Raw genomic sequence first — 68,245 nt, 5'->3', positions numbered from 1 at the left:
CATTCCTCTCCCGCCTCCTCCTCTTCCTCCTCCCCGTCAGAACGTGCCCTCCTCTTCAGAGTTGCTGCTCCTCACAACTCCCCCTCCACCTCAGAGTGAATCCTCCTGAGTTGCCCTTTTTCCTCGAGCTCCTACTCCTCCTGTTCCTGCGAGGCTCCAGACACCTCTTGCCTCTCCTCGGCTGAGTTTCAGAACGCACCGGTAAAGGCAAGGGTTGCAGGGTTGCGGGTCTGCCCATTCGCTGTACAAGGGGTGCGAGGCGGGCCCCCACCCCAACCCCTGCGCTGGGGCTACCTTGGCACTGGAGCGTAGCAGTCCCTCCCCCTGGGCGGGGCTGGAGTGGGCAGAGGGGAACCTCCAAGGGCCTCCGAGTAAACTGTTTTCCATTGTCCCAAGCTGAGGCTAAGATGCTAGAACCTCCTAGAGTCTGATAGAGGGCAGGTTTTGAAGGGCTCATCCCCTAAGACACAGAGCCTGGGAACCCGCCTGTAGCCAGGCCGCAGGGCTGAGAATCTCTGTCCTATAGTAAGCAGAGTGGAGCCTGACCCTGGACCTTTGCATAACCTGCCCTTTGGCGTGCATTCTAGCCTTATCAGGGACAGGCGGTACCTAAGCAAACCAGACCTCTCTCCGAAGACCTCTCTTTTTGCCCTTTGGGGCTCAGCGAAGGTGGGGAAAAGAGGGTGGGGACGGTGAGTGGACCCTGGACCTCACAAACTCTGCTGCACCCCCTGGAACTGGGATGTTGTTGTCAGTGATTGGCTTAGAGGATCCACCCCCATTTAATTAGGAAAAAAAATCTACACTGAGCTGGGCACAAAATCCCAGCACATGGGAAGCAGGAGCAGGAGGATCTCTGTGAGTTTCTATGACAGTCTGGTCTACATGTCTACATAGTGAGTTCCAAAACAGCCAAAGCTACATAGTGAGACTCTGTCTCAAAACAGGAAGGAAGGAAGGAAGGAAGGAAGGAAGGAAGGAAGGAAGGAAGGATAGAAAAAAAGGGAGTGAAATTCCTTGTATGTTCAGTGTAGAAATTCCCTTTTTTTTTCTATCACCAACTAGAATGTACAGTTAATACCTTGTACTCTATCATGGCTGTCCCTACCCAGCAGCCCACCCAGTTCTTGTGGGTGTCAGGGCAGCAGCAGACACTGGAGTATTCTCTCTGTAAACAGCCAAGCATTCCTCGCACCAAGTGTCCTACAGTTCTTGCCTATGTTAACTAACAGACTATTCTAGAGATTTGCTTTCCTTCCCAGCTGTTGGTTTCGTGGGTTTAAACCAGATTCCATACCGTAGCTCAGGCTGGCCTTGAACTTGATGCAATCCTGCTGCTTACAAGTAAACTACCGTGTGTATTTAGCCCTGAAGTTTTGAAAGTGTTACTGCCCACCCACCCCCCAGCTCTGAGGGTGTGAAGGGTCGGAGGTTTTTCCTGCAGGGACTGTCTGAAGGAGCTAGAAAGAGTTGCCTTGGGGCTCCCAAGGAGAACAGCAGAGCAGCTGAACTAAAGGTTTTGGAGTAATTCTTAATGGAACACAATGTTTCAAGAGAAAGTGAATGGAATGTTTTCCAAGTGTTGACAGTGACTAAAGTGGGTCACCAGCTTCTGTGCTCTGTGTTAGGCTTTTATACTGCTATAGCTTGCCCGGTTTCAGACTGCCAGTTCCGTGTGTGATTTCTAAGCTCTAGGGCACAGTTCGCAAGTTCACGCTGATGATGAATCAGAGGTTACGACTTTGAGACAGTTGGGTCCAAGTACATTTTTACTCAGCTACAAACCACCGACCCCTCATCCTATCCAGCTGTCTGGCAGGGAGAGAAGAGGCATGTCCTAAGAGATTTCTCTCCACTGTCAGAAATGCTGTTCAACGGGCAGGGTCGTCTTTTTATTCACAGAAAATACTGGTGGGGGGAATGTGGCAGTTAGCGTCTTGAGCCCTTTGTGCTGTTGCCTGTGTCCTGACAGGCTGTGAGAAGACAACTCTTGGCAGGGGGTGGGGAGGCACTCAACGGAAGACTGTGGTCCTACTAAGTGGGCAGAAGAGGGCCTGTTCAGTGATTATGCTGGGAAGTTTCTTGTGCTCTCAGAAACAGATTGTCAAAAAGGAAGTGTTCCTATTTCTAAGACACCGCACAGGCTTCTGCCCCTTCACTGCCCCATCAGAGTTCTCCTAGATGTAGTCTCTTCTTGCAGGAAAGGGGTGGGGGAGCATTGGAAATATAGTGCGGCCCAGTAGAAGGAGCCCCTGGCTCCCCTCTACTCCTGCAGGGTTGCATACTCCGGGAAGCCACTCACTCAGTTCTCAATGAGCCTGTGACCCTGGTGGGTCTCTTCACTGCCTGTCCTATAACTTAGCAGGCTACACTCTAGTGTCAAAAAGTAGGATTGGGGACCGTGCCACAGAGATTTAGGGTGGACAGATCCTATAAACAGCCCCACTGTCACTCTGGAGCTCTCTGACAAGGCAGGCACCTTCCCACTCTGGGAAGGTGAAGGAAGAGGACCTGTCAGGTCAGGGGAAGAGCCGTGCTTGCTGTGGGCACTGCACTCGTGTCTCTGCCTTTAGACACAGCCACAGCAATGGGAGGTCATGCAACACATTCAGAGGGCCAACGACATTCCTATCTTTCTCGTGAAAGCCTTTTGGCAATATCGGATCGTCTTCCCAAACACATTTCTTGTCACCTTCTTGGAGTTTCAGACTTATAAGCGCTATGAGCCCCCTGTCTGTTTGACTGTCTGTCTGTCTGTCGAGTGGTATAGCAGCAGGCATTACGACAGCAAGGAGGCTTCATGAGTGTGAGTGCTTGGTCAAAACTCTGTGTGTGTGTGTGTGTGTGTGTGTGTGTGTGTGTGTGTGTGTGTGTGTGTGTGTGATATATTCATTAATCCCCTTGAGGCCAGATCTACTTCCTGTGTTTGAATGGTCCCTTCAACGAGAAAGAGGCCAAGGCAGGTGACGTACGTAGACCAGAGTACAGGGGTCACCTTGATTTGAATTTCAGAAGAATTCTGATCTGTTATAATTTGGGGGGGGCGGTGAGAAGTGAAGTAAGAAAGACAGCTTCATCATTTGGAGGTATAGAGAATGAGATTTGTGTGCAGTGTATATATACTCTGTACCTACTTATCATCCACAGAGACAGCCATACAGACGTGGTTCTCCCAGCTAAGAAAGCAGCCAACTTCTTCAAAGTTGCCAAATATTGCAGCTGTCTGGAAAACAAGAGAGAAGGGGTGGGGACAGGATGGGGAGGGAGACGAGCTCTCCCCCCATGGCACTGTGATTTCCACTCAGCGATGTTGATTGTAACTCAACAAAGGATGCTTTTTTTCCTGTTTGGGTCCTCGCCCACAAACAAAGGCGTTTTCATAACGCGCCAATGGAATGTTTCTTGGCTGCAGACAGCCATAGTCTGGCTCAGAGGCTGGGAAGTTTTTAGGTTAGAGTAGTATGAGAAGCTCCTGTTAGTCTTGCTGACTCACAGGCTTGTGCAGATGGTTTGGAGAGCTAGGATCTGCATTCTAGTGGGTCTGGAGTAGAGAGTGACCGGTCTGGGTCACTAGGAAAAGCCTAGAGTCTTCTCTTTAAACGTTGATGATCAAATGAGCTAGTGGGCCTGGGAGCCTTCTGCGGCAGCGTGCAATTGCTAGCATTTGCCAGCCGCTCGCAGTTTAAGGGTATGGGACACGTCTGAGCTGGCTTTTAGCCATCCTGTTTGACGAGAAGCGTGTGGCAAAGTGAAATTGGGCCTGTGGGAGTAGGAGACACCGCACCAGAGGCCAGCCAAGCTATGCTGCTTATCTGATGCTTCAGTTCATACTACCTGTGTTCCTTGATTCTGTGGAGAACCTGGCTCTAGATAAGGTCACAGGCATCCAAGTACTGAATCTCCTGCTGTGAGGCAAACCCTTAATCATGACTTTCTAATTCCCTACACCATCAGTAGCTATTGCCCGGGCCTACAATTTTCTATCATTCCTCCTGAAGACATGTTGAGATGCAAAACACACACACACACACACACACACACAGGACTTAGAGGGAGGGACTTCTAAGGCCATTGTCCCTGGCCTGCCTTGACCCTTCCTTGCCCTCTACGTGGTCAATGCAGCAGCTTGGCTTAAGGCAGAGGATAAAGGGCAGCAGCATCTCCTTTACAAGAGTCCAGGCCAGGCCAGGTGAGTTCCCAGGGTCTGATAATACTGTTTGTTATTCCTTCGTCCTAGGTAGCTGGAGTTAGGATTGAGAAGTGTTTCCAAAGAAACCCAAAGAGCAGCCGGGCAGCCATGAGACTGCCGACCGGGGCTGAACTGTGGCCCATAGCCATATTCACGGTCATCTTCCTGATTCTGGTGAACCTGATGCACTGGCGCCAGCGCTGGACTGCCCACTACCCTCCAGGCCCTATGCCGTGGCCTGTGCTTGGGAACCTGCTGCACATGGACTTCCAGAATATGCCAGCAGGCTTCCAAAAGGTAAGGGAATTTTTGGAGGGCAGGAGAAGCCATGGTGACCACAAGTGGGTGGTGGTAAAACTGCATGCGGGACAGGGAGCTGCCCCCCCCCCCCCAGAACGCAGGTTAAGAGGCTCCCCCGTGAGGAGAGTGGTGCAGGACCCAAGGTCATGCTGGATTTTCCAAAGGCAACAGCTAGGAGGCGGGATGGATCCTAGCAGCCAGTTTGAGATGCAGTTAACAGGATGGTAGCGGTAGTGCTGGGGTTGCTTTCCGATTCCAGCATGCCTGTAATTGGGAGGCTAAAGCAGCTGGGTTATAAATTCCATCTTAAACCATCTCTAAACCAAAGACTTCAAGGCCAGCTGTGAAGGTGTGTGCCTCTAACCCCAGCACTTAAGAGGCAGAGGCGGGCATATTTCTTTGAGCTCTAGACCAGTCTCATCTAACATACTGAGTTCCAGGACAGCCCACGCTACACAGTGAAACTGTTTCAAAAAAGAAAAGAAAAAGAAAAAGAAAAAGAAAAAGAAAAAGAAAGAAAGAAATCTAACATTTTAAAAGGAAAAAGCCCAATGCAGTCGTGGAGACCTTTAATCCCAGCATTCAGAGGAGGCAAAAGCCAGCAGATCTCTGTGAATTCAGCACCAGCTTGATCTACGTAGAAAATTCCAAGCCAGCCCTGGCTACATGCTAAGACAAAAATTATACACACACACACACACACAAAGGGAAATCAAGTCATATAGGCTTCCTGTTCCTTTTCATTCCACCAGAAGGAAATGTTTTAAGAATGTGGAAGGGGGCACTGGAAAGATGGCCCAGAGGTTAAGCACTTCCAGAGGTCCTGAGTTCAATTCCCAGCAACCACATGGTGACTCATAACCATCTGCAATGGAATTCAATTCCCTCTTCTGATGTGTCTGGAGATAGCACCAATGTATTCATATACATTAAGTCTTTTTATAAAAAAAAAAAAAAAGGGGGGGTGGAGAGGCCATGATCCTAAACAGGTGTTTCTGTCAGGAAATCAAAGCTGAGAGATGGGAAATGCCGGCCTCCATCCTTTTGCTGTTTCAGATTCTCAGACTCCCTTACATCTGTGAGCCTTAGTTTCTTCATCTAGACATGGGGATGCTAGTGGGACCAGCTGGCAGATGTGTGACAGACACTAGCAAGGTCATGATGAGGTGATTGACAGAGTCCAAGGTGGTTCCCCAGACAAATAGTAGCAGATGCCAACCTTCTGTGGTGCTCACCCTGGGTCTCCCCTGCCAAGTCCTATCCGGTACAGCTAAGTGCAGGAATCCAGGCTTGCCCGTAATGCATTCTCCTTGCCTACAGCTGCGGGGTCGCTATGGGGACCTGTTCAGCCTACAGCTGGCCTCTGAGTCAGTGGTTGTACTAAATGGGCTGACGGCCCTGCGAGAGGCACTGGTGAAACACAGCGAGGACACTGCTGACCGGCCACCGCTGCATTTCAATGACCTGCTGGGCTTTGGACCACGCTCTCAAGGCAAATGCAGACAGTGGCGGGAGTGGTGGGCAAATGGGCACTAGAGAGAGTTTGGGGATTGGAGGCACTCTGGGACCTAATTGAGGTGGGGGGGGGGGGACAGGAACAGAGAAAAGACAGCAAAGGCAGGTGGCTAAAGGGTAGACAGAGGATCTTACAGTAGTGATGGGCTGTAGTCATGGTAAAGTAGCAAAGGAGCAGAAAAGAGGGCGAGGTCTCAGGCCTAAGTGTGGCCCTCCAGGTATAGTCCTAGCACGGTATGGGCCTGCCTGGCGTCAGCAGCGGCGCTTCTCTGTGTCTACCATGCACCACTTTGGCCTGGGCAAGAAGTCACTGGAGCAGTGGGTGACTGAGGAGGCCAGATGCCTCTGTGCCGCCTTCGCTGACCATACTGGTAGGTGGTGGATTGGTGTGGGTAGGTGGGGATAAACAGACAACACCCTGACTGACATTTCTACTCCCAGGACACCCTTTCAGCCCTAACACCCTATTGGACAAAGCAGTGTGTAACGTGATCGCGTCCCTCCTCTATGCCTGCCGCTTTGAGTACGATGACCCACGCTTCATCAGGCTACTGGGCTTGTTGAAGGAAACTCTTAAGGAGGAAGCTGGATTCCTACCCATGGTGTGGGGCTCGGGGTGTCTGTGCCCAGATAACTTCATACAGTGGAGACTCTCGGGGGCGGGGGGAATGATGGACATGCAGGAGTGACAGGAGGAGGGCATTCTGGGAGGAGATGGACAAACATCGGTGGGAGGGGAGGGGCAGGCTGGGGTCAAGTGCTCGAAAATGGTGCCTGTGCTCCCCATCCGCGTGGCAGCCACACACATCTGTTTCCACAATATGACAGCCCTTCTGGAAGCTCAGGGCAAATGGGAAGGCTAAAGGCTGGCAGGGAGAGACTGTGTCACTAATCTAACCTGGAGGAGGCTGGGACCTGGGCTGTTCCAAGAGAGCACAGCCAGGAGGCAGCCAGGGCTCTATTGGTCCTTCTCTACTGCTCACACAGTTCCTGAATGTGTTCCCGATGCTCCTGCGCATCCCGGGGCTGGTTGGCAAGGTCTTCCCTGGGAAAAGGGCCTTTGTTACCATGTTGGATGAGCTGCTGGCTGAACACAAGACGACCTGGGACCCTACCCAGCCACCCCGAGATTTGACTGATGCCTTCCTGGCTGAGGTGGAGAAGGTGATTGGCAGCTCCAAGAGATGTGGCCAGGGGCTGTGGGCTGAGGTCCTGTGAGCTGTGAGGCCAGATGGATAGAGACCTGTGTATCACCAAGTGACTCAACACCTTGGGCTGCCCTGGGGACAATGGGAAGCCATGTGGGACTTCCTCTTCCTACTGAGCCCATTCTTTCTGCCTGGCCCAGGCCAAGGGGAATCCTGAGAGCAGCTTCAATGATGAGAACCTGCGCACGGTAGTGGGTGACCTGTTCTCTGCAGGGATGGTGACCACCTCAACCACACTGTCCTGGGCCCTGATGCTCATGATCCTGCATCCAGATGTGCAGCGTGAGCCTGGCCGGGACTGGGATGAGAGGAGGAGGAGGGTAGAGGCACAGTCCTTAAACTTACTTAGGACATTTGTGGCTCCCAGCACTCCAGCAAGGACAATGGCTATCATTCTCCCATGAACCCAGCCCTTACCATAGAGGTAGTGGAGGGACAAGGGGCACCACCCCCTGAGGCTCCTTAACTGAGGTGATGCTGTCCTTCCAGGCCGAGTACAACAGGAAATCGATGAAGTCATAGGGCAGGTGCAGTGTCCAGAGATGGCAGACCAGGCTCGCATGCCCTACACCAATGCTGTCATTCATGAGGTGCAGCGCTTTGCAGACATTCTCCCTCTTGGTGTACCTCACAAGACTTCTCGTGACATTGAACTACAGGGCTTCCTTATCCCTAAGGTAGGCCTGGGACCCTCCAATGTCTAGTCGGTGTTGCCAGCTAGCTAGTGGCCTGAGCTGTCCACTTAAGACAGGACTGGAACTTAGGCAACTCAATTCTCAATTCCACAGAACCAACTTCTACTTGGTAAGTATGGGAAGAGAAACAGTAGCAGGAACTGTACGCTAGAATCTTCAAGGCAAGCAAGGTAAAATATGGCAGGAGTGGTTGTAACAGCCACTACCTACAGACACAGGTGACAGTGTGGACATCTGTCACTTGTCACTTCTCCCTGTCATAGTATTAAAGACAGCTAAGAAGCCACTAGGGCTAGGGTTATATGAAAGGATCCAGTCTGTGAGGTAGAGACCACGCATGTGAGCTTGGTGATCAGAGTCTAGACGGCCCCACCCCAGTCCAACCTCACACCATGTGCCTTCTGCCAGGGGACGACCCTCATCACCAACCTGTCCTCCGCGCTAAAAGATGAGACTGTCTGGGAGAAGCCCCTCTGCTTCCATCCTGAACACTTCCTGGATGCCCAGGGCCACTTTGTGAAGCCTGAGGCCTTCATGCCATTCTCAGCAGGTGCCTGGGGGGATGCCTGGCTTCCCTTCCTCTTCCCAGAATGCTTTGAATTGTGAAGCCAGGCCCCTGGCTCACTGAACCCTCTCCTACCCACAGGCCGCAGATCATGCCTGGGGGAGCCCCTGGCCCGCATGGAGCTCTTCCTCTTCTTCACCTGCCTCCTGCAGCGCTTTAGCATCTCAGTGCCCGATGGACAGCCCCAGCCCAGCGACCATGGCGTCTTTAGGGCTCTGACAACCCCATGCCCCTACCAGCTCTGTGCTTTGCCCCGCTAAGAGGATGTATGACATCTCACTCACTGTGCTTGCTGGGGTCCTAATGTGCAATAAAGCATTTTACTCTAAACTAAATCATCCCTATGAGATCTCCTGGCTGTAAGGGACCTAGGCAGCCTTCCCATGAGCATCCACTTTCCCTGCTTATTCTGACTTGACTATTTGACCCCAGTAGAAGGACTGCCCTGTCAGAAATGATACCATTCTTGCCTTTACCCTTCCCCCACTTTTTCCCTCAAATTGATAATGTTTATACATAGATGCCAACGTCTGGAAGGATGGCCAGAAGGGACTGCTAAGATGTGACAGTGTAAGTTACATAGATGAAGGAAGGGCAGGACCTCTCTCTCCTAGATGCCCCCATTTCAGACCTACCACACAACCAAGACTAGCTGCTTAGCCAGCATCATCACAACGTCTTATATGGCATCCCCAAAGATGTAGAGAAGTCCGGGAAGCTGGAAATGATATGCAGGTTAAGTGCCTAAGGTTTCCTGTTGGGTACCACATGCTTCTCTAAAAGGCTTTAAGGGAGTCCAGAAGCAGGGGTTTACCTCCTAAGCTTCTTTGTCAACACTAACTCCATGACCCAACAGGGATACTGTTGTCCAGGCCCATGCCCAGTAAGAAAGTGCCTCTGTAACCAGGGTTGGTAGGACCTGCAAGCTTGATGTTGAAACAGGCTCCCAGACCTTAGAAAGTCCTCAGACCTTAGCACAGCTGAGTCCATGATGGAAGTACCATAAAACTCTGCACATAGACAGCAGTTCCTGTCATAATGAAAACAAAGACCTAATCCATCAAATTCCATAGTTCTGGGAAAGTCCCTAAAAGTAGTAATCTTGCTTTTTGACTTCGATAGTTCTTCTAGCTAACTGTTCTTGCTAACTGAAGTGTGTCAATACATGATATAGTTGTTGGTAAAAGCTCACCCTGAGTACAGCTCAGGACTATACTGGGATTCTGAGCACCCAGTGTTGTCACCAGCCAGCTAATAAAGCTTCTATTGGCTTAAATCTATATCTGAGTAGTCTTCTCTGGTGAATGCCTCACATCTCTAATGGTTCCACCAAGCTCCCCAGCGACCAGACCTTGAGATGCCATGGGTCTCAGATCCCCTTGGAGCAGAGAAGAGGATGGGAGTCAAGGGGCTTCTAGGAGATGTGCAACCTGGAGACTTTTCAGGGCCCTAGGACCCCCTTTGATCAACCTCTGCCTTAGGACACAAAGGAGCGTGGCTAACCCAATGTCTGGGATCCAGATGAGACGTCACCAGCCTCCCCTGGTTTGTTCAGCTGTGTGAGTGTGTGGTGGCCGCCCCTGGTTGTCTTTATTGTGTGTCTTTGTGTCTCTGTTAGTTCTGTTGACTGGAGAACATCTAAAGTGGAAAGGGACCAATCCTGCCCATCATTACCCCCATTCCGTCTTCCCTCATGGCCTATCATTTCCCTCAGACTCATAGACAGTGGCCGCTGCTGTTGCTATGGCAATGCTGGCAGCAATGGTGGCCATGGGGCTCACCTAAATCTAGACTCTAGGCTTCCCTATGCACAACAAGCGGTCCCCATTCCCCTGTTGGTAGGGGCCAGTATCATGGGCTCTGCAGCAGTTGACACTTCAACCCTAGTTGTAGGGGGAAAAACTTTTTAAACACTCAGTGCTCAAGTAGCATAGACCTAGGCCATCAAAAAATTCTGCTTCCAGCCGGGAAGCCCAGTTAGATTCTTTAGCTGAGGTTGCTCTTCAAAATGAAGAGGATTGGACCTCCTCTTTATGAGACAAGGAAGTCTGTATATAATTTTTTTTAAATCTAGTTGTTTCTATGGCAGTCAGTCAGAGATAATTAAAAAGATTTAGCCATGGTTAAAAATAACCTTCGAGAGGCTGGGGGGAGGAGGAGAGGGGGGAGAAACTGTGGCCAGGGTGTAATATACGAGAGAAGAATAAAAACAATTCAGATTTGGGGGATAGGAATAGAAAAGAATGGATGGATGTGCAACACAGGATACAGCTACATTTCTGGCCAGCACTGTCGACAACTGATTCTTCGTCCCTGGGTACCTTTCTGGACATCTACCAAGTACAAATGATAACTAGGAAAATAAAGAGAGGACCTTTAATTAAAACAAACAAATAAATACCCTTAAAAATAAGGAGACAGGAGAGAGACATGGAAATCTAAGAACCAGTACCAGTCTTTGTTCTCAGCCCCATTCCCCCACCCCACCCCCACCCCTGGTAACTGTTCTACTTTAGGCCTTGGCTGGGTCATGAATCCTTCTACTTATAGCTCTCACCATAGGACCCTGATAGCCCACCTGCCTACTTAGCTGTATAAAACCAAAAATAAAATCTGTCAAACTATTAGTGCTAAAGAGACAATATAACCCCAGAAGAGTTCATGATCTGACTCATGCCCATAGAACCAATGGGGAACGTAGCAGGCACCCAGGCCATAGCACAGCTGACATCACACAGCTGACATCATGATGGAAGCACCACTCAGCTGGGAACCCAGCACACAGGCAGCCACACCTGTGACAAAGACCCTCCTCAGCAGAAAACAGCTTCAACACCTTGCCCTGCATTTTTTATATCCTCTCAGTGTCTAGAATGATAATTTCCTGCTGAAGGACTACACTTCCCAACCTTCCCAGCAGATTACAGGAGTCATTCTCACCCTATGAGAGACCAAATTCCACCTTCTCTAGATATCTTAGCTATCCACACATGTGGATGACAAGTTGCCCCTCACTGTGAATAAACATGGTCCTGCCTATGGTAAGACCAAACCTTTCTTTCTCCTTCCCACACCTTCTCTCCCCCTCCCCCCTCCCCCCCTCCCCCTCTCCCTCTCTCTCCAGCTGTTTTTAAATAATCTGACTCTTGGGAAGACAGGGATTGAGCCCTGACGGCTATAGGCCTGCCACAGGAAAGGAATCAACCTTGGGACCCATCATCAATGAGACGGGCAGAGAACAAGGTGGTGGTATGGGCATGTAAGGAAAAGAAAGCATTTGAGCCCTGCTGTGGTGACACACTGCAGCCAGTCTTTGCTTTTGTGGGTTCTTCTTTTTCCCCACACTTTAGCACCCTACTTTCTCCCCCATCTCTAAACAAGGAGAGGAAAAAAGGATAGAGGGGAGAAAGAGAGATCTCTGAATCTAATTTCTTTCTTCTAGTGTCTTCTTTGAACACGACTACTAACAAACCACCTACCCACCATGCTTGTCAAGGCCCTAGCCATTTATATACCCTCTGAAAAGTTCCCAGAATTCCAAATGTCACACAATCACAGACACTATCTGCAGCTGGCAAAACGACACCTCTGCTAAGCACGAGGCAAATCATAGTCACCTGCTGCGAAGCAGCCCACATCCCCATACCTAGGATTAAAACAAAAAAATGTATTCTTATAATATTTCTGTGGTTTTTCTTTTAAGAAACAAAATTCCAAAATTGTCACACACAAAAAAATCACTACACCACACGGTATGACTGACTTTGTCTTGGTTTTTTCCCTGTCCTACTCTGAGAAAGCTATTGAAAGATTCTCGAATTCCCGGCCAACGCACCAAATGAAAGACCCTCGAGGGAAGACCCTCACTCAGACACTCAAGTCCCGGGACAGCCGCGTACCCAAGAAGACACTGAGACCATACATAAAATGTAGAAGGCAAGATTTAATAAGGCAGCAACATGAAAGCACACAGACCAGAGCTCTGGGGTCGAAATAAAGCAGCAACATGGAAGCACACAGAGCTCTGGGGTCGAAACTCATACACCTTAGCACAGGGTAGAGGAGTCTCGACGGTCAGCAAAAATTTTTCACAGGCTTATATAGTAAAACTCAAAGGGGGAGAACTGGGCAGGAAAAGTACAAGTTTACATCACTAGGGAGTTCTGCCAAAGGAATCTACGTAACTAAGGAGTCATGTCCTATCAAGGAACCTACGTAACTAAGGAGTCATGTCCTATCATTTGGCAATGTACCCGGTTCATTTTGAGGTTGTTTCAGGAGGCCTTTATCTCAAAAATGTTCTTGGAACAGTTTTTTCGAACTTTAGGGTGAGGAGTTTTGGGGTGAAAAGTTTAGGAGTGTTCCGAGAACAACCTCTAGATGGGAGGGGGTGGGCTCCGAGGTAAAAAGTTCATGTTCTCACAAGAGGCCAGTAATTTTCTATTCTTCATTCCCCACTTCTTCTTGTAAGTAATTCTAATCTTAGAATTTCAGAAGTCTATATCTCTATGTGGAGAATACTGCATTTACTCTATCTTTAACATGGGACAAAAACAGAATAAGGCAGATTAGTAAACAGAACTAGGCAGGGACCCTTCTAGTGAGGCTTGAGGGTCTCAGCATGACGCAGGTGTATGTAGATCAGATCTCTGGCTGGAACTGGTAAGATGTCCTTGGGGTACCCAGCTCGTTCACTGTAGCCAGTTGTGACCAGACTTTTTTCTGCACCACCTGTAAGCCTTATAACTTAACATACAGATCATTATTATAACAACATAGGTTTAAACACATCATTTAAGACAGTGATGGGCACAGGAGCCCCATAAAGGATCTCAAAAAGAGTAAAACCGAATCAAGAGGGAGTATTCTCAGTTCTAAATAGGGCAAGGGGAAGGAGTACCAAGTAAGTCTGTGCCAGTCTCTAGGATTAATTTTGTCAAGGTCTGTTTAGAGTTTTATTTATTATTTCTATCTGTCCTGAGTTCTGAGGTCTGTACACATAATACAATTTTTATTTGACCTCTAAATACTTGGCCACACCCTGACTTACCTGGGCAACAAAGGCAGGACCATTATCTGACACTATTGCTTTTGGCACTCCGAACCTTGGAAAATTTTTAATAATCTTCTTGATGACTATCTGATCAGTCTCGTTTTTTTACAAGGAAAAGCTTTTATCCATCTTGAGAACGTTCACAAAAACCAGAAGGTATTTATACACATATTTTTTCAGTAAAGTCTATTTTTCAGTAGATGTCAGGTCTGTCTTCTCATGAGAGGACTAGTTTTCTTTTTTCAGTTTTTACTATTTTATACAGGGTTTCTTTTACCAGTCTTAATTTGTCTATAACTTGATAGTCTTCAGACTGTCAGGATCATTGCTCTTTAGGATGCCTGGGCGGTTAGATTTGCCATCTGATTTCTTTTAGCCACAGCATCTTAGGTCTTTCTCTGCAGATGTCAACAGCTCTCTTTGTCTGTATATATAGAGCTTGTATTAAAGCCACAAGTTTAGCTTTTTGGGCTGAAGTTCCTTTAGGGAGGCTGCTGGCCTAGATCACTTGCTTTCTGTCCACCACTGCACTGCTGTCCCCGCCTTCCGCTTACCCTTAACCTCGAGGCTACTGCCATCCGTGTACCAGCTCGAACTCTCAGGCCAAGGCTGATCTGATCCTTCAGATCATTTCGAGTATGAGTTCCTTCTGCCAGAATGTCAGCACAATGATGAGTAGGTGAAGTCTCAGGCAGTAGTGAGATCGAGGATAGCAGGGGGAGCGAAGGTCACTCGTTCAGTCAAAAAAAGCTCTGACAATGTGTCCATCGGTCAGGGGAACAGTTGGATAATGCTTTTAAGAGCGTTAGTCAGCCATCGGTCATGGGGGCTGAACCACACTTTCTAGGACATGTGCCAAGTTTTGTCTCAGAGTCAATTTATCTGCGTCCTTGACCAGAAGCCACTATGTGCAGACAAGCAGGCCATCTTACAGCCACCAGGTCTAATTTCTTACAAGTATGCCACAGGTCTTTTTCAGGGTCCCAATCTCTGAGTAAGAACTTCTTTGGCAATACCTTTGTTCTCAGTCACATCTAGGAGTCCCATAGCTGGGGATAACATTAGGGCAGTCTCAAGAGCATCTAAGGCCATCTAAGATTGTTCCTTTTTTTTTTTTCTTTATACGAAGGGCTGTTTATCTCTTTAACTCAGCAAAACTGGAATCCACAATCTGCAAAAGCCCGCAGTGCCCAGGAACTTTTTAGCTTGTTTTGCACTGGTCAGTGGAGGAGTATGAAACACAGTCTCTTTTTTTAGCTGCTTCAACAGGTAGGCCACCGGACTCTTTTAAGGACTCAGCTTCTGTGTTAGCACCCCTTTTGTTATCTCTTTACTTTTAGCCACGAACAGGTGAAGGGTTTGGTCATGAGGGGGGCTCCTCTTCTTTTTGTTGGGGCAGTCTCTCACCCAGTGCTCATTTTCTTTACAGTATACACGTTGATCTTTAGCCAAAAGCTTTCTTTTGTTGCCAGGTACTATCTAAGTTTTCTAGTTTTCCTGACTTTTGTGGCCAGCATTTCATTTTTCTTATCTTTTTGTCTCACAGCACAGCTCTGATTCTGACTCTGATCTCTGTCTTTGTCTTAACTTCCTGTTACCTTGGTCAGATTGTTGGGACACTTTCTAGTCCCACAGAGACGAGACCCCCATCAGAGCCTGGCAGTTAGACTCACAGGTGCTCCTTACCTTGGACAGAAGCCCCAAGTGGGCGGATGCCTCCCTCACTGGAACCTGGAACAGACTCACTGCCAGCAACTCAGGGTGGTGCCACCTTCTGAGAAGAGGGAACTTTAGAGCAGAGACGGGAGTGCAGCTCTCACAGCTGGCTGCAACCGGCACTTATCTTAAAGTGAAAGCAGTTTTTCTGTTAACAAGAGACGGGATGGGAGGGACAGGGGAATGAGAAGCTGCCTGGGAACCTGCAGCGTTCTTGGCCGGCTACTCGCACAGCCTCCTCTTCTTTTTGTTTCAGCAGCCACAACATTCAGGCCACTGACTTCTCAGGGACCACTCCTCATTTGCTCCGGATTTTTGAACTCATTTTCCCCCTAGGCTCCAGGTCCATGGACGGGACCACTGTGACCCGCAGGCTGCTCTCTGGAGTTGGAGTGGGAGGCAGGGCAGCTGTTGATCTGAAAGGAAGTGGTCAGCATAGGGATCTGACAGGATTTTTAGGCTTATTTCAGAAGGCATAACTTAAAAACAGTCGTCAGTCATCAGTCCAAGTCCGAACACAAAGAGACAAAAAAGACACACACAGAAACCGTTTTTCAGGCAACCACTATAGAATCACAGTACCACAGAAATGACAAACACAAACAAGACTAATACAGGGCATCTTACATGCGATTTCCAGAGAAGCTTACTGTCACTATGACCAACCCAAATGGACCTGTCTCCATGGGAAGGCCCCAGAACCTGAGACCGGCCTAAAACCAAACCAAGATAATCAGTCAACTCCTTGGGACCAAGACCAGACCTGAAACCAGACAAACCAAAAACAAAACAGAATCAGAAGGTGGTCCAATGGAGGACACACAAGTGAACAAGACACACAGACACACAGACATACAGACAGGGAGGGATCTCACTTTACCTCTGACGTACAGTGTCTGTGTCTCATGACAAAAACCACAAACAAAAACAAGATAGCAACAGAGAAAAAGAAGACACCAGTATCTCTAAGCACACTCGTCCACGCCTGGACTTGTACAACCAGCCAAGCCAAACGCTATTTCCTGACATCGACTCCCTTCCTCCTGAAAAACAATTTGCCTGACGGCGGCGATTAGTGACAAGTCAAAAGCACCCTTAGGTGGCCAGCCTACTCCAAACGTTGGCCACTCGGAGGCACAAAAGGTCTGCCACTGACCCTTTCTGACCTCCACCGACTGGTTGTGGGCTCTGACCCGCACCTCCTTCCAATGCTCCAGAGTCAGAGAAAGGGGAGTGGACACAGATTGTCCCATTTCTAGAAAAACAGTAGTCACAACAAGAGCGGACACGAGACTAAGACAAAAAAGAAACCAGAAGAATCAGATGGCCTCTCCAAGGCCGGCCGATTGAGACCCTCTGCACGAGGTGGGACTCGAACCCACGATCCCGTGACCAGACGCGAGGTGGGACTCGAACCCACGGTCTCGCAACAAGGTGCGAGGTGGGACTCAAACCCACGATCTCGCAACAAAACACGAGGTGGGACTCGAACCCACGATCTCGCAACTGGGCACGAGGTGGGACTCTAACCCACGATCTCGCAACCCCAAATGGTCTCTTGGCCTTCAAAGGGGTCCACCAGGCGTCCCTGATCCTCCCCTGTTCCTCCTGGGACGTCTCCCAGGGTGAACGGACGGTGGACACCTGGACACGTCTATCCTTATCCACCCCGCACTCCCTCTCGGAGCGCGGTCTCACTGAGCGTCCGCAAAACTGAAACTGCGATCGCACCAGACTTAGAAACAGAACACAGACATCAGAACACAGACATCAGACCAAAACAGAACAAAGAATCTTACCTCTAAGTGGGTCTAGGACCTCTGGGTGGTCGCGCTGTTTCCCGGCCAATGCACCAAATGAAAGATTCTCGAATTCCCGGCCAACGCACCAAATGAAAGACCCTCGAGGGAAGACCCTCACTCAGACACTCAAGTCCCGGGACAGCCGCGTACCCAAGAAGACACTGAGACCATACATAAAATGTAGAAGGCAAGATTTAATAAGGCAGCAACATGAAAGCACACAGACCAGAGCTCTGGGGTCGAAATAAAGCAGCAACATGGAAGCACACAGAGCTCTGGGGTCGAAACTCATACACCTTAGCACAGGGTAGAGGAGTCTCGAAGGTCAGCAAAAATTTTTCACAGGCTTATATAGTAAAACTCAAAGGGGGAGAACTGGGCAGGAAAAGTACAAGTTTACATCACTAGGGAGTTCTGCCAAAGGAATCTACGTAACTAAGGAGTCATGTCCTATCAAGGAACCTACGTAACTAAGGAGTCATGTCCTATCATTTGGCAATGTACCCGGTTCATTTTGAGGTTGTTTCAGGAGGCCTTTATCTCAAAAATGTTCTTGGAACAGTTTTTTCGAACTTTAGGGTGAGGAGTTTTGGGGTGAAAAGTTTAGGAGTGTTCCGAGAACAACCTCTAGATGGGAGGGGGTGGGCTCCGAGGTAAAAAGTTCATGTTCTCACAAGAGGCCAGTAATTTTCTATTCTTCACTATACCAGATTGCCTTCCTGCTCTGACTCCTGGGCCTGTGACCTTGGCTGGCCTACGGTTTCCCGCTATGGGGGATAGATAGTTTCAACTTGATAGAATGTAGAGTCACCAAAGAGACAAATGTCTGGCCATGTCTGAGGAGTTCCTAGATTGAGTTAATTAAGATGGACAGCACCTTGGGCTTGTGTCCAGGACTGAAGCAAAAGGAGAGAGTGAGCAGAGCACCAACAATCAATCCCTCTCCACCTCCTGATTATAGCCAACAATCCCTCTCCACCTCCTGGTTATAGCCAACAATCCCTCTCCGCTTCCTGGTTATAGCCAACAATCCCTCTCCACCTCCTGGTTATAGCCAACAATCCCTCTCCACTTCCTGGTTATAGCCAACAATCCCTCTCCGCTTCCTGGTTATAGCCAACAATCCCTCTCCGCTTCCTGGTTATAGCCAACAATCCCTCTCCACCTCCTGGTTATAGCCAACAATCCCTCTCCACTTCCTGGTTATAGCCAACAATCCCTCTCCGCTTCCTGGTTATAGGAGCAGTGTGAGCAGCCACTTCAGGCCTCTGCTGCCACCCCTTTCCCACCATGCTGAACTGCACCCTCAGACTGAAAGACTAAATGAACCCTTCCTTCCTGCAGTTGCTGGGCGCTTTGTCCCCTCCTACAGAGTAACTAAAGCACCTGCCCAGAGCTGGCACTGCTATTTGTCACTTCTCTTTATGGAATGGTAACTAAGCTGAGCTGAGCTGAGCACGGGAGGAGGTGGGGAGGAGACACCTGACACTTCAGTGCATTTAATAACACCCTGGGACAGAAAATTCCACTCTTGACAGAGAGCCTGGGACACTTTTTCCCCCAGAGGATCCTGCAGTATCCAGCTAGTTCTGCCACTGATCCCCTGATCGGTGGCACTGTGCCTGCCTGCGTGCGTGCGTGCGTGCGCGAGCATGTGTGTAGCTCATGTTCCAGGACATCTGGACTCTAGCACTGTGTCAAAGGGCTGGCCTAGGCCCTCGAGTGTCACTGAAGAGTACACATGAGATTAGAGAGCAGGAAGATTAGGGAGCAGGAAGTATGCCCCTGCAGCTGGTGGGAGAGCATGAATATCCCAAAGCAGCCTTGGGACCCTGAAAAGAAGGCAGCTGCCCTTTCAGAAGCAGCAGATAACAGGCCCTAATGGAGCCTTTCTTGTTTGTGGTACCTCACCTTGCAGGGGATCAGAGGCTAGAAGAAACCCCAGCCAGAGCTTTCTCAGGAAACGCAGGACCATAGAAGCCTCTAAAACACAAACAGGTGGACCCTGTGATCATTCGCTAAGAGAACAATTTACTCAGCACCAAGTACCCTCTAAGGCCTGAGGACTCCCATACTCCTAATGCTTGTTGTTTCCCAGTACCACATTAAAGTTTATGTACTGCCCCAAGTTCTTGGATCTAGGACATCAAGGAGACTCTAATCCCAGACAGGTGTCCTTGTTACACTAGCTACCTTGCTGAGCTATGAACATTGAGCCACATTCTAAAGCCACACATGTGCACTGGGACAAAGGCATTGTCTGGACTACTACCATGGAAAGTTAGCCAATGGCTGGGAGGGAGGTGGGGCTCTGGGGGATGATAAGGCTCTCTGCTTTGAGCTTGGCCAAAGGAGACACGAGAAATTCTCAAGAGGTAGATTGGGGTTGGTTGGTTTTGTGTTGTGTTCTGTTGTTGTTATAGGGTTTTAGATAGCCCTGCCTGGCCTGACATCTACTCCACAGACAAGGCTGGTCTCAAACACACAGAGATCAGCCTGCTTCTGCTCCCAAGTGCTGGAATTAAAGATGTGTATCGCTGTGCCCAGTTTCTCCAGAGCTCTTTTGCTTACACATCATCTTGATGTCATAGGTGCTGACTATGAGGATCTGAGTCTTCTCTAGGCTCACATGAGAGCATTGGCCTCCATACCTGAGCTGTGATATAGTGCCTCTGCAGTCTCATAGTCGAGAACTGTTTTCCCCATAGACTTGAAATAGTTACACTGCTCCTGCAGGCTGGTGGGAAAGATGAAGAAACAGTTTTTCTGTGTATCCCTGGCTGGCCTTGAACTCACGGAGACCCACCTGCCTCTGCCTCCTAAGTGCTGGGATTAGGGGCATGCACAACCACTGCCTAGCTTGTTATATTTTTTAAGGGATTTTTTTGTTTTCTTTTTTTTGTTTTTGAGATGGAATCTGTATTGTCAGGGTTCTCAAGAGTCACAGAATTTATGGGTAGTCTCTATATATAGTAAGGGAATTTGTTGATGACTTTCTATCTGTAGTCCAACTCCCCAACAATGGTCAGCAGCAGCTGTGAATAGAAGTCCAAGGATCTAGCAGTTGCTCAGCCCCACAAGGCAAGCAGGCAAAGAGAGCGAGCAAATCTTCCTTCTTCCATTAGGTCTCCAGCAGAAGGTGTGGCCCAGATTAAAGGTGTGTGCCACCATGCCGGGATCTGGGACTTGCTTTGTCCCAGATGACCTTGAACTCAGAGCTCTCCCTGTCTTAATCTTCTGGGATTCATAGCCACCATGCCGCAAGATCTCCATGCCAAAATCCAGGTCAGAAACTTGTATCTCCCAGCCTCCAGATTAGGATCACTGGTGAACCTTCCAGTTCTGGATTGTAGATCATTCCAGATATAGTCAAGTTGACAACCAGGAATGGCCACTACAGGGTCTCATTGTTCAGCTTGGGCTGGCCTAGAATTCATTATGTAGTCTAGATTGGCCCTGAAGTCATGCACATGCCTGCCTCTCCATTTCAGTGTAAAGAATTACTGGGTTTTGAAACAGGTTTCCACCTTATAGCCTGAGCTGATCTGAAATTCACTGCATAGGTTAGGTTAGCCTCAAAATCCTACCAAATCTTCTACCTCAGGCTCCTGAGTATTGGGGTTACAGGTGCATACCGTGACACTCAGCGAAAATATTCCTGAAAGTCATTCAAACTTATGGGGGAAATATCAAGTATTAAATGCATGAGCAGACACATAGCTTTTCCAACCAAAGCAAGCAAAACTCCTAACGCTCACTATTGTGGGCACTATCAGGTTGTATGGGGTTTACTTGCTCCGTGTTCATGGTTACAGGGCAGCATGAACTTTCGAGAAAAATAGGTTCTCTTTCAGTATGAGTCCAGAGGGAAGAAATCAATAACGGACAGCCTTGGCCTTGAGAAAGGTGTCAGTCCCCCTGGTAATTAAGTACACAGCAGCCTTAGAAGAAAGCTGGAGAAACCCTGGGTTTGCAGATCAGTGGGTGGGAACTGATTACCCAGGCCCAGCAACCCGAGAGAATAAAGACATGTGCTAGTGTGCTGCCTACAGGAGACCTGGGCAATCTAGAAGAGCAACACTGCCAAATGAGGCTGTGACCTCTCTCTGGCCTCACGTGGCTGCTTAGCCTCACCCTTCCCAGGCCCCAAAGCTTCCTCCACCACGATGCACGCATTCAAAATCCACAGGAGACCAACACATCTCAGCTGCGACAGGGCTCAGGCCAGACGCTCTGCTCTGGCTCTGCTCTGCTGGCTGCCAGACGTGACTGCATGCCTCTACCGATTCCTTCCGAACTTACCAGACTTGCGGTGTGGGGCACACACGGAGCTCCTGTGTGCTTCCTTTCCTTGTTTACTGGGTCCATCAGGCCGAGGGGGCGATCCGGAAGCAAGGAGCAGATTCTGACCCTTGCTGGGCAGCCATACTTGCTCACTTCCTGTTGATCGGCTCGGTCTTCCTACACTCCTCCAAAGCCTGCTTGCTCTGGACCCAAAGACCACACAACCAAGACTGGAAATAGCGTCTCACCGCCAGCCTGCTGTTCTGGAACACACAGAACGTGACCACAACCCCACACATGCCAACTCCATGCTGCTCTCTCTCGCATGCCTGTTTTCTTTCCAGCTCCACGCTGCTCTGTCTCTCACATGTCTGCTTCCTTTCTGACTTGGCTCCTGACTCTGAAGTTTACCCTGTTTACCCTTTACCCTCCTGGTCTCTTGGTCTAGCTCTCCTCTCTCCCCTCCCCTCTCTCCTTCCACAGCTCTGGGTCATGTCCATTCCGGACTCTCCCAGATGTCCCCACCTCTGGCTACTCTCTCCCGAATATCTACAGTAAACCTCCTCTACCATACCTAGAAGCAGCCATGTCTTTTCCTTGTTGATTTCCTTTTTTCCCTCAGTAGTAGAATTTTAAGAAAGCATCGATCTAACATATGGTAAAAAAAAAAAAAAAGAAAAAAAAATGCCCTTGGGTATAACAGAAATAAAATGGTTAAGAACTACCAACCAACTTTAAGGTGTTTTCAGTTTTATGTACCCTTTAAAAATAATTTGGGGGTATGGTAGCACACACCTTTAATCTCAGCACTCAGGACACGGAGGCAGACATGTCTTTATCAGCCTGGTCTACATCAAGAGTTCCAGGCCAGCCAAAGCTATAAGGCTGCATAGTGAGACCCTTCCACTTCCTCATCAGCTGCCCACACTGAAGAGATGATTTCAGATTCCCTCTGTAAACCTTCCACCCCAACTCTGTTCCAGGTTTTCTGTGTCACCAAGAACAGGCGTGCCATCGGGAAGGATCTTCCTTGACTTTCCCACGGGCCCTCTCTTCTGGTGGCAGAAGTGACCTAGTCTTCTCCAAGGCTCCGGTACCCCATTCTCCCTGGCCTTCTCACCAGCTGAGCATCCGGTGAGCCCTCCTCACCTGCACATTCTGCTTCTCCCTCTTCCGCCTCACTTCCATCACCGCTGAAACACACCACACATCCCTCCCATGAAAAGCCAGACTTCTCTGGAACCTGAGATCCTTTCCAGTTCCTGCCCTTACTGTCCCACAGCGCAGTCTCCTCCAGGAATGGTCTACAGTGGATGTCGGCACTGCTCCCTCTTCCCCTCAATACAACAACCCACTTCAGTGTGCTTTGAATCCATGAAGCACTTGAAGTTGACTGAAACCTGAAGTTGCCAGCCTTAGCCCCATCCCCGATACACTCTGGCCACCACCCCAGTGGCCTCCCTTGTCCATGCTATGCACTCTGGTGTCACCCTCTTCCTAGAATCACCTCTTCTGGCTGTAGATGTCTCATCTTCTGGGTTTCTTCCCACCCCTCATGTTCTTCTTCCCTGATTGGCCTAAAAGTGAGTGTTGTATGAGGTCATTCTGGCCCCTCCTGTCATCTATCTTACGATCTGTCTGTCTGTCTGATTGACATATATACAGAGAGAGAGACAGAGACAGAGACATAGACAGAGACAGACAGAGAGAGAGAGACTCTCAATATGTAGCCTAGGCTAGCCTAAACTCAATATATATACAAACTCCCAAACTCTAGGTCCTTCTCTGTTCCCTTACCCGCCTAAAATTCACATTCATAGTGACATAGTGGTTGTGAAATGCTTCCTTCTCTGACTGAGGTGGGGCAGCACACCTCCCTTGGTTTCCCAATGAGGGCTTCTCCTATTAGAGAAGCCATTAACAGTGTCTAGAAAATTGGTCTTATGGCTGAGACAGATCAATAACAACATGACTGATTGCATGATTCTGCTGTTCCTATCTGCTGCTTCAAGTCCTGGTGAGCATTTTAAAGCAGAGCCACCACATCTTACTGAGAGTGCTGCTAGCAGTGTATTCAACTCTAAGTTCTGTGAGTCACTCAGGACTCCGTGTCAATGAGTACGGTATCAAGCTCATCCTGCAAGGAAGCTAGGAGAGGGGAAAGGAAGTAAGATCAGTTCTGGAGAGGAGGAAGGGGATAACCAAGAAGGATACACAGAAGGGGAGAGCCAAGAAGGAAGGGATACACAGAGGGCAGGACTGGGCCTTAAGGATCCTTCTCACTGGGTTGGGTATGGGTTAACAAGAACACCTCTAAACCTACTTACCAAGCACGCCCATCTGGATGACAGTCAGGGATCCAGAGACTTCTTTGTGTCAGTGTCCACGTAGCCTACAGACAGCCTGGGAAGAGTGTCAATACCAGCCTTGCCTGGGAGTTGGGTGCGCAGGCCCTCCTTTTGCAGGGAGGGTGTGGCATCGTGATGTAGAGAGCTTTCAGATAGACAACCCCTCCATATCTGAGAAGGGTGTCATGCCAATTGCCTCAAGGTGGTTCTAAGTGTGCCCGGCGAGGGGTAACACCCTCACTGGTACTCCTTTGGTTCAGTTCAACGCCATTCAAGGATAAGGGGGCAGTAACGAGGTGATGAGGGAGCGCCATGTGAAGTCCTGAAGACATGGAAGTCACAGTGACATGGGAGGGCTTAACACCGAGCAGCCTATCCTCTGAATCATAAGTAAGAAGGGAGCCTAGCAGCGTCCAAGTGCCATCCACTCACCCAGCCAGTGTTTGTTGAGCTTCCATGTGGGGTACAGCAGCATGCTGGGACACAGAAAGGACACAGAGCCTGCCTCTGAGGGTACTCAGTGATATCAAGTGAGTGGGCATAGCGCATGACAGCAATTCCTACCTCCTCCAAACCTCATAAAGGTCGCTGAATCACGACTATGTACCTGTAGATGGCCAAAACTAGAGAATGTCTTGGTTTATATGCACATGAAATACTAGTCACGACAGAAAAGACTACATTTTAGACCTTAAAACAAGTCTGAAAAACTAAATTTTTTAAATAATTTATCTGTATGTGCGTGTGTGTGTGTGTGTGTGTGTGTGTGTGTTCATGTGTGTATGTGTATAGGGACCACATTATGCAGGTGCTTAATAGAGGCTAGAAAAAAGGTTACTGGGCCCCTTAGAGCTAGTTATGGTAGTTGTGAATCATCCAACATGGGTCTATAAAGAAAGTCCCAGGTTAGCCAGGTTTCAAAAAGGAGGGGAGAGAATAAAAGAAAAAAACAAAAATCAATAATGTGGTGGTTTGGGCCCCATAAGTTCATGTGTTTGAATGCTAGGTCCCTAGTTAGTGGAACTGTTTTGGGAAGGACTAGGAGGTGTGGCCTTGTTGGAGTATGTGGCCCTTGTTGAAGATGTGTCACTAGAAGTGACTAGAGGCCGGCCCAGTCTTTCTCTATTGTAAGACCTCAGCTGCTGCTTCAAGGCCACTCATGCCTGCCTGCTGCCATGCTCTCCTCCATGAGAGTTTAAATGCTGTGTGCTGAGCATATCTGTGTGCATTGTACTTTGACTGGAAGTACTGTTTGTTCAAATCACCACAAAAATATCCATAAAAGCATGGTGCACTTACTATATTAGAATGTCGTTAGGCAGCAATTCTTCAGCTTTTATTTATATAGCAGCGAATATATATAGATATATACCATAGAGTATAGATATAGATTAGATACAGAGGTAGATATAGCTTCCATGGTTTGGGATGTAAAATCCCTAGTCTAAAATGGAAATGATTAGGCTAGGTGAAGTAGCACTAAGGAGACTGAAGCAGGGGAAATGTGGAGTGCAAGGTCAAATGTAACTGCGGGGCTGGAGAGATGCCTCAGTGAGTGCTTAAGCACTCTAACTGCTCTGCCAAAGGACCTGGGCTCAATTCCCAGCTCCACAAAGCAAATCATAACCGTCGGTCCCAGAGGAATCCATAGCCTTCTTTTGGCCTCCATGGACTCCAAAAAGCACACGTGGCGCACACCTATACAAACATCCAAAACACCCACACACATTTATTTACAAAAAGGCAACCGCAAGTGCTGTGGGCACAAACCTGCAGAGGCAGAGAAATCACTGCAAGCTCTGAGGCCAGCCTGGCTGGTCTACGTAAGTGAGTTCCAGGCCAGGCGCAGTGAGACGACAACTCAAAACAATGGCATGAAGTAAGTAAACAAACGGGGCTGAGAAACGCCAAAAAGCTCAAGCCAGAGGCGCTTTTGCGATCGACACCATGTCTACAAGAAAACGGTTTTCCGGAAGCACATACACAATATGCTCAGCAGTACGCACTGTTGCTGCGGAAAGACTGCCATTGCCGCCTGGCACCGTTATCTATGCCCGAGGTCTTCTCCTCCGAGCCTGCCAACCACGGCGCCTGGCTGAAGGAACAAACTTTTGGTAAGAGCAGACAGAGCGCCTCACCGCTGCCTGAAGCCTCGACGCTGCGCCTCCTGGTGGTTCCTCAGCGCCGCCGTTGAACGAGCCAACCCCGGATCGGTGTTTCCGCGGTAGAGCATGCGCATTGCAGAGCCCGAGGCTTCCAGCCAATCAGAGAGCCCTAGTCCAGTCAGTCCTTCCCTCTGCACTGCAGGAGGCACGGCAGCGAGTCCCGTGGCACCGCGCGTGCGCACGCTGAAGGGGCGGGGCTTCCTCGGCAAGATGGCGGCCGCGGCCACCGGCCTGCGCCAAGCTGCTGCTGCGGCAGCCAGTACCTCGGTGAAGCCCATTTTCAGTCGCGACCTGAACGAGGCCAAGCGGAGGGTGCGCGAGCTCTACCGCGCTTGGTATCGGGAGGTGCCGAACACCGGTGAGAGGCAGGGGTGCATTCGGGGCGCCGGAGGCACCTGCCCAAGGTCTCTCGGCCGAGCTGAGGTCACGTAGTGGGACAGAAACGAGCCCTGGGCTTCGGGGGAAGGGGGTCACCCGAGCCAGAGTGCCCCACACCGGGACAGGGCTTCCGAGCGCCCCAGTTGCTTTGGTGGCCTTTGTTCCTTATTTCTTATGGAGCCCCTGGGAGGGGCGTCCGCGGTCCTGAGCTAGCCCCGGGTGCTTCTTGAACCCAGCTTTACAGTTCCAGAGAAGGTTCTAGATGCCCATTCGATTTTGTAACTAAAGTGGCGAAGGGCTTTAGCAGTTATCTGTTACTTAGTCTGGAGAACAAACTGCATCACGAGAGGGAAACGACTTGACGAAGGTCACCCAGTAGCTGCCTGCTGCCCTTTGAAGCCTCCAGACGAAATGGCCCCTCAGAGCTCCCCAGCTTTGCTCACTAGATCAGCTTGCCCCAGAATTTTGAAGTCTAACCCCCTTCTGCTGCAAAACACGCCTTTTCCCGTAGGTGGGAGAATCTAGTCTGTTCACCTGAGTGGCGAGTGTGAATCTGCAATCTTGGTTGTCTCCCTCAATGCTGCCACTGTAGTGGATTTTAAAAGGGGGTTAGCGAGAGTTCAAATGTCCTACATATGTCAGGGACATCTTTTGTTGTTGAGTAGACATGTATTTAACTTGAGCTGATCTGAGGGGAAAGGCGTTTTCCAATGAGTAACAACAGCTCCACAGCACGCCTCAGCACTGCTTGAGAGGCAGCCACACTGTCCTCAGTTTCGACCTTTATTAGCTGTGTGACCTTGGGTAAGATTTTTCACCGGTATTTGCTCATCTGTGAAATGGCCATAATACTGTCTTCTTCCGGGAGTTACTGTATTAAATAGGTTACTTAAGTAACTGATATAAAACTCGGGGGAGGCACTGATGGGAGAAGATTCCTCTTAGTTATTAGAACACAGACTGGAGAAAAAACAAAACAAAAAAACCATGCCCACCTCAGGCTGGAGTTTACCTGACAGTAGTTATAATACTGCACCCTTCAGTCTCTGGGCCTGATGCTTCACAAATACTAAGATTCTGAGTGACGGGTTCTGTCTCAACTTAAACTTGTCTCAGTTTGTCATTGTACAGTTCTTTCCTGAAATCCCTGTGTGCGCACTGACCTTGGTGACAGCTCTCTCAGAACCTAGCCTAGTGTTCACCATTTCTGCAATCACTGAATTGGAGTATAACAAAAGATTCAAACCTGATTTAGACACAGCATGATTTTGTCTGTGTTTTTGTGACTTTTTGTTGTTTTGTTTTTCTGAGACAGCGTCTCACATTGTAGCCTTGGCTGGCCTGGAACTTGCTACGTAAACCAGGCAGGCCTTGAACTCAAAGAGCCATCTGCCTCTGTGCTACCACACCGGGCTTGGTTTTGTTTTTGGGTGTTGTGTTTTGGTTTGGTTTGTTGTTTTTTGTTTTTTTGAGACAGGGTTTTTCTGTATAGCCCTGGCTGTCCTGGAACTCACTTTGTAGACCAGGCTAGCCTCGAACTCAGAAATCCGCCTGCCTCTGCCTCCCGAGTGCTGAGATTAAAGGCGTGCGCCACCATGCCCAGCACTGTTTTTGTTTTTGTTAAGGTTTTGCCTCAATTCTGGGATTAAAGGCATCTGCCACCATGGTTGGCTGATTGCAGTTTTATAGATCAGAGTGGACATGTCACAAGAATGGCCAGTGCACAAGGTATCTTCACTAAATGAATATACTGACCTCTGTAGCCAGAATGTTTAACACCTAGTGATCCTTTTGTATCCTTGGTGTCCTCAGCAAATCTGCCGAAGGCTGAGTGTCAGGGGATGGGTGACTAAAGCCTGCTTTTCTCTTTTGAAACAAGATCTTGCTGTGGATTCATAGCACCATACACAGCCACGGCAAACCTCCAGCCTGTAGGCTGGGTTTACAGTCCTGTTACCACTAAGTCCAGTTTACAACCTAATCTCCAAAGGACACCCATGTAGCACATTAAGTTCAGTCACCTGAGTTTGTGCCACTGTTTAGCCACTGACTTAATAGATTGGTGAATACTGTGACTTTTTAAATGTATTTTATTACTTTTTAAAGTTGTGTGTGTGTGTGTGTGTGTGTGTGTGTGTGTGTGTGTGTGTGTGTGTGTGTGTGTATGGGAGGGTGCAGGTAAATCCCAAGTGTCCGCAGAGGTCAGAGGCATGGGTGGGTCCCTGGAGCTGGAGTTACAGGGTTTTTGAGTTGCCTGACATGGTTGCTGGGGATTGGAAAGGCGATGCTGAGCCACCTCTCAGCCTCCTCCCTTTTTAAGGGAAGAGAAGTTTATTGTGTTCGGTTTCAGTCCCTTATCTGGGGGTGGTGGTGCAGGGTGGTGTGACTCATGGCTCCACAGTGGCAGCCTTGTATCTTGTTTGCAGTCATAGGTGACTGTCCCACTCTCAGTTAAGGCTTAGAGTCATGTCCTTCCCCAGGTTGTCTGATGGTTTGATTACAGCCTTCCCTCCCTGTGCAAACTCTTGGCAGTACCCCTTAGCTCCCAAATTCATATAGTACTTAACACCTACACATTATTTTACAGAGATTTCAACTCTGGTGCCTTTATTCTTGCTGGTTATTCCATATAAAAATAATATGGTAGTATATTTTATATCCCATATAAAAACAATATTCCTCAGTGATGGAGCCCTTGCCTAACATGTGCAAGGCCCTAGATTCTGCCTCAGCCTGCTCCGCCCATACACAAAAAGCAAGGTAGGTACACAGCCTCTCCAGAAGCCCACTCAAGAGCACTGAGATCCAGGTTGGGCAGTTTAGTAAGGCATGTATCCAGGCTAGGGTTGGGCTATGCGGAATAAAGTAACTGAGCCACTTGTACATGTCCAGTGGTCACCCACTGACATAAGCTTCTAAAACCATGCTTAAAAGGTCTGATTTCTACAGTCCAGTTTTCTCTTTAGTGCACTTAATGCAGCTGGATATCACGGTGAAACAAGGACGGGATAAAGTCCGAGAAATGTTCATGAAGAATGCCCATGTCACAGACCCCAGAGTGGTTGATCTGCTGGTCATTAAGGTAACTGGCCCTCTCTGGCAGACTTAAAAGAGCCGCTGGCTTGTCCTGAGCCCCTGAGTCTTCAAGTGAATACCACCTCCATTAAAGCCAGCTCTAGACTCAGCAGCTGCCGTGTCTCCAAGTTCAACTTGGAGGTCCCCTTTTTTCTTTTTAAAGCCAAGGTCTCAGTATGTAGTTCTGGCTGTCCTGGGACTTGTTCTGTAGACCAGGCTAGCCCTGAGATCCACCTGCCTCTGCCTGCCAAGTGCCAAGATTAAAAGTGTGTACCACCATACCCCACTTGGATGTCTCCACTTTTGAGATAGAGTCCTGGGCTGGAACCACACATCCTCTTGCCTCGGCCCTGAAGGGGAGGTCTGGGGGAGGGAGGAGGGACATGCTGCAGCTATAACAGTGTCAAGTGTAGGAATTGCTAGCTCCTATGGGATGCCACCCTGGAACACACGCTGTCTCACCTGTCTGCAACCACAGGAAGGCAGTGTGGCTCTGGGTATGGTTAATGTACGGTCATTAGCGAGTCCATGCCAAACACAACACAGAACTGAACTTGTGTGCTGTGTTCCTCATTTAATGGCTGGAACTGACTACTTTTCCTTCATGTACACAGGGAAAGATGGAGCTCCAGGAAACCATCAAAGTATGGAAGCAGCGGACACACGTTATGCGGTTTTTCCATGAAACAGAAACACCAAGGCCAAAGGATTTCTTATCTAAGTTCTATATGGGCCATGACCCATGAGGTCACCTGATGGGAAGGTGCATGTTAATATTTAACTAGAGTATAAATAAACTCATTATTTGATGGTTGGTTGTGATAAAATTGCACTGGTGAACCCCTTTCCTGTGGTCTCTCTTACTTCTTGCCTGAGTGTGGAACCTTCTTGTACACACATACCATGTTGATGCCCCTGTCCTGGAGATCTATGTTGTTTGCTGCCAGCTGACTCAGACCTTGCATGGGGTAGCAGGAAGGGATGGGAGGCTCTATCCGATTCTCCCACAGTGGATGTGAAATGGTAACTTTGTTACTGTCTCTGTACTTATGTATATAGCTTCCAAGACTTGGCAGCAAGGCTCTTCCATCAGAGGGAACAGAGCAGCACTGTGGGGACAGCACTAGAACTGACTGCCCGGAGGCTAGCCCTTCTGCTTAGGAGCACTGGTCTGCAAATGAGCTTAGCTGCCTCCTCACTGCAGAGCACACTAGTCAGTGCAAACACAACACACTGGTCCTACTACTAATGCACTTTCTTGTTCAAACAGGATCTCATGTAGCCAAGGATAGCCTGCCTGCTCCCTGTGTAGCCAGGGATGACCTTGAACTACCGATGTTCTTGTTTCGACCTTCTTCCCTGGACAGTCCTGAATGCTGAAGAAAGGCACTCACAGTATTGGGGTTTAATTACTGAATGACCCCACAGCACCAGGGATCCTCCCCGCCCCCCCCCCCAGGGGCCCAAGTGTTATCAAATATTCTGCTAAGCAGTTAACAAAGCTTTGCATGTTCAGCACATGGCAACCCTTCCAGGCCTAAGTGGCTTTGAAGCAAGTTTCTCCTGAACTTATGGAAAGTAGAAAAATTTCAAGTCAGAGGAGGGTGTGTGTGGAAAGATGGCTCAGTGGTTAAGGGCACTTGCTGCTCTTGCAGAGGACCAGAGTTAGTTCCCAGCACCCACATCAAGGGATTCATAATAACCTTTAACTCCAGCTTTAGGGGGAATGCTGCCTCCTAGAGCACCTGAAAACAGATACATAGTTAATCATTTTAAAGGAAAGATCTCAGTCCTCCTCAATTGCCTCTGTGGTTGTACAATAGCCTGGATGTCCTGGCTCTACACCAGGTGCTTCTTGGACACGGAAGAGACAATAAAGTGCAACCAAGCCTGCTGGGAGTGAGAAATGGGGACGACCTCTCATCATACATGACTCATTTATTATACACTCCTAATTTGCTTGCTTGTTATTTCCAGTACTCTGTGGACAGCCGTGAGGGAGCCTCCCAAAGCACAGGACTCTGGGCTCTTGTCACAAACCATGAGGAGGTGAGGCTGAGGGCTTTCCTTGACCCTTCTGCCGACGGGAGGGAGCTGAGCATGCCACCACATCATCAGTGCTTTCTCCTGTGCTCCCTGTGCCCTGTAAGAAAGGCGTGCATCAGTCACTTGTAAGACAGCCTCGCACAGCCCAGAGTAGTCTCAAGCCCACTGTAGCCAAGGAGGATCTTGAAGTTCTGGTGTTCCTGCCTCCACCTCCCCGGTGCTGGGATTACTGCTGTGTGCCACCAGGCCTGGGGCATTTCTGTTTTCTGAGATAAGTTCTCCTGTTAACCCCTGAGCTGTGCCTCTACTTCTGCAGTGCTGGGATCACAAAAGCTCAAGATCCCACACCAGGCTTTAGCAGCAGTCACTTCCAAATAGGGTAAAGGAAGATGACAGGATTACACGGTGGAAGGAGGATGGGCCAATACTTGGAGATGGGTAAGGATGTGGGTAACTCAAGAAACAGCGGGGGAGGAGGAGAAACCATACAAAGCAGCTTTAACAATGTAAAGTAGGAAGTGAGAGTTCCTGTGGTATGCCTTCCTGGATCACCCTTTGCCCATCTCCTTACTGGTATCTTCTGCATTCCCTTTCCTCTCCTCCATCATTTGCTGTTTTATCCCTCCATCTCTGAGGCAGAGATTGCATGACTTCATGAAATAAAAAGCACATTAAGAGAATGTCAGTTGACTGAAGTCCATCAAGGACAATGAGAAGGCCACTGAGGACCTTAACCTAGTGGGAGTGTAAGTCATCCAACATGAGAGAGAGTAAGTCTCGAGTGGTGAACCCACTGCTGCTCCTGCCCTGAGGGTTCAGATGGTGCCGCAGGCCAGAGCACCACAGAGCAGATCATCCGCCTGCTGCTTCTGCCCATTTACAAGAAGGGCAAGGATTACCTGTTAATCGTCGTCGTCGTCATCCTCTGGGACAAAAATGTCATGTTCCTCAAGCAGAGCAGCGAAGTTCTTGCTGATGAGTGTCCCGACATAGAGAAAGGGGATCACAATGGAGAACACTCGGAGAAGACCAAAGGACATCTGCAGAGAGAAGAATGGGTGCACTCCGGGAGACCAGTGGCTGCGCCCAAGCCTCCAATGGACTACTGATCCCCACACCACTCGATTTTTAAAGTCTTTGAAGAAACTCAGAGCAACGAAGAGACAAAGTGAGTTTTATGGCCACCAAAATGGATATCAGAAAGAAAAACATAAAGCTAAACTAAATTTAGGAAACTAAGCAACTCAAAATTAGGGGCCAAACCTAATTCCTTGCAAGAACCATACAAAGTTAGGTGAGAACACTAGGCTGGCTGGGCTCTAACCAGCTCTCTCCACCCAAAAGTGAGTTCCGGGGCTGGAGGGATGGCCCAGTGGTGAGGAGCACTGACAGCACTTCTACAGGACCTGGTTCTCAGCACCCACGTGGCCTCTCACACGCAAGTAACTCCAGCTCCAATATGGCACAGTCTCTTCTAGCATTTGTGGGCATGTGGCACTTAAGTGCTACACAGACATACATGCAGGCAAAACATGCATACACATAAATAAAACTCGAGTTAGGAGGAGGTGTGTGCACTGATGGGGCCTCTCACCTCCTTCTCTTTTAGCTGGCTCCTGCTGCTGAGCAACCTTGCTTCACAATTAATGTTAAAAGCTCGCAAAGGCAACATGGACGGAAGGAATGCCAATGAGATTTCACCGGTATTAGCTTCCTGCTTCCCCTAGCTGTGACTTTTTATACAGCAGCTGCACATTTTTGCTTCTCGCTGGAACCCTGACTGGGGTCAACTGCTACCGCTCAGGCTTGCTCTAAAGACTTTTGTTTTCCCTTCGACTCCATACGGCCATGCCGTCAAAAAGCACACCTTTGGTATAAGAGACTTCCCATTTTTCCTTTGGGGTACCGAGGGCAAGTGACAAGAGTTCAAGTATGGAAAAACCAGGATGTGGTCTCTGGTTGTCAAGACCTAACTCCTAGCTTTGGATGCTGGCTTCAGGGCTCTGCCCTGACTTCATCTGTAAAACCTACACATTCCTCAGCACAGAAGGTCCTGCTCCCACATCCCCCTATCCGTTCTCCTTCATTTCCTTTTTACTAAGTATATTACTTCCGCATTCCCTTCCCACTCTTTCAGTAATTTATTCTATGTGCATTGGTATTTTGCCTCCTCGTGTATGACTATGCGAAGATGTCAGATCTTGAAGTTACTGATAGTTGTAGCTGTCCTGTGGTGATGGGAGTTAAACCTGGGTCCTCTGGAAGAGCAGAGTTCCTAAGCTCTGAGCCATCTCTCCAGCTCTCAGGATTGTTTTATCCCATCACCTTTGAGGCAGAGATTGCATGACTTGTATAAATCGACACAAAGCCTTTCTTCTGACCCTGAAGAAATAGGTCATTATGTCCCTCAAGATAAGAAATTGCACATTTCGCTGCTGCCTTCCAGCTTCTGTGTCCAGGAACCCAGCTTAACAGTGAGTTTTATGGAAACATTTTCCTCCACCTGTCAAAGTCAGCAAAACCCAGCTGCACAAATTGAGTCCTATGTCCGGTCCCCAGTCTATGCCAATACTATGATTGGCCTCTGCGCCTGTCAATCAGGACAGGTCACATGCACTCCCCCAATCACCGGCCTCAATCCCTTCGTCCCGCCTCAAGACAGACACTCACTTTCACCGGCTTGGGCAAAATGGCGCCGCTGCGAGTGACGATGACTGACCTCGACGGTACCTGGCTGAGACCTGAGCTGCCCGGTACGGTGTAGACATCGCCACCTCTCCTCCCCCTCGGCCCGCTCCAGAGAGCCCCGGGTCGAACTGCAACCCAGGCCAGCCGCCGAGCCGCCGTGGACGCCATCTCCAGCTCCGCCCCTCGCCGGGAGCCACACCCCACGCATCCAAGGCGGCCTCTGGCAGAAACTTTCTCCAAAACTCGCGAGACTCGTGACACACACGGGAAGCACCGCCCTCCCGCCTGCGCAGAGCACGCATTCGTATGCCGGTGGGAAAGTCCTCGGCGCCCGGACGACGTAGTGACGTCAGGAGAAGGACGCCCCTCCCGGACTCCAGAGGGCGGGGCCGCCAGGGCTCCCTTTGTAGGTGTTCCCGCCCCTCACCTCGGGAAGACTTGAATTAAGGAACCAGAATGTGTAATGAAAAACTCTACTTGGTATCTGAATTTATATATATATATATATATATATATATATATATTTTTTTTTTTTTTTTAAGGTAACAAAAAGTTAACAAAAAGCTGGGCGAAGTGGCGCACACCTTTAATCTTACACTACTTGGGATGCAGAGGCAGGAGGATCTCTGTGAGTTCAAATCCAGTAAGTTCCAGGACAGCCGGAGCTACGTAGTGCGGCGAAAAAAATCAAGTTAACAATAAATAGCTCATGGTTTCTGTGGACATTGGTACAATGGGTGCAGTGGACAGCGGGCTTCCCCTACAGATCTAGGGAACAAACAAATAGACGGATTGGCCTGATGGAGGTCATACCACCAAGCCAGGTTCTTGGACTCAATTGTTAGCCTCAGACACCAGCTTTGCAACTCAGGCTCCTGATTCTTCATTTGTAAACACGTTGATTGTAATAACCAAAATTAACTTTCTGAGAGGGTCTCACACATAGCCCAATCTAGCCAAAAAACTCGCGGTGTTGTCAAGGATGCTTTTGAACTCCTGATCCTCCTCCACCTCTTTGCTACCAACCGGGGAACTTTACCGTTCTGGTTATAAAGGGAAGGGGGGAGGGGAGGCTAACAGGCCTTCCACCAGGTCCTGCTGCAAAACAAACACCAAAACCAAGTGAGGTGTGGCACTCCTATCTATAATCCCAGCAGATTGCCATGCTAAGGAGTTCCAGACCTGCGTGGGCTACAAAGACTTGGTCTCCAAAAACCAAAACTATTAAAAGAGCAAACACTAACTACTGTGACAAGAAACTTAGCAAAGGTACCTGTGTGTACAGTGAGGGCAGCTGGCTATGAGGTTACAAGCAGGCTTGAGAAACATAGCCCTGACCAGAGGAACCATGGAACTCAGTCTCCTGGAGGCAAAATCCAGCCTTTAGGCCTTGTTGGATTTGGGTCAGGCTGGCCCAAGGCCCCAGATAGGGAAAGGAGGGAGGTCAGGAAGAGTCCAATTTTGTTTGGGAACGGTATACATCTCTATTGAGCCACAGCCACTGTCACTACATCTATATAAAGGGGACAGACGGGCCTGGTTTCTGGCTCTGTAGACCTAGCCATCTGACCTTAGAGCTAAAGAAAAAGATACTTGGAATGACACGGGACAGAGTAGCTATGAGAGCCCTCAGCAGACAAGCCTTAGGAACAAGCGGGCTAGGTAACAAGAGTCCCTACAAGTTGCCATGACGACAGGTCAGGTCTTCTATATAAAAGGCTGCCTGCCTCCCTGCGGGCAATGTCCAGCACTATACATGGACAGGGCAGCAGCGGGAGAGAGAACAAATCCCTCTTTAGCACCTAAAGACCTTCTCCTACAGAGAGCCCTGCCCAAGCTACAACGATGTCAGTCTTCAAGCCACTTCCTGTCACCTCTGGCATGGAGATGCCCAAGACTTCTTGTGTTGGACTTTATGGCTAGAGAGCAGAGCCCCACTTCCTGAATTATATTATCTTCCCATCAACCACCTGGCCTTTCTAGACCTCAGAAAATAAGTAGGGAGCCATGATTCTTCAGTTCATGCCAGCGAGAGGGGAGGATCTGGAAGCTAGAGAAAGTCTACAGAGCAGGGGAACACACACACACACACACAGAGCAACCTGGTAAATGAGTAAATATTTAACCCCTGACGTTCTGACCCCGGCATCCTGACCAGCAGGACAGGGCCATAGCTTAAAGGGCTCTGGCTCAGGGCCTATTCTGTGACTTGTTCTCTGTCTGGCTTCCTTTTGCCCTTTGCTGCCACCCTCGCCTCAGCTCCATGATCTCCTTCCCATACCAGTCATGCAGGGTAGAGAAACAGGAGCTCTCAGGGGACACGGGGCTCTGTCCCATGCTTAGGAGGAGGCTAGCAGGGCCCTGTAACTCCCACTCGGTCAAATCCCGACCTATTGGCCGGATCCCCCTTTCTTCCACAGTACCAATGGAACTGCGGTCCCTGGGGAGAAAGTGGCCGTTCTCAGGGTCTGGAGCTCGGTGGTCAGGAGCCTGAGATTTACTACAATTGGCAACAGCCCTCTGGGATGCACAGCGATGCAAGGCCAGGCTCTGACGGGCATCCTGCAACTGGCTCTCCAATTCTCGCACCACAAGTCGCATGTAGCCAAAGCTGGCTCGGGACAGTGCCTTCACCCATGCCTCTTGGGCAGCCTGCCCATCTGCTGCCAGCAGGTGTGGGCGCACTCCAGGGGCATCAAAGCGAATAGCGAAGGCGAACTCCTCGGGTACAGGAGCCTCGGCCAGCTCCACCGTGCAGCCTTCCAATACCACAAGACTCAGCGGGACCCGGCTCTCTCTAGTCTCGAAAGAGAATAGCAGATTGCCCTTGAGAACAAACCAGTATCTTCGGCCAGTGCCACTGGGAGTGGGTGGGGAACCTGGTCCTCCCCAACTACGCAGAAAGCCAGTGTGGTCTGCCGGAGAATCACTCAGCGCATAGTGGGCCACACTCCTCTTGTTCAGCTTCATGGCTCCCACGAGAACAGTGAGATAGAGAGATGGTAGCACCCGCAGGGAAGGACCCAGCTCAGAAGACCAGCAGCCCAGTCCTGTGGCTCCTACAGACCATGTTCCTGCAGTTCTCAGACTTCAGCTGAAGGACTAGTCTTCCTTGCCTTTCATCTCAAAAGTCTTATAAGGGTCACCAAAAAAATTTAAAAAAAAAAAAAAAAAGAACCTGGACATCAAAACACTGTAACAAAAAAGACAATAGTTGTATCAGGAGAAGAGCCCAACATGGTGCTTTGTTTGTTTGAAGACAGAGTCTCATAGCCCAGGCTGCTCTTGAACTCACTATGTAGCCAAGGATGTCTGATCTGAATTCAGCTTCTGAGCTGACTGTCCCCATCTGCCCAGTTCTTCCTGCATACCTACCCCATGCTCAGCTTCTGTCATGCTAGGTTTTGAAGGCAGGAGCCCTGAGCACACGGAGCCCCAGCTCTTCTGGGTGTTCGTTTGTTTGTTTGTTTGTTTGTTTTAAGCATACAGCACCCAGTATTCCCAGTTGGTCTCCCATCCGAATACTAACCAGGCCCGACCCTGCTTAGCTTCCAAGATCAAACAAGATCAGTCGTGTTCAGGGTGGTATGGCTGTAGTTTTTAATCATGGCTTTCAGGCTGGGTCATACCATATCCCTGGCTAACCTGGATATTCCTTTTGACATTTTTTTTTAACCCAAAGAAATAACCCCTGGGGAGGGATGAAAGGGACCCTAGGCCCAAAGACACTTTTGTGCTTTAAACATCCTAAACATGGGGCCCCTCACTGCAAGTGTAAGCTCAACCTCCAGGGAGCCCACGACTTTCCTGAGCCCCTACTAGCCCCAGTGGTATCCAGCCCACATTTCAGAGCCAGATGGAGGCAGGGGAGGGACAGGCCAGTGACCGAGACCACCTAGGGGTAACCACATCACACCAACGAGCACCAGAGGAAGGAGGAGGTGACCAGGGGTGAATGGGACCGGCTCTGTAAACTCCAGCGGTGTGTCCTGGGGCACTGAAGACATAGCCACTAAATTCTGGTGCTCCAAGGTTCCTATACAGCTGAACTGGCAAGGGTCATATGAGGAAGAGTCAGCACTTGGTCTTATAACTTCTAGGTGGGGCCTTGTTGGTGACACACTTATCAGCAGAGTCACAGAAGGGGACAGGGTGGCCTCTTATCTAACCACACAGCTCAGCCACATGGTTTCCAGAGAGCCTGCAAAAGGGTTCTCAGAGAACGTGAGAACTGTTCTAACTTCAGGGCCCCAGTAAAAGGGCAGCCTTTTGCCGGAAGCGCTCCTCCTTTTCATAATCTGCTCATCCCGTAGGGCAACTGAAGTTCCCTGTATGTCTTGGCCCACTGTCTCTTGACTGTAATTCTGGGCTCCCTGGGGCTAGGTAGGTCAGTTAAGTGCAGTTAAGATTTCCTGGCTGTCCCTATGGGATTTCCGTCACCACGATATTGGGGAGAAGTCTCCTGATTACTGATGTACCCAAAGATCGAATTTGGCTTTGTCCCTTTCGCGCACCTCCCCTCCCTATTTGCAGGACATCTAGAGTGGTTAAATCGCCAATAATCAGCCCTGTGCAGACTTGCTGAATTTGTAGGAATGCATCAGTAGACAAAACTAGGTCCCCGTCCTCTTGAAATCTACTTTCCAGCAAAAGAGACACTCCGTAAGCAAATACAATTAAATAAATAATGAATTAATCAAGTAGTGAGTGATAAAAAACGTAGCCAGGAGGCGGGAGGGGAAGAAGGGCTCCAAAGAGAGAGAAGCAAGCAGGCCTGGAATAGAGGAAGGCTGTTCTAGCCGCTGCCCTTTGTGGGCCCCAAGGAGGGGCTGAGTCCACGCACGCCTGCGGCCGCGGTCTCTCCCTCCGGCAGCCCTGCTGGTGCCTGGGTCCCCTGGATCCCGCCCGGGCTTTCCAGCCACGTCCACGGCCACGCCCTCCTGGTCACCTCCTCCCGGAGCCCGCCTGACCGGCTCTCACCTCCGGCGCCCGAGGGCCTGGCCCGTCGAGTGCGATGCTGTCGCCCCCTGGGCTTTCTCGCTCTGAACCCCGGCCTCCGCCCAGGTCGCAAACGTGGCCGCAGGAGCCGGGAGACCCCGCCCGGGAGGCTCGGGGTACCGCCCCGGCCGCTCCCCGCCCAGTACCCACCAGGCCTCCAGATCCGCAAAGTCGCCTCGGCTCGCATATTGGAGGGAAACTGAGGCCCTGGAAGGTGGGGACCTGCCTGCGCCACAGGACTCGTCGGTGAGGGGTCGTCTCGAACCCCAAGCCCAACCTCAGGCTACCCACAGGCCTCCAGCTCTACACCGAAGAAGAATAAGGAGTGCTCTTTTTCCCCCAAAAGTTTCCCCTTACAGCCCATCCAGTATCTCCCCGATCCGCCCCTCTCTTCCCTCTCGCGCGTGCAGAGCCAAACCAGACAAATCATCAGATAGGGCGCTTCCTAAAGCGAGCTCCTACACATCCTGCAAAACCCTGCTAAGGTTCTCAACCAAGTCTTTGGCTTAGCCCCATCTCTGCCTCTAGATATTGGCCATTTCGGCTTCTATCACCCACCAACGCAGGTCTGCAGTCCACTTGTGGTCCTGAGGCTCTACCTGGAGTCTGTCCATAGGCTTGCAGGGAAGGCTGCGGGGAAAGCACTAATAAGATAGGAGACCAGGATTCCCGTAGTCGCCCTGAATGCAACTGTGTTCAAATGCCTGCCTGCCTGCCCACGGGCTTTGTGGATTCCCACCTCAACCCTTGCTTTGCAGTTCCTGAAGCCCAGCCGGCCCTCCCCTCTCACCCTACCCCCACTTAGAGCTCCTTGACATTTAGGTCTCAGCTGTCCGCTCTGAGGTCTCCTCCCTGACCTCACAATGTAAACAAGCATACCCTACATTTTGCTGGATGTTTTAAGGGGGGAGTGTGGTGGTTGGTGGCTGCAATGTTCACTAACTTTTCTTCAACTAGTAGTATCCACTAGAGTAAATGTGTTACAAGGTGAAGGTCGCGGGAGGGTGGGTAAGGGGAGAATACAGCATGAGTTTCCTGAGGAGGGAGGGGAGAGCTTGCCGTTTTTAAATAGAAGAATGGGCAGAGTAGACCTCACTTGGACATATAATTAAGGGAAATGAGGGTGTCGGCTATGCCCATATCTAGAAGTGCATTCTAAGCAGAAGGCACAGCTGGTTCAAAGGCTGTGTTTGAGGGGCCACAAGGAGGGCAATGAGGAAGATGACGGCAGGGAATAGGGTCAAAAGGTAGAGGGTGGGGTTTAGAAACACCATTTCCCCAAACTAAGAGAGTAGCCATCACACAGACTTCAGAGAGACAAGACCAGGGCTGGGTTGGGTTCGTTTTTTTAGGTTAAGTGTGTGCCCGATTATCTGCCTGTATGTGCACCATGTGAATGCCTGGTGGCCTCAGAGTTCAGAAGAGGGCATCAGATCCCCTGGCATGTGAGTCTGGAGACGGACCCTCGTGCTCTGCCAGAGCACTAAGTGCTCTTAACCACTGAGCCATCTTACCAGCCCACAGAGCTGAGTTTTCAGGTTTGCCTTGGCTGCCTTGGAGAAGTAAGGTGGACAAAGGAGGCCCTTGAGGGCTGTCTCCGAATCATCCAGGCAATATGTAATGAGGCCAGCGTTACTGGGTGGGATGAGAGGTGGAATTTAAAGGCAGGAATCAATTTTTGGACAATTGCATGTAAAGGCTGAGAGAAAAGATTGGCAGAGAAGTCGGTTTGCCATTACCTGATAGGAGGAAAATGGCACAGATTCGGAGAGGGGACAGCTATGATCATCATCGGTGTAAAGGCATCCAGAAATAGTGGTTGGCACCTAGCCTGTGTTTAACATATGAATAAGTAATGAATAAATACATTTGGGGAGTGGGTGGGCGAACAACCCCTTGGGTGTCAGGTGGAGGGGGCAGCCTCCTGACCTTTCGAGAGCTGAAACCCCACCCAGCCTCTTTCACTACCGTTTTCGAGTGGTTAAGAGCAAGGTTTCAGGTGGATTTCTGAGTTCGAGGCCAACCTCGTCTAGAGAATGAGTTCCAGGACACAGAGAAACCCTGTCTCGAAGAAACAAAACAAAATAAAACAAACAAACAAACAAACAAACAAACAAAAAAAGAGCAAGGTATCGCCCTCTGTAGGAATTCACTGCACAGCTACTTACTGAGCACGGGCAGTGCGGGCCACCACCCCCGCCCTCTGGGGCGGAGGACGGAGGACTCCAACCAGACCCGAGGCACAGCGGCGCGCGCACAGGGCGCCCAAGCCGACTTCCCACGGGAGCGCGCCTCGGGAACGCGCAGAACGCGAGCTTAGATGGGCGGAGCTTTTGGAGGCTGGGAGCTGGGGCATAGAGGGAGGGCACGGCGTTGCTAGGGGATTCTGATTGGTTGCTCAAGAAGGGTTGTCCCGTGACATTCCGCCTCCCGGGTCGCTATAGGTACAAGCGGCCGCCACGGGGGCTTTCACGGCTTACCGCGGACTGAGCGAGCGCGAGGGTAAGAATCAAGGGGGACCCTGGGCCTGCGATGTTTAAGAACCGAGAATCTGAACCCACACGGGGACCTGGAACCGGACATGGCCTATAGCCTTCCTTCTTCCTGGTATTCCTAGAACCAGTCACAACCGCTCTTGGGCAAAGTGTCCTAGACTATTTGTAGTTCTAAAAGAAGAGCTTAGATTCCGGGAAGTAAAGGGTAGGGAAGGAGTGTGTGAGGGTAGTGAAAGCGACTTGGGACCAAATGTGGAATCCGTAACTTTTATTTTCGGAGATAGGGTCTCTCTACCTAGTAGCCCTGGCTGGCCTGAAACTGGCTATGTGGACCAGGCTGGCCCAGAACTCAGAGATCCTCCTGCTTCTACCTCCTGAGTGCTGAGATTAAAGGTGGGTCCCACTATGCCCGGTGGGATACATAACATCTGTTATCTTCCACAGTTCAGCATATAAAGCTGCTAAGAGCAGATTCGAGTGGGTCCTGAGATTTGACTCCAAGGCAATGTTGCAGAAGACAGGTACCCTCACCTACTCAGGTGGCTTTGCAGGGGAGGACTGTGGCGAGGAAGCCCCAGCCCTCCTCTTTCTTGATGGGGGTATGTGGGGAGAAGTGTGCCTCTCCTTGGAGCTGGGCCAGGAAAATCAAGGAGATGCCCCACACCTCAGAATCGTTTCCCCTCCAAAGAGGCCACTTCCTTTTTCAGCCCTGCTCCAGTGTATAGGTCCTATCTTACCCGATCCTGGCGGGCTGTAGCAGCCCTGTCATGTGGGTGTGGTAATTTATATATAAGGAAGCTGAAAGCCAAGAGGAAGGGGCTTGTGTAGGTGAGCAGCTGGGTACAAGTCCACCCTGACCAACCCCTTTAGGCCCTTCTGAGGCTTTCTGAGGTGGAGAGCAAAAACTCCAAGGCCTCAGAAACCCAGAGTCCACAATGAACTGTCATTTCTGTGTAGGGAGGGAGGGAAGAGGGCATCTGGTCTCATGTATATCAAGGACATGACTTCAGGGGTCCGTTCCATTGATTCCCAGTCTGTAGCAACAGCTTTTTGAATACATTACTTTGCCCCATGTACCCCCCCCCCCAGACTGCACTCACAGGCTGAGGCAACTCTAACCCTACTGGCCTGTACCTGGGGAGGGCTGAAGGGCTGGAGGGGTTGAGGTGATGACTGGGGTTGGGGGGTGGGGTGCTGTAGGAACCATTTACAAGTCACCATCCACCTCCCCCTCAGTGCTCTTACTGGCCCTGGTGGCTCAGGTACTGATGCTGGAGAATGGGCTACTGCGGACTCCACCCATGGGCTGGCTGGCCTGGGAACGCTTCCGCTGTAACATCGACTGTGTGGAGGACCCGAAGAACTGCATCAGGTGAGTAAGATCTGCTTACCCAGGGCAACAAAATGGGGTCAGTGGGTCAGTGGGTGAAAGACACTCATCAGCAAAAATTTTAAAAAAATTTTTTTAAATAGAAAAATGCAGAGTCAGAATGAATGTATCTGACACCTAGCCCCATGACCTGCTTGGGGCCTCAGTAGGTGTACTTGGCCTCTGAGGTAACTGAAAGAAGATAAAATGCCAGACAGGCCCCACAGGCTTCCCTAGGCCTAGTCCTGCCCTTTGGCCTGGATGCCAGACCACCTCTTTCTCGCCCTACCCTAACCCTGGAAGGTCATTTACACTTGTTATCCTGGCCCCACCTCAGCTGACAGTAGAGGCTTGGTTTTTTATAGCCAGAATTCAGAGCAGAGAGAAAGAGCGGGAATGAGGGACATCCTGGGGAACTGAGCAGCACAGCCCCACTGTCCCTTGCTAGTGAACGGCTCTTTATGGAGATGGCGGACAGACTGGCCCAGGATGGATGGCGGGACCTGGGCTATGTATACCTCAACATCGATGACTGCTGGATTGGTGGGCGTGACGCCTCAGGCCGCCTAATTCCTGATCCCAAGCGCTTCCCTCACGGGATTGCCTTCCTAGCTGACTATGTAAGTCCAGCTCCAGCCCTGCCCCTTACTTAGTGTGAGGGCCTGGGACTCATTATCACAGTCTCCATGGAGAATGCGGCATAGTGGCAGAAACTGAAAAAGGAACACACACATATTATTGGCCTAATGAGGCGAGAGCCAGAAAGGGGCCTTAGCAAAAAGAACAGTCCCCTGGAGGAGGCATCTGGTTGAATCCATCCCAGAGGTGGGACCTCTGAAGCAGTAGCAAAAGCTTCCAGGCAAGAGACAGCTGGAGAAAAAGTGGCCACAGCTGGCAGAAACCAGCCACTGGTTCTTTTGGTCAGTGGGAGCCACTGAGAGTTTCTTCTTCTTTATTGAGACAGGGTCTTGTGTAGCCCAGGATGACCTCCAACACTCTGTAGCTGAGGATAACCTTAAACTTCTGGTGCTAGCTGGGTATGGTGATGCATGTGTTTAATCCTGTGCTCCAGAGGCAGGCAGATCTATGTGAGTTCGAGGCCAGCCTGGTCTACATAGAGAGTTCCAGGATAGCCAGGGTTACATAGAGAGGCCCTGTCTCAAGCAAACAAACACGTCTACATGTCACCATGCACAGTTTATGCAGTGTGTGGGGAAGAGAGCCCAGGACTTTTCACATGTGTTAGGCAAGCACTCTGCCAGTTAATTTACATCCCCAGTCCTGGAAGCCATTTAAGAGTTTAATGGGCTCTAGCAGAGGTGCCTGAGAAGAGGGTCTCACTTGAGCCGTGTCTCTTCAACCCCCGCAGGCTCACTCTTTGGGTCTGAAGCTGGGCATCTATGAGGACATGGGCAAAATGACCTGCATGGGTTACCCTGGTACCACCCTAGACAAAGTGGAGCTGGACGCGGAAACCTTCGCGGAGTGGAAGGTGGACATGCTGAAGTTGGATGGCTGTTTCTCCAGCTCCAGAGAACGTGCAGAGGGTGAGTCCATCCACATCTGGCTGGGACGCAGAGAGAGATCGGCAGCTGTGGAGCTGTGTCTGCATACAATGGTGGCAGTTGTCCCAAATCCCTCACCCCTGCTTACAGCTCCCAGGCCTCCTAAAGGTAGCTATGTCACCATACCTACCTCCTAAGGCTTGGCACCCAGGAAGTAAGCCTTTAGGTACAGGGAGGCACGTCCTAGGCTGTCCCCTGTGCCTGGTCAAGTCACCAAATTGGGGTTTCTGCAGGGTACCCCAAGATGGCTGCTGCCCTGAACGCCACGGGCCGTCCCATTGCCTTTTCTTGCAGCTGGCCAGCCTATGAAGGGGGCCTACCCCCCAAGGTAAGCCATTCTGTCTGCTACGGCTTCCCACTCCCATGCCCCCTCACCTCCTATGTGCCAGGCCTCTGGGAGGCTGCCACCACAGCTAGAGTAGCCAACACAGCCATATGTAGGTGTCTAGAGACCAGGTCACTGAGCCATAGCCTCTGGCAGCTTATCAGGCTGCTGGGGTTGCATCCAAGGCAGGCAAGTGGTCAGAATCCCTGGGTGGCCCAGAAGGCAGATGAAACCATGCATAGCCTCAGAAGGGCCCAGACCTCCAAACCTAAATGAGGCAGGTGGTGGCACTGTCACTGAAGAAATGGGTATGTATGGTATGTATGTGGCACATGGTGGTGGGCGTGTGTGTGATGGGGATGCCCCCTCCCCTATATATATGGAGAGAAGGACTGGGCATTCCCAAAATGGGGCCACATTCCCAGACTACACGCCATGAGAACCTGTTCTCTGCCTCATTCCAAGTCTCCAACTGTTAGCCTCCCCAGCTGGTGGGTGACCCCTTGAGCAGCAAGGTGACTGGTGCTAACTCCTGCCTTTTCTGATGTTCAGGTGAACTACACCGAGGTTTCCAGGGTCTGCAATCTCTGGCGCAACTATAAAGACATCCAGGACTCCTGGAAGAGTGTGCTGTCCATCCTGGACTGGTTTGTGAGACACCAGGATGTACTGCAGCCGGTGGCGGGTCCTGGGCACTGGAATGACCCAGACATGGTACCAGCCTGGAAGAAGACGGGGTCTCTAGCCCAATCATCCATTCCATCCCTGCAACCCTTACAGCGTACCACCCCGTGCTTCTTGTTCTCCTAGGGCAGTGCTTCTCAGCCTTCCTAATGCTGCAGCCCTGTAATACAGTTCCTCACGCTGTGGTGACCCCACGACCATACAATTCTTTTCCTACTTCTTCATAACTAATTTTGCTCCTGTTATGAATTGTAATGCAAATATCTGATTGTGACACCCCTCCCCCCCTTTAAGGTCTGGATTCACAGGGGTTGAGAACCACACTGTTTTAGGGCCTAGGTCAACACTAAACTGTGTCCCTGGACTGAGTGTGTTGGGGTCTTCTAAACTCCGCCCTGCCCCCTCTTTCACATCAGAATGTTCAAGAGCAGAGTTTGGGACTCCCCATTGTTAAGCACTTCCCCAGGACAGTCTGATGTCTCCGAAAGAGTTCTGAAAGCCCACCTGTAGCGTCCATCCAGCTTACCCTTCCTCTGTCCCTTCCCGTCCCTACTCTGGCTCCTCTGATGCTCAGCTCTCACCCTGCCAAGGTCCTGCCTGTCCCCAGCCCTGTCCCGCCCCCTCCACCAGCATGCTGGCCCTCCATCCTGCTTTTAGTCCTCGGATCTCAATCACAGCCCAGCAGGCTTACACAGATACTCCTGTGATTATCAGGTCATTTAGTCAGCAAGCATCACCATGAATGACAACTAGGGTGTGTGTGTGTGTGTGTGTGTGTGTGTGTGTGTGTGTGTGTGTGTGTCTGGAGACCTGAATCACCTGCTTTAGATCTCCTGATCCAAACCTGGCGTGTTCCTCTCCTCTCCTCTCCTCTCCTCCCCTCCCCTCCCCTCCCCTCCCCTCCCCTTCCCTCCCCTCCCCTCTCCTCTCCTCTCTTCTCCTCTCCTCTCCTCTCCTCTCCTCTCCTCTGGCCTGGATATCTTCTTTTTTTTTTAAGATTGATTTATTTTATGTATATAAGATATACTGCCACTATCTTCAAACACACCAGCAACGGATCCCATTACAGATGGCTGTGAACCACCATGTGGTTGCTGGGAATTGAACTCAGGACCTCTGGAAGAGCAGTCAGTGCTCTTAACCACTGAGCCATCTCTCCAGCTACCCCCCCCCCCCATAATCCCCTTAATATCTTCTATGCCTCAGTCTCATCATTGGGCAAGCGAGAATGATGACAGGAGCTACTGCTTCAGCTATAATTACTTGCATCTTGACTGTGGACTGCTTGGTTGCTTACGGTCAGGAATCCCTATTGTCCTTCTAGCTGTGGCTGTGGCAAAGGGTGGCCAATGCCAGGAATCGCTGTGGTCCATCCAGCGGTGGCACGGAGTGGCCAGCGGCAGTTACGAGAGCTCTCTAAGACTGGGTCCTACCACTTCTCTCTAGCATTTCTTCCTTTCCTCCCTCCCTTTCCCTCTCCCTCCTCCCCCTCTCTTTCTTTCTTTGTTTTATTTTATGTTGTTCTGTTTGAGACATCTGTATACCCCTGGTTGGCTTTATAGACTGTGCTGCCCTTGAACTCATGGAGACCCCCCTGCCTCTACCCTCCCAGTGCTGGGGTTAAAGGTGTGCGTTTTCCATGTTGGTTTTTGAGACAGTCTCGTTTAGTGGAGACTTAATGTAGCCAAGGTTGACCTTGAATGCCTGACCTTCTTGCTTCTTCCTCCCAAGTTCTGGAATTACTGGCAGGAGTCACAGAGCCCAGACAGCCTTTCCTCTGTTTTTTGTTTGTTTGTTTGGTTGGTTGGTTGGTTGGTTGGTTGGTTTGGGGTTTTTTTGGCTTTTGTTTGTTTTGTTTGTTTGTTGTTGTTTTTTTTCTCCCTGTATTAAGGTTGAACCCAGTCTCTACACACCCTAGGCAAGCACCCTACACTAGGCTATACATTTCACTCTTTTTATATTTTTCTACTTTGAGAGAAATCTCACTGAGTTGTGCAGGCTAACCCTGAACACCCTCTAGTCCAGAGCAGGCCCTTGTATCTATTAGCCTGCATCTCTCAACTCACAAACTTTCTGGCCCCAGGATCCCATCTCATCACCTGAGTCAGCCACAAAAGGAAGGCCCATCACCCTGACCTGCACGGAGGGTGGGAGGAGCTGATGCTAAACGGAATATGGCCCAGTAACCTTGGCTGTGCTAAGCCAGGCCTGCCTTGGCTACAGTGGCCCTGGTGCCCACCTGTGGGAAGAGGCCAGCACTGACTGCTCCTTTCCTCCATCCCCAGCTGCTCATCGGGAACTTTGGCCTGAGCTTCGATGAATCCCGGGCACAAATGGCCCTGTGGACAGTGCTCGCAGCCCCCCTCCTCATGTCCACGGACCTGCGTACCATCTCCCCTCAGAATATGGACATTCTTCAGAACCCACTCATGATCAAAATCAATCAGGACCCCTTAGGCATCCAGGGACGCAGGATCTTAAAGGTACTGGGACGGGGATGAGGGCATGGGGAGGCTGAGGGACTGGGCTCCCGAGAGCAGCGGAGCTGGGGCCAGATCTCCCTTCTGCTTGCTTGGGAGCTGCTGCTGGCTTCTTGCCTGGGTCAGAGCAGGACAGTTCCTGGGAGTCAGGGTAGGGATACATGACAGGAGCATAGAGGATTGGTGAGTCACAGCAGACGGATACACGTGATGTCCTGCAGAAAATGGATACTTTCCTCCAGAGCTTGAAGAATGTTTCAGCCAAAGGTTACTGTACACTGTTGCTACCGCAAGTGTCTACTGTATGCCATTGCTATTGTGTCTAATGTATATCATTGCTATTGCATGTGTCTACTGTATACTGTTGCTACTGCAAGTATCTACTGTATACCATTGCTACCGCAAGTATCTACTGTATACCGTTGCTACCGCAAGTGTCTACTATATACTGTTGCTACTGCAAGTGTCTACTGTATACCGTTGCTACCACAAGTGTCTAGTGTATACTGTTGCTCCTGCAAGCACCTACTGTATACAGTTGCTACCTCAAGCCTCTGTTTGTTGAGCATCATTGAGGGCTGGGCACTCTGCATGCATTTTCTGAGTGACTGTTTTACTGAAATTGGAACTTCCAGAATCTAGGCAATTTTCCCAAAGCCACACGTTTATACTTGAACTCAACAGTGTCACCCCAAAGCCTTTGTTCTGTGCATCAGTCCCTACCTTGAATGAAAAGAAATATGTCATGGTTTAGAAGGTTCTTGTTGAGGACCAGCAAGATGGCTCAGCTGCTAAAGCTGCAGAACCTGGTGACCTGAATTTAGTCCTGAGACCCACAAGGTAGAAGGAGAGACCCAAATGCCACAAGTTGTTTTCTGATGTGTGTGTACATGCATGCGTGCGTGCGTGCGTGCGTGCGTGCGTGTGCGCACACACACATATTAATAGTTAATAACATGTATGCAGGCAAAATACTCATACACATGAGTATAATAATAAATCTTACCTCCAAATGAAAACGCTAGAAGGCCCTTTTGAATTATTGATGTCTCAAGGAGACAGCTAGTCCCTGCCTCAGAGCCAGTGGTGGAGCTGGGCCTGAGGAATGCTCTGGAGACTGAAAGTCTGTGCTTGAGGCCATCTGCATACCACCCCCACCACCCCCAACCCCCTACCCCCCAGCCCTGTCCATTGTTCTCTCTTAGCAGTGCCCACAACTGCAGCCCTGCAAGAGTCTTGGCAATGCTCACACAGTGTGACCTCAGGTCTTTGGGTCTGTCCCTCTTGACATTCGGGGCGGGGGGTTGGGGGGGGGTTGAGGGGGGCTCAGAATCAGCACCTGCTGAGTCAGGAAGGAAGGGAGAGAAAAGTATAGGTGCTAGGTGACTGTGATGTCACATCTCCTCGGGTCTCTGTGACAGAGCTGTGGGCTGAGGTTGGTATAGAAGAGAGCTGGTTGGGAGTGGTAGAGAAGGCAGAGGTGTCAGGGCCAGGCTGAACATGAGACTCCAACCAGTGGTTTGTCTTTTATGCCTAGAGCAAATCCCATATCGAAGTGTTCAAGAGGTATCTGTCTAACCAGGCCAGTGCCCTGGTTTTCTTCAGCCGCAGGACAGACATGCCTTTCCGCTTTCATTGCTCCCTCTTGGAACTAAACTACCCCAAAGGCAGAGTGTATGAGGTGAGTGCCCTGCCACCTGTGGTCTCTGGCCCAGCCTCTGACATCCAGGCGGCTCTGCTTCACACACAGTGCCCCCCCCCCACCAATGCCTTGGAGCCCTCAGTGGTGCCTGGGGTAGGGGTGGGGCAGCTGGAGGCACCGAGGGCTGTGGGTGGTACTGTAGTTCTCTGGTACTGTTGTTTCCAGCTATGTAGAATGAGCTACTGGGGATGAATGACCCTTGACCTCTCAAGCTGGTCCCCACTCACAAGTCAGATTTTGCCACCATTGTCCTTACATTTTCCATGGGTTGGGGCTCTTTCTGTTTTCTGCTTGAACATCTGTCAGCCTTGCTATTAAGTATGGGGCCTAGAGGCCTCGCTCAGCTAGGCTGAAATACAGCCTTCTCCAGTCGCGTGCGCGTGTGCGTGTGTAGCCTTGATAACGATGCATCCCTCCGCAAAACAGGGCCAGAACGTCTTCACAGGAGATATCTTCAGTGGTCTCCAGACTGAAGTCAACTTCACTGTGATCATCAATCCTTCGGGGGTTGTGATGTGGTACCTCTATCCCATCAAAGACCTGGGGATATCCACGATGATGTCCCACTGGTGAGGACCCAAGAATGACAGGCTACGGCAGCCCCACTGAGCCTGGACCACGGAGCCTTGACAGGCCAAGGACATGGCAGGGCTCTGTCCTCCACAGGCTGCTTGGTGATGTGACCTCCACCCCCCAAAGTGCATTTGCAGGGCCCAGGTTCAATGCCAGGTCCAGCTGAAGCAGGGGCCTTCTTGGAAGCTTGGAACTCTTGGGACAGTTTCCTGTGGCCTTCCGGCCTCTGCCCCTACACAGCTCTGCAGATTTCACTCGGCCAGCCTCCCGAGCCCCCCGCAGGCAGGGTCCTGATGCCCACTGGACTCCAGCCTCTGACTTTGCTGACTCAGAAATCAGGATTTGGAATTTTTAAAATTAAGAAGAGAGACCTGACTCCTTGCCAGGAATTCTCAGAATCATGTGATTAGCCTTCCTCCTGGAGAAGGCCTTTGCAGTTGATACCCTGAGGGAGTGAAGGAGGAATCAGAGACCTTAGCTCCCTCAGGTCGCTAATAAAGCTGTTTTTTTTTTTAACTGTTTTCTAATCAACCAGGGTACTATGACCTGTGGTGGGGGTGGGGGCTCATTGAGGGACTCTGGGTAGCACTAGCCTGATGCTGACAGTGAGTCTTATCCCCCACACAAGATGTATAGCATCTTTCTAACCCTCATTTTTCCACAGTGACCTTTGGACCTTTTAAAAGTTTCTTTTCCTGCATTATATACTTCCTGGAAATAGTAGGCTTGCTCTCAACAGGGGTGCCATCCCTGGTGCACCTGGCACTAGTGAGCTAGTGGCCACCTAGTGAGATGTTGCAGCAATATGCAGAGACCCTCCAGCATAAGCTTTACCTAGCGGTGTCCCTTGTCCCAGCTCCACCCCACTTTATCTCCCATTCTGGCAGCAGAAGATTCAAATTTCCCTACTAAGTTCACAAGTCTGAGGGCCCTCTCTGTCCAGGGGTCTATTGCCCCTTCCTCCCCCTAAGGCAAGCAACAGTCAAGGAATGGTAGGCTCTGGACCACCTATGTTTGGTTCTGACTCCCAAGCCCCGTGTCTTTATTCATCCTAGGATGTAGGACACCTGTTTTACCCAGTATCTCTGGTTCTTTGTCATTCACAATGCTGGTGGCAGCGCAGGCTTGCTAGGTCCTTCTTATACCTTAATGCAGGGGCGCCTGAGCTGCAGGCCTTGTGTTGATCCTGCCATTTCTTCTGAATAGATCTGTACTCCACCTTCAAGTGTTAAGGTTCTTGAGTCTACAATATGGTGTAAAATTTTTAGAACAAACTTAACCCTTGACCATGGCATACATGCATTCTCTAGAGGAACACACATGTCTCTCTCCCTATCCACCGTGTGTGTGTGTGTGTGTGTGTGTGTGTGTGTGTGTGTGTTGAAAGGATCTATTAAATTGGTCTGAGAAATATGGTTAAAATGGTCTCAATAGTAGCTGTCTCACACCTGAAATTCAAGAACCCATAATTCTCAAAGCTGGATACCTCAAACATACTCCAACAATGGCCATCTCATAGCCTAGAGGCTATGACAGCCCTGACCAGGAGGCTAGTGCCTAGGCAGTCCAGTCTGGTTTGGAAGGCCCTGGAGGGGTCCTGGAGAGCCACCCCTATCTCTAGGGAAATCCCAGAAAGGCTGATACTGACATCAAAGGCTTCATCCGCAGTAAATTAACTTAGCAATGATAGGGAAAGCCAATAACCTTCCTTCTCGGTCCTTTTATATCTGGATTGTCCCCAGAAAGGCCTGCCCAAGTTTGGGTTGGGTTTCCCCATATGAATTGGGTGAATCCGCGTAACACCCCCACAGACAAGCCCACGGGTCAAGTTGAATGTAAACAACTACTCAGTTGAGGCTAAGTGACCTGATGACTCCAAGTTGTGGCAAATTGATATTGAAAACAAATACCTTAGATGACGAGTTTTGCTGATGAGGCTGCCATATCTTCCCAATCTGGCAGTTGTATCACCAGAGAAAGCTGCCATTCCCCGGAAAGGCTCTTACCAAGACAAATTCGTGTTTCCTTCTCCTTTATTTCAAGGATAATCTCACTGAGTGTGGAATTTTAGCTGCTTTGTCCTGCTCTTTCTTTCGAGGTTCGAGCAGTTTGTCCTCTTGTCCTTGTCCCGAGGTAGGAGTTCCTCCCTCCTAACCCTGAAAGTTATCACTCTGCCTTGTACCTTTGCGGCAGGGTCTCTCACTGAACCTGGAGTTCCCTGTTTTCTACTGGGCTGGCAGCCAGCAAGCCGCAGTCATCCTCCTGTCTCGGCTGCCCTCTGTGCTGGGTTACAGGAACTATGCCTGGCTTTCATGTGGATGCTTAGATTTGAAGTCTGGTTGGTCCTTATGCTTGCTCAGCAAGCCTGCCTCACTGCTGAGCAGTCTCTCCTGTCCCTGCTGGTTACTACCAGCAAATAAACAAATTGCGTGAGTTTCCCCTTGGCAGTGCTCAGTTCACTTGTGAATTTTCACCAGAACACTGCATTTCTGTTCTAACCATTTTTGATAAGTTAGCTCAGCCCATGAAATGAACCAATTCAAGCCAAAGATATAGAAAGGCGGGCTTATTGGGTGCGGCTCTCTGGTGGGTTCACTTGATCTCACAGACAAAGGTCAGGAACTTGTTTTCAGTTTTTGGTTTTATTGTTGCGTTGGGAGGTTAGTATTGCTACTGTTTTGAGACATGGTCTCTAAATGTAGCCCAGGCTGGACTCAAATTTACCATCTTCCCACCTTGGCCTGCCAAGAGCTGATATTACAGGCATGTACCACCCACATTCTGAGATTCCACTGTAATTCCATGGTTAAAAAGGAGGTGTATTTATGTGGGTGTCAGGGAAGGAGACAGGAAGAAGTTAATAGTCTCAAGTCAGATCTCAAACTCTGGTGAACTCTGACCTACCCTTTGACCTTACAAGTCTTTATTTACAACAAGCTGTAGAGGAGAAAAGTAGGGCTTTCTCTTTCACTGGGTCATTTAGGGCCCAGCTGGTTAGGCTATGACGAAACAGTCAGCCAGTCCTTGTTAAAGAAAACTAAATACTCTGGGTTTGTTCTTCAGATAGGTGTTTTTCCCTTCTGTTGAAACCATTAAGGGATCTTGATGGTTAATTCTGTCGCTTCTATGAGGTCTTAACTAACAGGCAGCATCTCAGCGAGTTTCCAGAAAGGTTGAACTTGGGGGGGTGAGTAGGAACACCTGCCTCAGAGTGGATCTGTGGCATCTTCTGACATGTGTCCCAGACACAGCATCTTCTGACATGTGTCCCAGACACAGCTGGGCCAAGCCTTGCTACTGAGGCTGTCTTTCAGTGGCTTTCAGGCAGTGACATCCTGCTCCAGTTTCATCAGCCTTCCAGGGTGGGGTTGGTATTGGTAAAGAATATTCTAGGTTTCGGCTTCACGCAAAGAAACACATGGACACAGCAAAAGTAATTTAGCAAGACAATGTCTTTTTGTAAAACGTGTACCACTAGGCTAGACAAACCAGGCTAGACAGCCCCCCTGGGGGAGAAGAAGTTCTAGGAAGGCGACGAGGCCTTTGCATAAACCAGAGTTTTTACAGGTGGAGAAGATTAAACGGTTTGTATAAAAGCTTTACAAGGTGGAGGAGAGATCGAATCCTGGCCCCTGGTGGCCTCAACAACTCTGATAGAAAAAAAATTATTCTCTTCATGGACTACAGACCAGGGAACCTCTGGGAATCTTCAGGCCTTCAGCACCAGATCGACACTTCTGAGGTGTACAGTTTCAGCAGTAGGGTTTTCAGCCTTTCAACTGCGTAAATGACTGTTGCTAGGTAACCTGTCCTCCGGCGCATATATATATATGCACACACACACACACACACACATATATATATACATACATATATATATATACACACACACACACACACACACCCATCCCTGTTCATGTGTCCCTGTCTATCCCTAGGCTACTTTACATAGATGAGATCAAGTCTCTTGCTCTGGTTGGTCTGTACCCTTTTTTTCAAATATTTTTCTTCCTTGAGAGACAGGATTGTGCTCATACCCCCCCACACACACACCAATATTTGGGGTTTTAGATGTAATACAGGTCCCTAAGATTTAAGCCACCTTCTACTGCGATCGCTGTTGCCCTGAGCCAGCTGTTGATCTCGGAGAACAACTCTCTCCAGAAGTCTGCAGGGCCAGCTTCTTCACCTTCCTTGCCTTTCCGGTATTCGCTACAGTGTCACCCTTTCAAAAGACTGCGTGACTATTACTTCAATTACTTAGATCTATAAAAGACAAATGCCTCCAACCTGTAAGCACCGCTTGCCCAAGGACAGAAAACTTCCTGGAATGCTGGGAGCAGTTGTTAGGTGAGATGACAGGCCACCATTTTTTGCTTCTGTGAACAAGCTCTGTTGCCCTATTGGGCAGCATGTGCTTGATCACACGTAAGCAGAATATGTGCAGGCAGCAAGTGTGTCAGGATGCATGCTTGCTTCTGATTGGACAAAGGCAGGATGTATGTAGCCTTGTGGCTTCTGCCAGTTCCCTCTACCAAAGGAGCCATTTCCCTTACCACTGGCAGAAGGGACAAATGGCCCTCTGTGGTTCCTCTCAGTTTTCCAAAGCATGTGCTAGCATCACAAAGCCCATGCTGACATCTTGGCCCTCCCCTCCCCTAAACTTTTCCAGCTCATGGGCTACTCCCTCCCTCAAGCTACTTATTTCTCTTTATAACCCTGCTATTTTGACCTTTCTCTTTTGTACCCACAATCTTTCTACTACTTTCTTTTTCTGGTCTGAACTCTTCCAGATGCCAGAGGGCTCTTCTCTCCTTCATATTTACAACAAAAATAAAGTAAAATAAATTAAAAACTTCCCTTAAACCATACTATATGATGGAACAATCATGCCCAAACCGTCAGTTTACACCCAGTGCATGCATTGAGAAGGAACACTAGGTAAACCATTTTGAGTATGTGAATTGTGAGAAATAAAATCTGAGGGTTAATTTTCAAAATAAAGGTATCTTAAGTAAGCTTGATTTGACTGGAGCTAAACAGAAAACCCTGGCTGGCAGTCCCATTCCCCCCTCCCCAACCCTGCAAGGCTAGCTACCTTTCCACCCAAACAAATTCAGAGTAGAAAATAACTAGTTATCAAGTTTGCCTCAGGACCCACAGATGTGATGAGGTTTAAAATAAACAGGGTGTGAAATGTCCAGGTAAACCCACAGGCTCACTTTTGTTAAAGAGTAGACAAAGGTAAAGTAGATGAGAGAGATGACTGCACCATGCTGGGCTGGAAGGGTGACTCCACAGCTGACAGCTTGCCCCAAACACTCCTACATGTGAAACAAAAAATAGTCCCTTTTAAGATCGACTTGGTTTTTTTTTTTTTTTTATGTGCATTAGTGTTTTGCTTATATGTATGTCCGTCCATGCACCGTGTGTGGTCTGGTGCCTGCGGAGGGCAGATGGAGGAAGTCAGATTCTCTGGAACTGCAGTTATAGTCAGTTAGCAGCCATGTGGGTGCTGGGATGAAACCTGCAGCCTCTGGAAGAGCAGCCGGTGCTTTTAACCACTGAGCCACACAACAATGACTGCAGTGTCAGGGGTACGGGGAGAGTGTGGGCACGGGAGGAATCCTAACCACAGGATCTTCATGCCTGGGGCAACAGCAGGAGAGCTGAGAGGAGTCTCAGTAAGGGTCCAGTGTTGATGGTGTAGAAGAAGCCAGAGGCTTTGAACTGTACCAACAACTCATTACAGTAAACATCTGCAAGCAAAGCTACTTGGGCAAGGTATCCTGTAGGACACACCACAGCTCCCAGTGCCACTACAGCAAACAAACACGTGATGCCGAGGTGGGAAAGAAGGAGGAGCGGGCAACACACACATGGCGGAACTGGAGACAAGACAGCTGTGACAGGTGTGAGATAACACTAGTTCATAAAAGAGCAGCTCCTCACCCAGAGGGGTGGGCAAGTTGGCTTTTATTTTAATTTCTTATTTACTTTTTTTTGGGGGGTGGGGGTTTACAAGGGTGGAGGGCAGACATGGAAAGACTGGAAAATGAGTAGGATTGGGGTAGATGATGTGAAATTCCCAAAAATTCAATTAAAAACATAATTCTATGTGGCAGCCACAGCTGGAGCCAGGATCCTCCACACAGAGACTTTGGTATGGGCTTTCACAAGATGGTTGGTGGATTCCTGACAGGAAAACTTCGTGACCACAGTCTCTTTCCAGAGGACAGGGCCAGGCAGCTCTGATTCTACGCAGTCATAGCTGACCAGGCTGGCCTTGAACTCATGGAGAGCCTCGTACCTCTAGATTTAAAGGTGTTCACTGCCACACCTGGCCACCTCCACCTCTGAATGGTTGTCGAGTCTTTGCTTTTCTGAGGTCCTTTATTATGCTTAGCTGTAAGATGAAGCGATGAACAGCGTGTATCTCATGGGCTCGCTATAGGGTTAAGTTGGCATGCTGCCTGACAACCAATTATGGCAGTGAGCATATTCAAAAGCCTTTGAACACAGAGTCCTGTGGGACCATAGAACTTGCCAGTTTGGGCCATCCAGAACCCCCTGAGCCACTGCTGTGACATGAGAGGAGGTGAAACAAAGCCCAGCCTTCAACACTGAATGTCCCGGTGCTCCCCCAAATATCAAACAGTCTGCTGAACAAAACTGACTCTACAAATTATAATCTTCATTCGGTGGCTAGAAGTCAACAGTGCACATGCATGCATGGGTGCATGTGTGTGTGCGTGCGTGTGTGCGTGCATGGTACAGTTAAACACAGTGTGCTCTTTTTCCCCTCAGCAAATTCCTAGTGGCCCACTCTATGGCCAGCCCCAGCAATGAGACATGGTTTCTGTTCTCCAGGAACCCACGGGTTGCAGGGGAGACAAGATACATACCTACACAGTCCCTACAGGACTGACCAGCCCTTTGCTGGAACAAAGGGCACCCCACAAGCTCAGCAGAAGGTAATTAGCCTAGAGGTAGGGCTCAGAGCACACTCTTCGGAGAACTTCTGGGCTGTTTTGAAAGATGACTGGAATGAATGGGAAGACACAGAGGCAAAGCTGGCTCAGTTCAGTGTCGGCAGTGTTCAGCACAGCTGGATGGCACAGCTGGGGGGGTCAGTGTAGGGCAGATAGAACCCAAACAGTAACAAGGTCCTTGTATACACAAGAGCCAGAAGGCTAGCCTTTACCCCAAGACTGCGGGAAGCCACTGTACCGTTTGGAAGCAAAGTAGAACGAGGCAAGTTGTCCACTCATCTTTTAAATTATTCATTTTAAAAATAGGTTTTACATGAACACAGGACAAAATTGAAAAGGTGCAAATGGGAGTTTACAGTCTCCCTGCAGCCTTTTCCCCAAGTCATGCAGCTCCCCAGCCAGAAGCAACCTGTTTATACTGCCTAAGGTCATCCGTGATGTCTGCTCAACAGTACGTGGGAGCAGTGGGGAAGTCAATGCGGTGAACTGGGACTCACTCTTTATTGTATTTTGAAGATTAGACTATTGTTGGTCGTTTGATGCTTTTTTTTTTTTTTTTTTTTTTTTTTTTTTGGTAACAGGGTTTCACTGTACAGCTCAGACTGTCCTCCAGCTGAGACCTTCTGCCTTAGCCGCTCAAATGCCGGCAAGATGGCTCAGAGCGTAATGGGATCCACATCACAGGAGGAAAGGACAATTTCCCCCAATGCTGTGCATCGCTGCGCCTGCCCAGATTATTTGGGGAATTTTCTAACAGCTGCCAGCATTCCCAAAAGAGATGCTTAGACTTTAATTTTTTTAAGACTAGCATGTCCATTGGTTGGGAGTAAATATCTGCATCTGACTCTTTCAGCTGCTTGTTGGCTCTTTCGGAGGGCAGTCATGATAGGTCCCTTTTTGTGAGTGCTCCATAGCCTCAGTAATAGTGTCAGGTCTTGGGACCTCCCCTTGAGCTGGATCCCACTTTGGGCCTGTCGCTGGACCTTCTTTTCCTCAGGATCCTCTCCATTTCCATCCCCGCAGTTCTTTCAGACAGGAACAATTATGAGTCAGAGATGTGACTGTGGGATGGCAACCCAATCCCTCACTTGATGTCCTGTCTTCCTGCTGGAGGTGGGCTCTATAAGTTCCTTCTTCCTACTGTCGAGCATTTCATTTAAGGTCCCTCCCTTTTGAGTCCTGAGAGTCTCTCACCTCCCAGGTCTCTGGTGCATTCTGGAGGGTCCCATCAACCTCCTATTTTCTGAGGTTGCCTGTTTGCATTCTTTCTGCTGGCCCTCAGGGCTTCAGTCCTTTTCCCTCACCCAATACCAGATCAGGTTCCCCTCTTCCCCCCACTCCTCCTCCCTTCTACTTTCTCCCCCAAGTCCCTCCCTCCCTCCCCACCTGTGATTGCTTACTTCTCTCTCCCAAGTGGGACTGAGGCATCCTCACCTGGGCACTTCAGCTTGTTGACCTTTTTGAGTTCTGTGGACTGCACTCAACCAATGGACAGAAGCAACTGACTCCTGTTTTTGAATTAGGGAAAGCTGAAAGAAGCTGAGGAGGAGGGTGATCATGTAGGAGGACCAGCAGTCTCAATTAATCTAGACCCCCTCCCCAGGTCTCTCAAACACTGAACCACCAAACAGACAGCATACACCAGCTGATATGAGGTCCCCAACACACATACAGTAGGGGACTTCCGGGTCTGTGTTCATTCAGAGATGTTGCACCTAACCCTCAAGAGACTGGAGGCCCCAGGGAGTTTAGAGGTCATGTGAGGTGGGGTGGGGTGGGGGCATCCACTTGGAGATAGGGGAGTGGGGAGGATGTGTGGGATGTGGAGCAGTTGGAGGGTGGATGGATGGAGTGTAAAAAATAAATTAATTAAAAAAAAAAAAAGACTAGCATGTCAGAAAGCCTGCCTCTCATATGGATCTGGAGAACAGACTGGGCCTAGGGCACCAGTGGCAACAAACATTGGCTCAAGAAACAGGTTGCAGGGCTGGAGAGATGGCTCAGAGGTTAAGATGAGTGGTTGCTCTTCCACAGGTCCTGAGTTCAATTCCCAGCAACCACATGGTGGCTCACAACCATCTGTAATGAGATCTGATGCCCTCTTCTGGTGAGTCTGAAGACAGCTACAGTGGACTCAAAAACAGAGAGATTACAAGTGAAGAGACCAGGATGGATAGTGTGGGTGGTTTGACTAGGAATGGCCCCCATAGACTCCTGTGTGTGAGTGTTCAGGCCACAGGGAATGACACTATTAGGTGTGGCCTTGGAGGAAATTCATTACAATAGAGGTGGGCTTTGAGATCTCCTATGCCCAAGCTACACCCACTGTGACACCCTTTCCTTCTGCTTCCTGCTGATCAAGATGTAGAACTCTCAGCATCCTCTTCAGCACCATGTCTGCCTGCATGCCACAATATTTCCTGGCATGCCCATAATGGACTGAACCTCTGAACTGTAAGCCAGCCCCAAACTAAACGCTGTCCTTTGGTGTGCTGACCAAGGAGAGACAAGTCAATGTGAAGGCAAAGGCCCACCCTTATGTTCTGTGAGACTCAGATCCTAAGCTTATACCCAGGGTGTACTCAGGAGATGGGGAGGATGCAGGTCCACAGCAGCTGAGAGACGGGGATCTGGGCATTTGGGGAGAAAACCTTAGGTCTCCTGAGTAGGCTATAGGGCACTGTACTTGCATAAGGTTGAATCTCTGACATAGCGGTTTAAAGCTTCCCCAAGGTCCTAGGGTCCCAAGTGCTTAGACTTGAGGGGACTGTAAGACCAAAGAGTAGCAATCTGACAGTTAGATACTTTTGCCCAAGCTGGGGAAAACACATCAACTAGACAGTTGATTGGGTGGAGCCTTAGCAACATAATGAAATTTAAAGAAACAAAGACATAGACTATTGCTTGTGTATGTCAACCTATGAATTGGAATCCCACCAGCTATACAACCTGTATGTCCTCCCCTGGATTTCTCGGGACATTTGACAATGGAAGACTCTGTCTGGCAGGCTGCTGGGCATGTGTGAATGAGTGGACCATAACTTCTGCATGGGAGGTAAGAAAGAAACAGGAAGAGGAGAGGAGTCTGATAACACAGGAAGTGTCTCAAGTATAGTGGGCTGCTACAGGACCCATGCAGGAGGCCCAGCTAAATCCTTACTGGATTTGTCTAAACAGAGTAAATGAATACTGGGGTCAGATTCCCTGGAACTGCTGTTTCCGATGGCTGTGAACCACTATGTGTTGGGAGCCAGCCAGGTTATCTGCAGGAGCAGCTAGTGCTCTTAGCCACTGAGCCATCTGTCCAACCCCAGGAAGTAGTTTACTTGTTTATTTATTATATGCATTGTTTTGCATGAATCTCTGTCTCTGTTTCTCTGTCCCTGTGTGTGAGAGAGAAAGAGAGAGAAAGATCCTCTGGAACTAGAGTTACATTGACAGTTATAAGCTGCTGTCTTAGTTAGGGTTTTACTGCTGTAAACAGACTCCATGACCAAGGTAAGTCTTATGAAAACATTTAGTTGGGGCTGGCTTACAGGTTCAGAGATTCAGTCCATTATCATCAAGGTGGGAACATGGCAGCATCCAGGCAGGCATGGTGCAGGAGGAGCTGAGAGTTCTACATCTTCATCTGAAGGATGCTAGTGGAAGACTGGCTTCCAGGAAGCTAGGATGAGGGTCTTAAAGCCCATGCCCACAGTGACACACCTACTCCAACAAAGTCATACTTCCTCCTAATAGAGCCACTCCCTGAGCCGAGCATATATAAACCATCACAGCTGCCATGTGGAACTGAACATGGGTACTGAGGAAGAGGTGTCTGGGAGTGGTAAAACAAAAAAATCAGAAGTCAAATTGTGGATTACAAGTTAACAGCCTATGTCCTGTTCAAGACAGCTTTCCAGATTGTGTTTTCTCTCTCTCCTCCTCTCTCTCCCTCTCTCTCCTCTCTCTCTCTCTCATTCTGTGTGTGTGTGTGTGTGTGTGTGTGTGTGTGTGTGTGTGTGTGTGTGTGTGTTCTGCTCGAGATAGATTTCTCTTGCTATTATAAAAACTCAGCTCAGGGGGCTAGAGAGATGGCTCAGTGGTTAAGAGCACTGACTGCTCTTCTGAAGGTCCTGAGTTCAAATCCCAACAACCACATGGTGGCTCACAACCATCCGTAATGAGATCTGACTCCCTCTTGTGGTGTGTCGGGAGACAGCTACAGTATGTTTACATGTAATAAATAAATATTTAAAAACTCAGCTCAGCTCTGTAAAAAAAAACCCAGTCTTTTATTTACATATCAATTCAGTCATTACCCCAGGTTCCATTTTGGTTTTTGGGGGTTTTTTTTTTTTGGATTTTTGGTTTTTTGGTTTGGTTTTTCGAGACAGGGTTTCTCTGTGTAGCCCTGGCTGTCCTGGAACTCACTTTGTAGACCAGGCTAGCCTCAAACTCGGAAATCCACCTGCCTCTGCCTCCCGAGTGCTGGGATTAAAGGCGTGCGCCACCACTGCCTGGCCCCAGATTCCTTTTTGATTATCTCATGAATCTGTAACCCAAGACTTCAGCCCCTTGATTCTTAGAGACAGCAAGATCAAGCAGACAGTAAGATAGCTGGATAGGATCTGTCCTGTAATAACCATTCCTACCATCCTGAGCCGGGACTATAAGACTCTCTCTGTCCCAGGCTAACCTTGAACTCAGGAATCCGCCTGCTTTTTTCTGGCAAGCTGACTCATAGTGCAGCTGCCTCTGTCCTTTTAGATCTGTGAAGCTCCTTATACAATTCATATTGCATCCTTATATTTTGCATGGTTGAGAAATTATATATTTTTGAGCTCATGTTTTCAGTGTTCATTCCCATAGCTTTAAGGGCTGTCCTGAAGATCAGAGCATTCTACCATTTTGCTGAGACATTAGTCACACCCTCGCCTCTCAGACTTGTTCTCTCTCTGATGATCATGGAGTTATTAACTTCGTGGGAGTTACATTTCCCAATAACCTTGGCAGGGAGAACATTTTCTGAAGGAGGAACATGAAGTAATATATACATGGTGCAGGCACGCGCTCTGCTGGCTCTTTTCCAGAGTTGGTTACCACATCACACCATTCCTGCCATGGCCAGGCAGGACTCAGCACAAACTCATAGAGATATGCCTGCCTCTGCCTCCCAAGGGCCAGCATGAATCAGTTCAACTTTAAAAGTTCCCAGAGACGGGGCTGGAGTAATGGCTCAGCGGTTAAGAGCACCGACTGCTCTTCCAAAGGTCCTGAGTTCAATTCCCAGCAACCACATGGTGGCTCACAACCATCTGTAACAATATCTGACTCCATCTCCTGGAGTGTCTGAAGACAGCTACAGCGTAACTTATATATAATAAATAAATAAATCTTAAAAAAAAATTCCCAGAGTCAAGTAAGGCAGTGGTAGCACATACCTTTAATTCCAATACTTGGGAGACAGAGGCCAGCCTGGCCTGCAGAGCAAGTTCCAAGGCAACTATGGTTACATACAGAAGAAAACATCTCAAAAAAAAAAAAAAAGTCCCAACATTTTAAAAGTTCACTCTCTTAACTGTCAACTCCTATAAAATCAAAGTCACATGCTTCCAACAGGGTAAACACTCTTCACAGAAAAAGAGAAAAAAGAAAAAAAAAAAAAAAGAATCAAGGCATACAAAGAATGAACCTGTAACTCCAGTTTCAGGTGATCATCTGTCCTTTTGCCTCCAGAGACACCAAGTCTACACACACACACACACACATACATATACTCATACATTCATATATGTGTGTGTGTGTGTGTATATATATATTCATACACACTCATATATTCATACACACACACACACACACAAACCAAAACCTTAAAATTTGACTAATAGCTACTTCTATACCCTCCTTATATTAATTTTAGTTGAAATTGTGTGGAATCATGTGAAATTACTGACCATGCACGGCATGTTACAAAATCTTTATTACATGTAAATACATTTGTCTTCTTAAGATAAAGTTTCGGTGTAACCCACACAGACCTTGAATTTGCAATTCTACCTCAGTCACCGAATGTTGGGATTGCAGGTGTGTACCACTGTTCACAGTTTAAGATATATTTGCTACAAATACTCGATAGAAGGGTTTTGTTCTGATGGGGTGAAGACTATATAACACACCTCCCACAACATGTTTTTCTCATTTAATAAGTCTTAGAAATAGCGGGCATAGGCAGCATGGGTGTACCAGTTTCTAGGTTTCATATCAATGAGCATGCGTCTTAATTATTTTTGTCACTCCTGTGGCCAAATAATCTACAAAAGACAACTTCTGGGAGAAAGGATGTTTGGGGCTCACAGCCCATCCTTATGTGGGAGACATGTGGTAGGAGAGTCTGGGTCCACAGCACTGATCGGGAAGCAATCAAAGGGGTAAGACCGCCCACCTGCCCTTTCCCCTTGTGTGAGGAGCCGCCCTCACATTCGCCATTATAAGATGGCGCTGACAGCTGTGTTCTAAGTGGTAAACAAATAATCTGCGCATGTGCCAAGGGTAGTTCTCCACTCCATGTGCTCTGCCTTCCCCGTGACGACAACTCGGCCGATGGGCTGCAGCCAATCAGGGAGTGACACGTCCTAGGCGGAGGATAATTCTCCTTAAAGGGGACGGGGTTTCGCCATTCTCTCTCTTGCTCTCTCTCTTGCTCTCTTGCGCTCTGGCTCCTAAAGATGTAAGCAATAGAGCTCTTGCACTCTTGCACTCTTGCTCCTGAAGATGTAAGCAATAAAGTTTTGCCGCAGAAGATTCCGGTTTGCTGCGTCTTTCCTGGCCGGTCGCGAGAACGCGTGTAAGACCCTTGGTTCCCTTTTTATTCCACACGGGGCCCTGGCACATGGGACAGTGCTGCCTAGATGCATTCAGAGTGAGTTTTCACACTTAAACCTCTAGAAACAGCCTCACAGGCACACCCAGAGGAGTGTTCCACTATGCCCAAGTGCTCCTCAAGCCGGCCAAGCTGACAGGAGACACTAACCACCATGTAAGTGATTTCTATTTCTGTGCTACTGGAAACAAAGAATGCAACAGACCCTTCCCCATATGCACCTCTGTGGGCACGTGCCAATATCCTTCAGTGGAGGGACACTGAGATTCGAAACTGCTACAGCAAAAATTGTAATAGGGGCGGAGAAGACAGCTCAGTGGTAGCGTGTGGCCAGTGCGTGTACACCCTAGGCTCAATCCTCAGCAGTTCGGGAGCAAAGCCATTCAGTATCTGGAAATGTCAAAGTTCCCCAGCACTATTGGAGTTAGCACCCCTTTAAGTACCGTGCCATGAATGTTACTGCCTCCGTTGTTAATTGGCAATGCATATATTTTTTTCACATGTACATTTCTATTTCTTTCCTTTTTAATGTTAAAAATGTGTATGCATGCGTAGGTGTGCAAATGTAGGTGTGCATGCCTGTGCGTGCATGGGCTTGGAGAGGTCAGAGGCCAAGGTCGGGTGCATTCCTCAGTTGTTCTCCACCCTATCTGAAACAAGGTCTCCCTCCTATCTAGGGCTCACTGATTCGGGCTGACTAGCTAGTAGGAATCACTGATTCCCACCCACAGAACAGGGATTACAGGTGTGCGCAGCCAGGTCTGGCTTCTTGTAAGTGCTGGTGAGCAACATCAAGCCCTTAGGCCTCTCACAGGCGCGTGAGCAATGGAGCAGCTCGCTGACCCCACTTCTCTCTTGCAGCGCTTCACATATTCTGACCAGACTGTTCCTGCACATGCTGGAAACTACTACTATCCTAGTACCTGGGTTTTGTTTTTAACCCCTTACTGCTTTGTCTTTTCAGAGGCTGCCTTCTCTACACTTCCCACAACTGCATATTTCTTGTATGTATACGCTGTAATCTATATGATCTCCCACTGGAAATTAAGGTTGTCCTAGTCTTTAATGTAAATAACACTGTATGAAACAGATGTGTTCAATATAATGCAGTTTGGCTTTTCCTTTCAAGACAGTTCTAATGTTGCCCAGGCTGACAGTTAACTCCCAACATAGCCAGAGATGACCTTAAACTTCTGAGCCTCCTGCTTCCGCCTCTCAAGTTACTTTGGGTTTTCAGGTGTGTGCACTCAGGCCTGTCACCTGAATTTTTAATTAATCAGTGGGGGTTAAACCTACAACCATCAGCATAGGCGGCAAGCACACAACAACTGAGCTCTGTCCCTGGCCCCCCTTTCATAGTTTTTGAGACAGGATCTCTCTAAGCTGCCTAGACTGACTTGGACTCTACAGTGTAGGCAAGCCTTGAGCTTGCTATCCTTCTGCCTCTCTGGCTGCTGGGGTTCCAGGCCCGGACTGCCAGGCCCAGCTCTCAACATGACATTTTAACAGATCTTTGTAACTACCAAGTAGAGTAGTATAGCAACTTTGAACACAGATGAGAATAAGGCAGGAGGCTTTTTGCAAACTCACAGCAAGGTATGCTTTAAAATGCATCCTATGTCAAGCAAGACATTAGGGGATTTAACCCTCTGACGCTGTCCCTTCTTTATCCAGCTAACCAAGAATTCACACTGCTTCTACAAGCAAGACATGGAGATAAGATTTGGTTCCACCCTGTGACTAAACTCCCAAGGAGGGAAACAAACTACCTAGAACAGGTCTGTGATCAGATACCTAAGTGTTCCGGGTTATCTTGACTTCAACATTAGGGTGCTGTTTTGCTTGGTGAAACTTCAAGGTTTACATCTTAGAGCGGGGAGAGTGGACTTGTGAGGACGAGGTAGAGGGAAAAGATGCCTGGAATTCAGGATTCTGGACTGCCACAGACATGGGATGGCCTGCTTCAGACCCAGCAGGTGGAGCTTCCTGTGCTACAGACGTGGCCCTTGATCCAGGAGGTATGGACTCACGCCCTGAAGGAGGAGTTCCATACCCCATAGGCGGGGCTTCATATCTGGGAGGTGGGGAACCGGATCCCATAGGTGTAGTTCCGTATCTGGGAGGTTGGGCTCCATACTCCATAGTGGGGGCTTCATATCCAGGAGGTGGGGATCCGTATCTCACAGGTGGAGGTCCATATCCAGGAGGTGGAACTCCATAGCCCATTGGGGTAGCTACATATAGAGGAGGAGGGGAGCCATATCTCACAGCTCCGTATCCAGGAGGCAGGACATCGTATCCGGGAGATGGGGCTACATAACCCACTGGCGGGGCTCCGTACCCCGCAGGTGGGGCTCCATACCCTGCAGATGGGACTCCGTATCCCACGGGTGAGGCCCCATATCCCGCAGGTGGGGCTCCATAGGCAACTGAAAATGGCAAAAAGAAGGAAAAAAATTGTTACCCTGTGAACAAAGGATAACTGAAGAATACAAAAAAATAAGGTCAAGAAAAACACACATGAGAATTGAGCCATGCTAAAAACCTGATCTTTAGCCATTACCAGGGAGAGAAAGATGGCGTTTCTTTTGGTGAGGTGATCTGAATTAACTGGAAATAGCCTTCCATTGGCCATTACATTGGTCATTACTTAGAGTTGTGCAGATACATAGTTTATTTGGTAATGTTTGTTGTGGTTATGAAAAGAGAAACGCCCTCAATGAGGAGATAACTTGTAAACTAGAATGGGCAAGGTCATTTTAGAGGATGGGTGGTTCTGGAGACATGGCTCAGTAGCAATGGCTGCTCTCAGATGACTCCGGTTTGATTACCAGTTCCCACATGGCACAACCATTTATAACTCCAGTTCTTCTCCCCCAAATCCTCCCAGTCTTCCAATCTCCCCTCCCCCGGGAGTGGAGTTGCTACACCCAGTGACACTCCATTGGCGAAACTAATTTTCCCTTTCCCAGAAGGTAGCAGTTACAAATAGCTACTTTGTGTCCACTTGCCCTCCTAGATCAGGGGATTTTTGTCTGTTTTGACCTTGTATCGTTATATACATCAGTCCTATTTTGTCTAGAAGACATTGTTTCCTTGGAGTCCTCCATCACCTCTGGCTCTTAGAATCTTTCTGCCTCTTCTTCTCCGCAGATCCCTGGGCCTTTAGGGAAGGGTTTTATTGTGGTTTAAATGAGAATGGTACCCGGATACTCATGTATCTGAATATTTGGTTCCCAGATGGTAAACTATTGAGGAAGGGTTAGGAGGTGTGGCCTTGTTGAAGGAGGTGTTCACTGGGGTGGCTGCCCATATCAAGTCCAGGCTTCACTTTGTCTGCTTTCTTTATAAGATATAAAAGCTCGATGACTGCTCCAGCGCCATTCCAGCCTGCCTGCCACCATGTTCCTCACCATGACAATCATAGACTCATTCTTTGGAGCTATCAGTAAGAAAGCCTTCAAACATATGCTTTGATAAATTGCCTTGATCGTGGTGTGCTTTCATGACAATGGAAAAGATAGGATTGATGAAAATATCCCATTTAGGACTGAGTGCCCTGAGGTCGGTCGGTTGGTCTCTCTCTCTCTCTCTCTCTCTCTCTCTCTCTCGCTCTCTCTCTGCATTTGTCTAGTTGTGGGTCCCTGTGTTAATTACCATCCCCTGTCATAAGAAGCTTCTCTGATGAGGACTGACTGACACACCAATCAATGGGTTTATCGTATGTCACTGGAAATGTTTTATTGCTCTGTTCCTTTAGCCGAATAACAGTATTAGTTCTTCCCCTGGGCTCATGATCTATCTAGTCTCAGGTTCTTGGCCGCTTTAGCAATGTCAGGTATGGGCTCCTTAATGCAGTGGGCCTTCAGTCCAGTGGAACTTGTCTGGTTACTTCCGTAAGGTCTGTAGCGCTGCTGTATTAGGGTATCTTGTGGGTACACTGGTGTTGTAAGTCACAGGGTGTGCAGCAGGGTGACACTGATGACTACCTCTCCTCCAGTGTTGTCCCCTAAAACTGTCAGGGAAGCTAACTCATCAAGTCTTACCAGCACAGCTGCTTAAACATGACTTGAAGGAAGAAGACACCAATAGACATGGTACTCTGCAAGAGGGAAAGCCTCAGCCCAATGCAAAAAAAAAAAAAAACCCAGGCATCAAAGGAATACTGAG

The 68,245-nt window shown here is 49.3% G+C and overlaps 6 protein-coding genes and 1 pseudogene across 17 annotated transcripts in view; 3 read left to right on the top strand and 4 right to left on the bottom strand.

Moving 5' to 3' along the window:
- The first annotated feature begins 18 nt into the window (after window positions 1-18).
- Cyp2d22 (cytochrome P450, family 2, subfamily d, polypeptide 22) lies at window positions 19-9,752 on the top strand. Of its 2 annotated transcripts, none has more exons than NM_019823.4 (10): window positions 19-201; window positions 4,238-4,486; window positions 5,810-5,981; window positions 6,223-6,375; window positions 6,446-6,606; window positions 6,992-7,168; window positions 7,353-7,494; window positions 7,702-7,889; window positions 8,316-8,457; window positions 8,554-9,752. In NM_019823.4, the coding sequence occupies exons 2-10, from the start codon at window positions 4,298-4,300 to the stop codon at window positions 8,730-8,732; spliced, it is 1,503 nt and encodes a 500-aa protein (NP_062797.3). In that variant the 5' UTR covers window positions 19-201; window positions 4,238-4,297; the 3' UTR covers window positions 8,733-9,752. The 2 variants fall into 2 exon arrangements, with proteins under 2 accessions (NP_062797.3, NP_001156944.1); NM_001163472.1 differs by having other exon boundaries at window positions 19-207.
- A 16,235-nt stretch (window positions 9,753-25,987) lies between these two features.
- Ndufa6 (NADH:ubiquinone oxidoreductase subunit A6) lies at window positions 25,988-30,140 on the top strand. The gene is made up of 3 exons (NM_025987.3): window positions 25,988-26,198; window positions 29,185-29,300; window positions 29,908-30,140. Exons 1-3 carry the CDS (start codon window positions 26,051-26,053, stop codon window positions 30,037-30,039), a joined length of 396 nt encoding a protein of 131 aa, NP_080263.1. The 5' UTR covers window positions 25,988-26,050; the 3' UTR covers window positions 30,040-30,140.
- A 1,076-nt stretch (window positions 30,141-31,216) lies between these two features.
- Window positions 31,217-34,233, bottom strand: Smdt1 (single-pass membrane protein with aspartate rich tail 1). Its single transcript, NM_026914.1, has 3 exons — window positions 34,010-34,233; window positions 32,239-32,379; window positions 31,217-31,436 (listed from the first exon to the last, which is right to left on the bottom strand). The coding sequence occupies exons 1-2, from the start codon at window positions 34,193-34,195 to the stop codon at window positions 32,242-32,244; spliced, it is 324 nt and encodes a 107-aa protein (NP_081190.1). The 5' UTR covers window positions 34,196-34,233; the 3' UTR covers window positions 31,217-31,436; window positions 32,239-32,241.
- Window positions 34,234-34,568: 335 nt separating this feature from the next.
- Pheta2 (PH domain containing endocytic trafficking adaptor 2) lies at window positions 34,569-41,352 on the bottom strand. Of its 4 annotated transcripts, none has more exons than NM_001357717.1 (2): window positions 39,176-39,427; window positions 34,569-37,220 (listed from the first exon to the last, which is right to left on the bottom strand). In NM_001357717.1, the coding sequence occupies exon 2, from the start codon at window positions 36,995-36,997 to the stop codon at window positions 36,218-36,220; it is 780 nt and encodes a 259-aa protein (NP_001344646.1). In that variant the 5' UTR covers window positions 36,998-37,220; window positions 39,176-39,427; the 3' UTR covers window positions 34,569-36,217. The 4 variants fall into 4 exon arrangements, with proteins under 4 accessions (NP_001344646.1, NP_796365.1, XP_011243984.1 ...); NM_177391.4 differs by lacking the exon at window positions 39,176-39,427 and adding an exon at window positions 39,008-39,100; XM_011245682.2 differs by lacking the exon at window positions 39,176-39,427 and adding an exon at window positions 41,194-41,352 and having other exon boundaries at window positions 34,731-37,220.
- Window positions 37,508-37,626, bottom strand: n-R5s41 (annotated as a pseudogene).
- Window positions 41,353-41,394: 42 nt separating the features above from the next.
- On the top strand, window positions 41,395-50,747 carry Naga (N-acetyl galactosaminidase, alpha). 7 transcript variants are annotated; one of them, NM_008669.4, is made up of 10 exons: window positions 41,453-41,527; window positions 41,965-42,041; window positions 42,757-42,892; window positions 43,338-43,509; window positions 44,259-44,436; window positions 44,688-44,782; window positions 45,332-45,493; window positions 47,749-47,946; window positions 49,481-49,624; window positions 50,072-50,747. In NM_008669.4, the coding sequence occupies exons 2-10, from the start codon at window positions 42,026-42,028 to the stop codon at window positions 50,216-50,218; spliced, it is 1,248 nt and encodes a 415-aa protein (NP_032695.3). In that variant the 5' UTR covers window positions 41,453-41,527; window positions 41,965-42,025; the 3' UTR covers window positions 50,219-50,747. The 7 variants fall into 7 exon arrangements, with proteins under 7 accessions (XP_006520624.1, XP_006520626.1, XP_030104230.1 ...); XM_006520561.4 differs by lacking the exon at window positions 41,965-42,041 and having other exon boundaries at window positions 41,395-41,527; window positions 50,072-50,734; XM_006520563.4 differs by lacking the exon at window positions 44,688-44,782 and having other exon boundaries at window positions 41,398-41,527; window positions 50,072-50,734.
- A 14,884-nt stretch (window positions 50,748-65,631) lies between these two features.
- Wbp2nl (WBP2 N-terminal like) overlaps window positions 65,632-68,245 on the bottom strand; it is a 15,723-nt gene continuing 13,109 nt past the window's right edge. Inside the window, exon 6 of one of the 2 annotated variants that reach the window (XM_017316772.2) lies at window positions 65,632-66,504. In XM_017316772.2, the coding sequence (XP_017172261.1) occupies window positions 65,936-66,504 (569 nt within the window). In that variant the 3' untranslated portion in view covers window positions 65,632-65,935. The remainder of the gene's footprint in view (window positions 66,505-68,245) is intronic. The other variant, NM_029066.1, reaches the window with a different exon arrangement.

The sequence above is a fragment of the Mus musculus genome, chromosome 15 (genome assembly GCF_000001635.26).
Source record: "Mus musculus strain C57BL/6J chromosome 15, GRCm38.p6 C57BL/6J".
Lineage (NCBI taxonomy): Eukaryota > Metazoa > Chordata > Mammalia > Rodentia > Muridae > Mus > Mus musculus.
Note: the sequence above shows the minus strand (reverse complement) of the source record. Positions and strands in the feature narration are given on the sequence as shown.

Excerpts from the sequence above, each read along its gene's own strand:
- Cyp2d22 (NM_019823.4), top strand. The coding sequence starts at position 4,298 with ATGAGACTGCCGACCGGGGCTGAACTGTGGCCCATAGCCATATTCACG. Across the intron at positions 6,376-6,445 it reads CGCCTTCGCTGACCATACTG|GACACCCTTTCAGCCCTAAC; the intron begins GTAGGTGGTGGA and ends TTCTACTCCCAG. Across the intron at positions 7,890-8,315 it reads AGGGCTTCCTTATCCCTAAG|GGGACGACCCTCATCACCAA; the intron begins GTAGGCCTGGGA and ends GCCTTCTGCCAG.
- Pheta2 (XM_011245682.2), bottom strand. The coding sequence starts at position 36,997 with ATGAAGCTGAACAAGAGGAGTGTGGCCCACTATGCGCTGAGTGATTCT.
- Smdt1 (NM_026914.1), bottom strand. The coding sequence starts at position 34,195 with ATGGCGTCCACGGCGGCTCGGCGGCTGGCCTGGGTTGCAGTTCGACCC. Across the intron at positions 32,380-34,009 it reads TTTTGCCCAAGCCGGTGAAA|ATGTCCTTTGGTCTTCTCCG; the intron begins GTGAGTGTCTGT and ends TTCTCTCTGCAG.
- Naga (NM_008669.4), top strand. Across the intron at positions 42,893-43,337 it reads GACCCGAAGAACTGCATCAG|TGAACGGCTCTTTATGGAGA; the intron begins GTGAGTAAGATC and ends GTCCCTTGCTAG. Across the intron at positions 47,947-49,480 it reads AGGGACGCAGGATCTTAAAG|AGCAAATCCCATATCGAAGT; the intron begins GTACTGGGACGG and ends TTTTATGCCTAG.
- Ndufa6 (NM_025987.3), top strand. The coding sequence starts at position 26,051 with ATGGCGGCCGCGGCCACCGGCCTGCGCCAAGCTGCTGCTGCGGCAGCC. Across the intron at positions 26,199-29,184 it reads TCGGGAGGTGCCGAACACCG|TGCACTTAATGCAGCTGGAT; the intron begins GTGAGAGGCAGG and ends TTTTCTCTTTAG. Across the intron at positions 29,301-29,907 it reads TTGATCTGCTGGTCATTAAG|GGAAAGATGGAGCTCCAGGA; the intron begins GTAACTGGCCCT and ends TCATGTACACAG.